This window comes from Ascochyta rabiei, chromosome 3 (genome assembly GCF_004011695.2).
Source record: "Ascochyta rabiei chromosome 3, complete sequence".
NCBI classification, from domain to species: Eukaryota; Fungi; Ascomycota; class Dothideomycetes; order Pleosporales; family Didymellaceae; genus Ascochyta; species Ascochyta rabiei.
In genome coordinates, this window is record NC_082407.1 from 2,523,233 (window position 1) to 2,591,634 (window position 68,402).

General features: G+C 44.8%; 7 protein-coding genes across 7 annotated transcripts, besides 88 other annotated features; 3 read left to right on the plus strand and 4 right to left on the minus strand.

Annotated features, from left to right (window-relative positions):
• Window positions 1-1,632: part of a mobile genetic element that runs on past the window's edge.
• Window positions 1,621-2,634: a mobile genetic element.
• Window positions 2,384-2,428: a tandem repeat.
• Window positions 2,635-6,642: a mobile genetic element.
• A 35-nt stretch (window positions 6,643-6,677) lies between these two features.
• Window positions 6,678-6,790: a dispersed repeat.
• Window positions 6,791-6,794: 4 nt separating this feature from the next.
• Window positions 6,795-7,122: a mobile genetic element.
• Window positions 7,123-12,631: a mobile genetic element.
• Window positions 7,808-7,830: a tandem repeat.
• Window positions 7,923-12,031: a mobile genetic element.
• Window positions 7,926-12,100: a mobile genetic element.
• Window positions 7,941-12,100: a mobile genetic element.
• On the plus strand, window positions 7,958-12,106 carry EKO05_0002437 (uncharacterized protein; the record flags this gene model as incomplete). The annotated part of the gene is made up of 1 exon (XM_038947503.1): window positions 7,958-12,106. One exon carries the CDS (start codon window positions 7,958-7,960, stop codon window positions 12,104-12,106), a length of 4,149 nt encoding a protein of 1,382 aa, XP_038793103.1.
• Window positions 9,033-12,028: a mobile genetic element.
• Window positions 9,300-11,920: a mobile genetic element.
• Window positions 12,557-12,631: a tandem repeat.
• Window positions 12,632-12,678: a tandem repeat.
• Window positions 12,679-12,825: a tandem repeat.
• Window positions 12,679-13,267: a mobile genetic element.
• Window positions 12,955-13,128, plus strand: EKO05_0002438 (uncharacterized protein; the record flags this gene model as incomplete). The annotated part of the gene is made up of 1 exon (XM_059635915.1): window positions 12,955-13,128. One exon carries the CDS (start codon window positions 12,955-12,957, stop codon window positions 13,126-13,128), a length of 174 nt encoding a protein of 57 aa, XP_059491898.1.
• EKO05_0002439 (uncharacterized protein) lies at window positions 13,199-13,495 on the minus strand (the record flags this gene model as incomplete). The annotated part of the gene is made up of 1 exon (XM_059635916.1): window positions 13,199-13,495. One exon carries the CDS (start codon window positions 13,493-13,495, stop codon window positions 13,199-13,201), a length of 297 nt encoding a protein of 98 aa, XP_059491899.1.
• Window positions 13,268-13,322: a tandem repeat.
• Window positions 13,323-13,757: a mobile genetic element.
• Window positions 13,338-13,409: a tandem repeat.
• Window positions 13,410-13,452: a tandem repeat.
• Window positions 13,757-16,923: a mobile genetic element.
• Window positions 13,822-13,849: a tandem repeat.
• Window positions 14,079-14,138: a tandem repeat.
• Window positions 15,283-15,398: a mobile genetic element.
• Window positions 15,283-15,428: a mobile genetic element.
• Window positions 15,681-15,997, plus strand: EKO05_0002440 (uncharacterized protein; the record flags this gene model as incomplete). The annotated part of the gene is made up of 2 exons (XM_059635917.1): window positions 15,681-15,836; window positions 15,959-15,997. The coding sequence occupies 2 exons, from the start codon at window positions 15,681-15,683 to the stop codon at window positions 15,995-15,997; spliced, it is 195 nt and encodes a 64-aa protein (XP_059491900.1).
• Window positions 16,619-16,641: a tandem repeat.
• Window positions 16,641-16,712: a tandem repeat.
• Window positions 16,924-16,925: 2 nt separating the features above from the next.
• Window positions 16,926-17,038: a tandem repeat.
• Window positions 16,950-17,377: a dispersed repeat.
• Window positions 17,066-17,510: a dispersed repeat.
• Window positions 17,368-17,596: a tandem repeat.
• Window positions 17,569-17,596: a tandem repeat.
• A 7-nt stretch (window positions 17,597-17,603) lies between these two features.
• Window positions 17,604-20,826: a mobile genetic element.
• Window positions 18,924-18,967: a tandem repeat.
• Window positions 19,749-19,757: an inverted repeat.
• Window positions 19,749-19,820: a mobile genetic element.
• Window positions 19,812-19,820: an inverted repeat.
• Window positions 20,827-21,139: a mobile genetic element.
• Window positions 20,904-20,939: a tandem repeat.
• Window positions 21,140-22,285: 1,146 nt separating the features above from the next.
• Window positions 22,286-24,165: a mobile genetic element.
• A 211-nt stretch (window positions 24,166-24,376) lies between these two features.
• Window positions 24,377-24,496: a tandem repeat.
• A 52-nt stretch (window positions 24,497-24,548) lies between these two features.
• Window positions 24,549-24,568: a mobile genetic element.
• Window positions 24,569-24,705: a dispersed repeat.
• Window positions 24,617-24,964: a dispersed repeat.
• Window positions 24,706-24,962: a mobile genetic element.
• Window positions 24,929-33,283: a mobile genetic element.
• Window positions 24,995-24,998: a direct repeat.
• Window positions 24,999-25,461: a long terminal repeat.
• Window positions 24,999-39,353: a mobile genetic element.
• Window positions 25,332-25,403: a tandem repeat.
• Window positions 27,518-27,537: a tandem repeat.
• Window positions 28,647-28,738: a mobile genetic element.
• Window positions 31,610-31,644: a tandem repeat.
• Window positions 31,645-31,656: a tandem repeat.
• Window positions 32,994-33,348: a mobile genetic element.
• Window positions 33,415-37,224: a mobile genetic element.
• Window positions 35,497-35,660: a mobile genetic element.
• Window positions 37,459-39,102: a mobile genetic element.
• Window positions 37,679-39,356: a mobile genetic element.
• Window positions 38,891-39,353: a long terminal repeat.
• Window positions 39,348-39,418: a dispersed repeat.
• Window positions 39,354-39,357: a direct repeat.
• Window positions 39,419-39,424: 6 nt separating the features above from the next.
• Window positions 39,425-39,509: a dispersed repeat.
• Window positions 39,439-41,311: a mobile genetic element.
• A 37-nt stretch (window positions 41,312-41,348) lies between these two features.
• Window positions 41,349-41,519: a mobile genetic element.
• Window positions 41,520-41,845: 326 nt separating this feature from the next.
• Window positions 41,846-41,879: a tandem repeat.
• A 287-nt stretch (window positions 41,880-42,166) lies between these two features.
• Window positions 42,167-42,368: a mobile genetic element.
• An 869-nt stretch (window positions 42,369-43,237) lies between these two features.
• On the minus strand, window positions 43,238-44,781 carry EKO05_0002441 (Salicylate 1-monooxygenase; the record flags this gene model as incomplete). The annotated part of the gene is made up of 4 exons (XM_038943969.1): window positions 43,238-43,556; window positions 43,610-43,950; window positions 43,997-44,565; window positions 44,619-44,781. The coding sequence occupies 4 exons, from the start codon at window positions 44,779-44,781 to the stop codon at window positions 43,238-43,240; spliced, it is 1,392 nt and encodes a 463-aa protein (XP_038793105.1).
• Window positions 44,782-45,408: 627 nt separating this feature from the next.
• Window positions 45,409-45,643: a dispersed repeat.
• Window positions 45,644-45,680: 37 nt separating this feature from the next.
• Window positions 45,681-45,824: a dispersed repeat.
• Window positions 45,825-46,219: 395 nt separating this feature from the next.
• Window positions 46,220-46,453: a dispersed repeat.
• A 53-nt stretch (window positions 46,454-46,506) lies between these two features.
• Window positions 46,507-46,645: a dispersed repeat.
• A 192-nt stretch (window positions 46,646-46,837) lies between these two features.
• Window positions 46,838-46,909: a mobile genetic element.
• Window positions 46,905-46,955: a tandem repeat.
• Window positions 46,942-47,294: a mobile genetic element.
• Window positions 47,141-47,174: a tandem repeat.
• Window positions 47,295-47,548: a mobile genetic element.
• Window positions 47,549-47,643: a mobile genetic element.
• Window positions 47,644-48,160: 517 nt separating this feature from the next.
• Window positions 48,161-48,980: a mobile genetic element.
• A 166-nt stretch (window positions 48,981-49,146) lies between these two features.
• Window positions 49,147-49,993: a mobile genetic element.
• A 1,110-nt stretch (window positions 49,994-51,103) lies between these two features.
• Window positions 51,104-51,123: a tandem repeat.
• Window positions 51,124-52,247: 1,124 nt separating this feature from the next.
• Window positions 52,248-56,193: a mobile genetic element.
• Window positions 54,959-55,038: a tandem repeat.
• Window positions 55,487-55,529: a tandem repeat.
• A 247-nt stretch (window positions 56,194-56,440) lies between the features above and the next one.
• Window positions 56,441-62,057: a mobile genetic element.
• Window positions 59,681-59,754: a tandem repeat.
• A 4-nt stretch (window positions 62,058-62,061) lies between the features above and the next one.
• Window positions 62,062-68,402: part of a mobile genetic element that runs on past the window's edge.
• On the minus strand, window positions 62,376-62,798 carry EKO05_0002442 (uncharacterized protein; the record flags this gene model as incomplete). The annotated part of the gene is made up of 1 exon (XM_059635918.1): window positions 62,376-62,798. The coding sequence occupies one exon, from the start codon at window positions 62,796-62,798 to the stop codon at window positions 62,376-62,378; it is 423 nt and encodes a 140-aa protein (XP_059491901.1).
• EKO05_0002443 (uncharacterized protein) lies at window positions 63,570-64,100 on the minus strand (the record flags this gene model as incomplete). The annotated part of the gene is made up of 1 exon (XM_059635919.1): window positions 63,570-64,100. One exon carries the CDS (start codon window positions 64,098-64,100, stop codon window positions 63,570-63,572), a length of 531 nt encoding a protein of 176 aa, XP_059491902.1.
• Window positions 66,587-66,652: a tandem repeat.

The following is a 68,402-nucleotide window of genomic DNA, read 5'->3' on the forward strand; positions in this document are numbered from 1 at the left end:
ACAACCTGCACAAGCTAATTATACGCTAAGTTAACAGAATATAGATTAGACTAAGGAGGATGTAATTACTAAGTACATTCTTAAGCTAGATGCACAAGGATTTGCCCCTTAGCTAGCTGCTGTAGCTAATATAGCTAATTCTTTGCGTGCTAAGCGCAATATAGGCTATATTAGCATAAACTAGCCTAATATATTTATTAAGCGCTGCCCTAACCTTAAAGTAAAGTTTAATTGTAAGTATAACTATAAGAGAGCCCTCTGTAAGGATCTAGAGATTATATAAGGCTGGTTTAGGCTTATAGCAAATGTTAAAGCTAAGTACAGTATCTAGAATAATAACATATACAACTTTAATAAGACAGGCTTTATAATAGGCTAGATATCTATAGGAGTAGTTATTACAGGTTTAGAGCGTTGAGGACGGCTAAAGGTAGTGCAGTAGGGTAATTAAGAGTAGACAACAGTTATACAGGGCATTAATGGCATAGGGTAGGCTATTCTACCCTTTATTATCTTTAAAGGCTGCAACTACCTCTCTACCTGGTACAAAGAGGACAACCTGCCCTACAACTAGGTTATTAGAGTCTCTAAGAATAGATGGACTACTAACAAGCTTAGTCTAGACTAGTTAAAGCACTTTAATGCCTATACAAAGACGCGCACCTAAGAAGTGTACTAGCTGCTCCTTATTAATAGCTACAAGAGCCACAACTCCCTTAACTTCTAACAATACTATAAGGAAGTAAAGATTATTACACTGTGTATGCCTCTACACTTATCTTACCTCTTACAACTACTAGATGTAGGTTATTTTACCCCTCTAAAGAAGGTATATAGGCGCTAAGCTAAGAATCTTATATATAACTACATTACTTATATTACTAAAACTAAGTTCCTACTATGCTTTATAGACGCCTACAAGGAGACATTTACTTCTAGCAATATCTAAGGAGGCTTCTAAGGCGCTAGAATAGTCCCCTTTAACCTAGAACAGGTTATAATAGGTCTTGATGTCCGCCTACGTACCCTACCGCTACCTACTGTAGAAGATAAGCCCTAGCAGTCCTAAACCCCAAGCACTACCCTGCAATTAGGGTCGCAATTAACGCTGGTTTAAGAGAGGATTCAAAGGCATGCAAGCAGCTTACTAACTTTAATAGTTAAGGCCTTTAAAAAGCTTACTAAAGGCGCAGCTATAGTAGCGCACAAACCAGTGTTAGCTTAAAGGGAGATTACTAGGCTTTAAGCAGCAAATAAGGCTGCTATGCGACGTAAATTGCATAAAAGAAAGCAGTTGCAGCAGGAGGGAGTCCTAACAGCTAAGGAAGGCCTTTAATTAACTACTCTAACTAAGTTTAGGGCGTGTAGTAATGGTAAGAAGGTAAGGAAGTAAGTATGTGTTAAAGGAGGTAAGGTAACCTAAAGACGCTGTAAAAAGTGCTATAATATAGGGCATAACTCGCGTACGTGTAAAAAGCCTAAAGAAGGTGTTACTAAATAATATTATATACTGTACTACTATAAACAATGCTAATGTAGGCTAATACAAGCCATAATAGGGTAGAATGTTAGTGTAGTCTTAGTAGAGTGGCCGACTCGCCTATGTGGCTAACTTACCCGTTAAATACGTTATACATCTCTAGGGGGGCAAAAGAAGGTAGTTCTTACTCTAATGTAAGAACTAGTTAGCGTGCACTTAGAGAGTTCTTTACAATAGTAGGTTGCTTCTTCTTTGTAACTGTTTGCTAGTCTGTGTTCTTAGGGAGGTTAGCTAAAGCTGCAGATGCGTATAAAGTAGGCTAAGTAGAAGGTTAAATAGTAGGAGTCTTAGTAGCTAAGGTAGGTTTCTAAAGGAGTTTTGCTCTTGTTTTAATTAATTTAGACACTGTTTTAAGGTTAGATACTTAGAAGGCTAGGATAGAGAGGCCTTGTTTGTTTATCCTGTTGTTTTCTGTATAGTCTTAAAAGATTTCTAGAAGGTCTAAGAGGTTTAATTGTTCCTTGTTTAAGGTAGCTAGGGAAGAAGCCTAGATAACTATTATCCTAGCACTAGATAGAGCTTCTTTTACTGTTTTAGTAATAGAAGCTTAGTTTATAGGCCTAGTAGCTATGTTAAATTAGAAAGGGGGAAGCCTAGGTGCTGTTAGAGTAGCAGGTCTACTAGCTAGTTGTTTAGAGGGAGCAGAGGGTAGAGGTAACATTGTAGTCCTGTTAAATATACTAGGTTAGTGTATTCCTAGAGTAGATTGTAGGTGTAGTGTAGACGACGAGGGTATAGATAGAGGTCTTAGGATTAGTGTAGGCTAGTACATCTCTCCTATAGGGGTTAGGGAGCTAGGGGGGCTTATTTCCATTGTTCCTGTGTTTAGAGAGTGATCTCTATTAGGTGGTGGTTCTAGTTCTATAGTCCTGGGTCCTGGTCCTAGGTAGGGGTTTCCTTCTCTTTTTTAAGATAAAATAACTAAGAAATATCTAGAAGAGAGCTTGTTTTTGCACAGAAAGAGGTACCTAGTCTCTATCCGCTTTTTAGAGCTGAAAAACAAGGAAAAGGCAGTCTTAGCTTTACTATTCTTGCCTTTGTTCTATTCTTACTGGCCTAACTAGTAGACCTCTAGGAGTAGAAAGAAGGGGTTATATTATAGACTGGCCTTAGGGTAGGATATAATAAGGGTTGATATGGTATTATATCTCTTAAGGAGGTAACACGTTGCATGTCCTTCTAATATGTCTGTGGGGCACATAACCGCCCTGTCTTACTTAAGGCTTAGACAAGGTCTAAGCCTATAACATACCTCCTTTCCCTATCTCTCCCTAGCTAAATGTATTTTATAGGGTCTTTTCTGTGTTTTGTGTAGATTAGAGGGACGCTAGTAGTAGGTAAACCCTAGAGCTAGTTGTGGTTGCGTAAGGGCCTGCCTCTTAGTAGGTTAGCTGCTAGTCTAGTCTGTAGTTTACCTGGGGTAGTCCCTACACGCACCTAGGTTGTTTTTGTTTTATCTAGTGTACCTGCCTAAGTTAGACACTATACTACTCTACGCTTCTACCTAACCTACCTATAATATACTTACCTAACTTTTTATATACACTCTTACCCTACCTACTATATCTATTATTACCTCTATTTATAGCTATTAGGCTACTAGTTAAAGAGCTAGTAGTCCCCTTAGAGGGGGTAGTTGTAGTCTGCTATAGTCTCTCCCCTCTACCTATAACATACCCTTAGTATTTCTTATCTATAGTTTCTAATCTAGTTATAGGGCCTAACTATATATATAGAAAGCTTACTACTGTTATATAGGTAACTATAAAGTTAAGGGTAACTTAGATAATAAGGACTTAGTCTCTATCTCTGCTAGCGCTATTCTATACTGCCCCTGCTACCTTCTTACTATTCTTACTAGTTAGTCTTATAAGTGCCTATATCTATTATAGGTCTATTTACTTACTAATTTCTTCTACAGCTAACTATATTCTAGGCGCTAGTAAGACCTATTATACCTGTACTAAGCGTAAGCGCGTTTATGTTTATAATAATAACCTCTTTACTATAAACGCTAAGCTCTACTATACCTAGTGTAATTTTAAGCAGTATATTAACATACATGTTCCTATTCTAGCCCCTTATTCCTAACTAATAGTAGCTAAGATGTTAGTATGCGCTAGTAACGCCTATGTTAAAACACCTAGCACCTAGGGTGTAGGTAGTAACAAGGCTAACTAGGGGCTTTAGCCTGTTTTCTACTGTAAGTTACCCCCTTATTACTGCTGTAGGTTGTCCTTTCTAATATAATATTTTTATTAGGTGCCTACTATAAGCACTAGTAGGTGTATAAGGCTGTGCTTAACCTAGCCCTAGCTAACCCTACGCTAGCAAAGCGGTTAACCTCTGCTTACGCTGCCTGTTCCCCTACTAAGCCTAGTACCTAGGTTGCTCTGCCTACTACGCTGTTGTCTAGGCGTTATAGCAGTAACTAACTAGACGCCTACCTCTAATAGTTTATAGCTGCTATAGGGTTAGCCTTCTAGTCCTAGACTAAGCGCATAAACTATATAGAGGTAGTCTAGGCCTATACTACTATAAGAATTTCTGTCTATATTAGGTACGCAGCTAACTAGATCTAAAGGATGCTATTAACTAAGTTAAGCGCCTGCTTACTACGCCCTACTGCTGCCTAGAGTACGCCCCAGCATCCTGCTTATTCTACTACTACTGCTCTAACTCCTCTAATAAGCGCTGCTTATCTGTCTACTAGCTCTGCTTGCTACCCTGCTATTGCTGCTCTCCCTCCCCTACAGAGTTGCCTACGCCCCTGTGCTAGCGCTGCTCTCCCTTCCTTATAAGGTCCCCTACGCCCCCTTACTATTACTGCTTCCTCTTCCCTATAGAGCTGCGTGCGCCTACCTACTATTACTACTTACCTTCCCCTATAGAGCTATGCACGCCTAACTATAACTTTAAGGAAATATTATAGTTAACGCGTAGCAGTACTATTAAGGCAGATATAGAGGGTAGTAATAATAACTATAAGGTTAACTGCTGCTGCTGCAACATATAGAACTAGGCCCTAGACACAGCTACTACTACCTGTTGTTCCCTATTTATAAACAATAATATCTTTTTTAAGTCTTAAGGCTTACTGCTAGTTACTAGGTGGTGTGTAAGTAAGGTAGTAGTGTGCTGTTGCTATAAGGTCCCTAAGCTCTTCTATGCTAGGCCTTATACCCTATGTAGTATCTTCTAATAGGACCCTATAAGGGTTATTATAAATAATAAAAGTTTCTCCTTTTCTAGATCTACTTCTTATGTGCTGTGTGTATTACTGCAAAGGCCTTCTAGGCCTTTGTATTCTGTAACGCTTCTAGTAGTTCCTATGTTAGCTTTGTGTATCCCTTCTATTTAACTAGAACCTGTAACTTATTCTACCTGCAAGCCCTCTTTTCTTTTAAGATAGACTCTACCTCCTATTTAGCTAGGGTTAGGTTATTCTCCTCTAGGATAACTAGTAGGCCTGGTCTACTTTCCTATAGGCGCTGTGTTAGTAACAGGTTAGAAGCTGTACGTTCTAGTAGGTCTACATACACTGTCTTGTAGAAGTTACCTAGTAAATCTAGGGTAACTGTTAGAGGGGTAGGAACTGCGACTACTATGTACTAGGCTTGTAACTAGTCTAGCTTCTAGCTTAGCCTGTTAATTTTTACATTGCAGAGGGAAAACTACACCCTATCTCCTATATAGTACTACTCTATAGGCCTACAGCTATAGTCTGTTATATTCTAGGTATGTTATTACACCTATGCTATAGCTGCCTAGGTAAGCTCTATGCCTTACTAGAGGTAGTCTAGAAAATAGACTGCCTGTCCCTGTAGTGTGTTCTAGCTAATAGTTAGTAGTACTGTTATCTGTAGGAGGTCTATATTATAACTGTAGAGGAGTAGGTTAGAACTAACCCTAGTAACTAAAGATTTGTAATTGTTAAGTGCTAGTTAGTAGGCTAGAAGATAGTTAGGCTAGTTATCCTGTTTAAAGTTAACTATAACCTGTAGGACTACCTACACCTCTTAGTTAGTACACTCTATCCCTCTGTCTGTCTAGGGGTAGTAGGCTGTAAAAAGGAGCTAGTCTACCCCTATAAGGCTACACAACGTTGTCTAAAAACGTCCTAGCTAGTCTAAGCTGCAGTCTGTAATAATAGCGCTTAGAAAGCCCTAGAACTGCCACTATATGTTATAGAAGACCTTAGCGTAATATTCTGCTGTTATAGAAGTTATTACTTTAAGCTGTACATACTTAGAGAGGTAATCTGTAATAACTAGGAGATAGCGCAGTACGTCCTTATTAGCCTAAGGGAGGTTAACTATAAAGTCTATTAAAATCTAGAACTAAAAAAAGTTAGTAATAGGCAATAGCTAGAGTAAGCCCTGCTGTTAGCGCTGCAACACATACGCGCTAAAACAGTAGTAGTTAAAGATATAACACTAAACGTCCTATAACATCCCCTTCTCGTAGAAGTTGCGTCTAACAATATAGAACGTGGCGTTAGCCCCTAGATAGCCTATTAGGTTAGATTTGTGTGCCCTTTAGATTATTATAGTTATAAGTAGCTTCTAACACAGAACCTATATAATCCTACGCTACAGCAGCGTGCTATAAGCACTAAGCGTGCAATCTACAATTTACTAAGTAGTCTTAGCCTTAGGAGGGAACTAGTAGGCCCTCTTATAGATGGCGGACAGGCACACTATATACCCTGCATTCTACTAAACACCTTTATCCTACAGTAATTACATATATGTGTTAATAAAAAGTAGGGGCGTACTAGGGTCTAGTGTACTAATTGCTAATACTAAAACTAGGGTTATTATCCTATAGACCCCCCCTAACTTCCTATTATAGTCCTGTTCCTAGCAGCTTAGCACATCTAGTTAGGCTGCCAGGCGCCCTAGGCGGAAGCGAAGGTAGAAATGGAACTTTAATAGCTCTTCTGCCTATTAGTGCTGCCTCTTACTTAACCTGCGTGCTGTAGTAAAGTACTAGAGGTTCTTATAGTTAGTTAGGATAGTAAACAGCCTAGCAACAGACCCTAATTTAGCCGCCTAGACCCCTAGGCACTTTATAACAGCAGTTAACTCCTTATTATAGATTACGCTGGCAAAAGGGTAGGGGGTACCCTGGGGTTGGGTAGGGGTTGGGTACGGTCCGCACGGACTAGGGGTAGGGGTAGGGTAGGGGTAGGGTCCACATGGGGTAGGGGTAGGGTAGGGTCTGCACGGACGTTAGGTAGAGGTAGGGTAGGGGAGTTGTTAACGTGCACCCCCATATATAGTAACGTACGCCCCCATAAGCCTATGTAGGCTAGATTCGGCTGCAAGGCAGCCAGGGACCCTGGCACATCTGTATTGTATAGTATTGCCACCAAGCCCAGACGCGCACGCGTCGTTGTTTACCTGCCAATCGCGATCCTAGTCATCCTTAATGCATGTTGGTGTAGGTAAGTCGATTTTTAACGCCAATTTTGATAACTATCTATCTGCCTGTTAGGTTGATTTGACAATTATCTATCTACTGCCCGTTGTATAGATTTGACTACCCTACCCAGCTATAGCTCTGCGCTGGCACTGCAATCTTATATATAAACAGGTTAAAGTGATCTCCCCAACAAAGCCCCTGTAAGCCCTGAAATAAGTGCCAGATAGCTGATAAAACTCGCCGCTACCTGCCTATCTGCTTAAGACAAATTAATCAGCCCTGTAGCGGGCGCAGCAGACGTGTAAAGTTGTCGTTTTCTGGCCGTGCACCCTCTAGCGTCAACTCTCAGCTATACTGACGTCCTACACCGCCCGTAGCGGCCCTATATTGTTCCAGTAATCTGCTCCTGTAAACTCCTGTAAAAAGCTTTACCGGTCCTGTACAGGCTCGCTACAGGTTCGTATGGCCCGTCCACGGCGTGTTCTAGCCCCCCCCCTCCAGTCTTTTCCCTAGCCGTCAGCCAGCCATCATCCCAAGTATTTTGCAGCAGCTGTAGGACCTATCTCCCATCTGCTAACTTCCGCCGCAACCGGATAGGGGGCGTCTACCAGCCATGTAGCAACTGCAGTGCCGTAACTACTACCTCCCCCTCTCTCTGATTACGCTTACAGTCAGTAGACGTCCCGTGCAGGCCGCCGGCGACGCCGTCTCTCTACACCTCCACGTCCATCAAGCCCCCAGAGGGACCGCCTAACTGCCTCCCAGCCAGCGCCCAGTGCTAGCGCCCCTGAACAGGCCTCACGCCGTGAGGGCAGTGCCAGTAATACTCCTAATAACCCGGCTGCTGCTGCTCTAGCTGCTGCCCCTAGCTCCCAGTATAGTGATAACCCGTTTGACGACCTGCCCGAGACAGTCCTTGTAGGGCTCCAACAGGACACCACCCCGCTCCTGCGACGTCGTCCTGATGGTGTATACTACGATATTGGCAGCATGCAGGTGCCCTGTTCAGCCTGCGGCGCCTTACACTGGATAGATGAGCGGAAGAGCACTACCTCTGTAACAGACCCGCGATTTACTCTCTGCTGCCTGGACGGCGAGGTCGACCTGCCAGCCCTCACACCGCTGCCGTCGTACCTGTATCAGCTACTCAACACGAATACTCTAGCAGCGCGGCACTTCCGTAAGGAGCTACGGGCCTACAACGCTGCCTTTGCGTTTACCTCGGTAGACTGTACACCTACCAGCCGTGGGGCGCAGGGCCCTGGCGTGCAGGTGTTTCAGATCCACGGGGCCCTATACCACCGCAGCGGCCCTGTAGAGGTTCTTAAGGGAAGCCTGCCGCAGTACGCTCAGCTATACTTTTACGACCCACAGTACGCTGCCAACGCCCGCCACCAGCGGAACAGCCACTTACAGCTCCAGATTCTCCAAGATCTAACGGCAATGCTATATGAGATCAATAACCCATATATATCTATATACCGCACAGCCCAGGATCGGCTCAACAGTAGCGCTGCAGACGCCCGCGTCATACTAACCAGCAGGCTTACACTAGCCCTAGAGACTGGGCAGGACCGCCGCAGGGAGAACGTACCTACTAGCGATGAGCTAGGCCTAGTGATACCTGACGCAGCAGGTGCAGAGACGTCCCGTCCCATCGTCCTAGCGGCCCGTAACTCCAGCGCCCTGTTTACTATCAGCGCCGCCCACCCATCTTACATGCCGCTACACTACGCACTGATGTTTCCCCACGGGGATTCTGGGTGGCGGCCGGGGCTAACGCTCCGTAACCAGGACGGATCCCGTCTGCAGACGTCGCTGACCCAGCAAACCTACTATCGATACTATCTACACCCCCGCCCTGGGCAGACTACAAATCCGTTCCGCTTCTACAGGCTGTTTCAGCAGTACGTTGTGGATATCTGGGCTATCTGCGACCAGGCCCGGCTGGCCTGGATCCGAGCAAACCAGGCACAGCTGCGGGCAGACCTGTATAGCGGTGTTGCTGATGCCGTTATGGGCAACAACGACGCCCAGGCAGGCCCTGTTGGACGCCGCGTTGTCCTGCCGTCGTCCTATCTAGGCAGCTCACGATTTGTCAGCCAGTGCTATCAGGACTCTATGGCTATCGTCCGTCGATATGGCCGCCCTACCCTGTTTATCACTTTTACAGCTAGCCCATACTGGCCAGAGGTTGCCCGTGAGCTCCGCCCTGGGGAGACAGGCCTGAATCGGCCTGATCTAATCTGCCGGGCCTTCCATCTGAAGGTGCAGAAGCTAGTAGCCGATGTGAAGAGCAACCTGTTCGGCACCCATCTGGGCCACGTGTACACGATTGAGTACCAGAAACGGGGCCTGCCCCATATACACCTGCTGCTGTTCCTGACCCTACACAACCGCGAGGCGTTCACAGATCCTGTAACAATTGATAGCACTATCCGGGCTGAGATCCCTTCCCCTGTGGATGACCCAGACGGCCTGCTTACAGAGGTTGTACGGACCTTCATGCTTCACGGGCCATGTGGGGAGCACAATCTGCAGGCCCCGTGTATGGTGCCTCAGCGCGACAGCGCCCCGCCGCGGTGCTCTAAGAACTTTCCCAAGCGTTACTGCCCATCTACAGTGGTCCATGAGGACGGGTACCCTGAGTATCAGCGCCGGGATGATGGCCGCACGCTTGCTGTACGGTGTAAGGGCCGTATTGTACACCTTGATAACAGCTGGGTTGTCCCGTATAACCCTGGTCTGCTCCGTAAGTACTGGGCCCATATCAATGTAGAGGTTTGCGGCACTATCCACGCTATCAAATACGTCCACAAGTACATCTACAAGGGCACTGACAGGGCAGTACTAAACGTCTCAGAAGCAGATGAGGTTAAGCAGCATCTAAACGGGCGATATATCAGTCCATCTGAGGCTGTTTGGCGGCTGTTTGAGTACCCAGTACACATGGAGCGGCCCACTGTAGTGCCCCTAGCGGTCCACCTACCGAATGAGCAGATAGTTACGTTCCCTGCTAACGCTACCACTGCAGAGTTATCAGCCCGCCTGGAGCGATCTGTAACTACGCTTACGGCGTTCTTCCAGCGCAACGCTGACCATGAGTATGGCCGTGAGGTCCTATATCAGGACTATCCATCCCAGTTTGTTTGGCACCTCCCGTCACGGACCTGGCACGTGCGTCAGCGCGGCACTGCGATTGGCCGCATGTACTTTTGCAGCCCGCTACAGGGTGAACGGTTCTATCTACGGCTTCTCTTGACTACCGTACGGGGTCCACAGTCCTACGCGGACCTGCGTACCTTTAGCGGCACAGAGTATCCTACTTTCCAGGCCGCCGCAGCTGCCCGCGGGTTACTGCTACACGATGGAGACTGGGTAGCCTGCTTCCAGGACGCCGTTACGTTTGCCACAGGCCAGGCGTTACGGTACTTCTTCGTTGCTGCTCTCTTAAATGGGCCTGTTACAGATCCAGCTGCTATCTGGGCAGCCTTCCAGGCGGATTTGTGTGACGACTTACCTGAGGCTGCTGCTGCCCTGCTAGTATCCGCAGATCCAGACGCGTACCTTGACTACGGCCTGTATCTGATAGAAGGGCTGCTGGCAGAGTCTGGCAAACGTCTTACGGATTTCTCACTCCCTGCGTGCCAGTTCAACTGGGGAGTACGGCTGCAGAATCAGCTTCTTGCCGCTGAGCTGGCCTACGATACAGACGGGCAGGACACTGCCTTCTGGGACACTGTTACAGGGCTGAATATGGACCAGCGCGCCGTATTTGATGCCGTTACTGCCGCTATTGAGGCTGACCACAGCACTGCCCACTTCTTCGTACAGGGCCCAGCAGGCACAGGCAAGACGTTCCTCTGGCGCTGTATATGTGCCTACTATCGCTCTACAGGCCGGGTGGTCCTGTGCGTTGCGTCGTCGGGTATAGCTGCTGTCCTGCTGCCCAGCGGCCGCACTGCCCACTCCCGTTTCCGGATCCCGTTGGATATCCACGACGATTCCATCTGCCCTGTTGCTCCAGGCTCGGAGCTTGGGCGGCTGCTGCAGGCCGCTACTCTAGTTATCTGGGACGAGGTGCCTATGCAGCACCGTTACTGCTTTGAGGCAGTCCACCGTATGCTGCAGGACGTCCGTAGCTCCCCTGCCCTGTTTGGCGGCCTCCCTGTAATTGCCAGCGGCGATTTTGCCCAGATCCTACCCGTCGTCCGCCGGGGCCAGCGGCCTGCCATCGTCAACGCCTGCCTGCAGCAGTCTACGCTCATATGGCCGCACATGACCGTACTGCACCTGCGTCAGAATATGCGGGTGCTATCTGGGGCTGACAACACCTGTTTTGCAGCCTGGTGCCGGGGACTGGCTACCCGTGAGATGGATGGCCTGATCTCCATCCCAGACTGGATGACCGTCTACTACAGCCTACAGGGCTTCCTGGATCACGTCTATCCGCCGCACCTCCTCCAGCAGGCTGCTGCGGACTATCAGGTCCTCAACGGCCGTGCTATACTGGCCGTACGGAACGACGCAGTGGCTGTAATCAACGCCGCAATGCTTGCTGCCTTCCCTGGTGAGCTAGTAGAGCTGGTTGCAGTGGACTCTGCTGAGGTTGAGGACAATACAACACAGGATCTGCCTCCCGTAGAGCTGCTGCAGTCCTTTGAGCCCCCGTCACTGCCCCCGTCACGCCTTCTGCTTAAGGTAGGCGTACCAATAATGCTTCTACGGAACCTGTACCCAAGCCAGGGGCTCTGCAACGGTACCCGTTTAGCGGTTACACAGATATCCTCCCGCTGTATCCAGGCCCGCATCCTATCTGGCGAGTTTGCAGGCCAGCTCCGCCTGCTGCCACGTATCAGGCTCACTTCAACCAGTAGAGAGCTCCCGTTTATCGTCAGCCGGGTCCAGTTTCTAGTTCGCCTCTCCTTTGCAATCACTGTAAACAAGTCACAGGGCCAGTCACTCTCTGTTGTAGGCGTTAATCTGCGTCATGCTGTGTTTACACATGGCCAGCTATACGTAGCTATGTCCCGTGTAACTACACTTGCAGGCCTGTCAATCCTGCTGCCAGCACCTGATACTAGCGATGAGCCATCCCGTACGGTCCCTAATATCGTATACCCAGAGGTGCTCCTGTAGCCAGCCACAACCTACTAGTATATCAGCCCGCCAACGTCGCCGCTACCAGTATATTAGCCCGTCAACGTCACTGCCACAACCTACTAGTATATCGGGCTAACGGCTATCAATAGTACGTCACCGCCTAGTTATTCTGCCGTTACAGGTGCTATTGTGCCCGCAGGTTGACCTTCACCGTGAGCTTACAAACCCCCCGCGTACCAGTATCCAGCACGAATCAGGCCACGTACAGTGACCGTACAATCCAGATACAGTATAGCCACAGGCCCTATAACATTATTTGATGGCTGCCTATTCACTGTTTTGGCCCGACAAACAGAATATACTATTCACGGTGAGCTACAACACCAAAATATCGCAGGTCTTGGCAGCCGCTAGCTGGCTGCGATATACTATATAGGCAGCCGCCCTCCCCCCGTTTTACTACTCTCTAGGTCATCAATATGGACTCCTCCGCCCCCGCCGACGACGTCGCCGCCCCCGCCAACACCGCCGCCGCCGACGCCGCCGCTGCCCTCGCCGCCCCCGCCAACACCGCCAACACCGCCCCCGCCAACACCGCCAACACCGCCGCCGCTGACGCCGCCGCTGCTGCTGCTGCTGCCACTGCTGCTGCTGCCACTGCCGCCGCCGCCCTCGCTGCCGCCCCCGCCCTCCCGCCGCTCCCCCCTGCCCCCGGCCCGCCCACCGCCGCCGCCCTGCTCGCCATGCCGCCCGCCTCGCGGGCCTGCACAAGGCTGGCTTCTCGGCCAGTCCAGCGCCAGCTGGAGTTCCGCGCGGGCTACGAGCCCAGCAAGTTCAACCTCGCTGGTAAGTAACCCCCTGTAAGTGTCCTGTAGAGCCCTGTAATGACAGTAAGCAGTTCGGCAGCAGAACCTCGAATCTGCGCTCGCGCAGGTTGTCGGCCGCGTCGCCCCCACCGAATGCGACTCCTGCCAGCGAGCAGCTGGCCCGTATACTACCTGCGTGGTAGTTACAGGCCAGCTGCTCGACTCGTGCGCCAACTGCCACTATGGCAGTGAGGGCGCCCGCTGCTCCTTCCGCCGTAAGTTTACAGCCTCCACATTCCCCATACAGACCTTATTGACCCTGCTACAGCCACGCCCGCCCCCGTCGTCCCCGTCCCGCCATCGCCACCCCCTCCAGGTCCCGCCGCCAGGTCGCTGCCGCTGCCGCTGCCGCTGCTGCTGCCCCTGCCCCTGCCGCTGCCCCTGCCACCCCCTCCAAGAAGCGCCGCCGCACCACCGCCACCCCTGCTGCCTCCCCCGCCGCCGCCGCCGCCGCCACCACCGCCACCGCCTCCAAGAAGGAGAAGAAGAAGGAGAAGAGGAAGAGGAAGAAGAAGAGTAGGTTACAGGCCTGTAAAAGAAATCTACTGGCTGCTAACATTTTTTATAGAGGTCTGTAAGTGCGTACGGGACGTAAAGAAGTCTGTAGCGGCTCTAGAGCTTGCTATGGATTCCTCCTCCTCAGAGGACAGTGATGAAGATGATGAGGATTAAATAGTTTACAGGTCTGCACATGAATAAAACAGTGTTTACAGTGCTATTTACACTCCTGTTACTGTTGTGATTTTCCCTTGCTTACTAACTCTCTACCCCGCTACCCCTGTAAACGCAAAGCTCTGCACCCGCTGGCCCAAACACTGGCATCTGAAGCTATCGTCGTAGTCAACTACGTTGTTTATGGTGTTGTTAATGGTGATAGACGTCGCTGGCGGCGGCGGCGGCAGCGGCGGCGGCGCCTAGTACTGCGTTTGATCTGCCAATTGTCGCGATAGGTGCTGAAAGTAGCTGCCCAGAGGCGCTATCTGCGCGTTGTTGTGAGGTTGTTAGGGCAGGTAGAGAGGATTGTAAGCTATTAGTGGCAGCGGTTAATGGCTTGGGTGCCTATACGACGGCGGAGGCGTTATAAAGTAAGGCTGCTGCTACAGCAGAGGCGTTACAAAGTAAGGTTGCTGCCGCAGCGGCTAGCGAGGCGTTGGCGATGGATGAGGTTGCTGCCGCGGCGGCTGGCGAGGCGCTGGCGATGGATTTACTGGTTGTGAGCTGATTACTATAAGATTCTTAGCAGGTATTGCTTGTACTAGGTCCATCTGGCGCGGCATCAGCGCCTAGGTTAGCGCTGAGGCACTGGGTATATTGCCATTAAGCCGCTCAAATAGCGATGGATCGCGACAATTACCTTGTCTGCCTGAGCCAGCTGTGTGGCAGCGAGCCTTGTTGCGTTTTTGACGCTCAACACAAGGCTCTAGAGGTCTTGATAGCGGCGGAATTGTTGCAGATTGTGTTGTTATAGATTGTAAGCAATTAACCCACCAGTGTAGGTCAAAATCGCTAGGTTGTAGCGAGCCCGATCGCTCTAATATTGCAGCAAGCCTGTGCTAATAAGGTATGCCAAGCGACTGTGTATAAGTGCCTGTACAGGGCTTCAATTAGTGGTTTATAGAGTCGCGGAGTCGCAGATCGTTACAGGCGAGAGAGTACTGTTTTGCTGTCAAAGCCAGCGCGTGGCGAGTAATCCGAGTAACAACGCCAGCAAAGATAGGGTGCTGGCAATCAGCTCAGATACCTCGATTCTGCATGGAATTAAGGTAGTTAAGGTGCTCTAATTGCTCTGTGTACAATGATTTGAGCTTGTAAAACAACTAAAGTACGTTAGCAGTGCTGCTATTAAGCCATAATTTGATAACCTGGTGTGCTCCTTCAACCTTGCTTGTTGCAAGGAGGTCATAATGGAGGTTCTGGTTTACCTAGTAGTTAACAAGCTTGTCTTTGTGGTAGCCAAACTAGTATCGATCGAGGTACCCATAGGCGGCTGGGGAGAGTTTTTTAATAGCAGCAAAGTTAAGCTTGTATTCCTCCTCTGTTTTTAAGTATAGAGTCTTGTAATAGAGCTCTGTAAACGTCAGCGTACTCTCTGTATCTACCCATCTTGTCCCTTCACAACAACAGCCAAACTGAGTTGTTAAGACCTGCCTAACGTAGCTGAGGACGTCCTTGTTCATGTGCCATCTACACATAACAATCTTAGGCCAATTAAACACTAAATTAAGCGCGTTAATAGCAGCTAGGTTATTGTCTGTGATAAACAGGCGTATATTAATACCCTCTGCGTTAAACAGCTTATGTAACTGGTTAAAAACCTATTAAAATGCTGGCTTATCCTTTTAACGCATAAGGACAACCCCAAGGTAGTTTGTACGATTGTTGCTGTTTAAGCCTACTAAATTAAGCATTAGCATGCTGTATTTGTTTGTCTTAAAGGTGCAGTCGAAGAGGAGGACGTCTGGTGACTTCTTGAAGTTCGTGAGGCATTTAGGGGCAATTATGAGGAGAAATTCAATGTGTTGTTGCGCGTTAACCTCTATTCTGATATATCGTTAGTTGTTTTTGGCCCGTGCAGCGACTGTGCAGAGTCCGTGCAGCAACCGTGCGCGCGCAATCCAGCCAATTAGAGGCCACCGTTTCAATATTAGATCCTCAACACTATGGAAATATCGTGAGATTGCACATACTGATACCACCACCCACACTTGTCCATCTCTAGCACCAACTGCTTCACCTTTGTTTTTATGCCTAGCTTTATCCTTAAGGCCTTCCGATACTCGTTGCGGACGTCTTGCCGTGTCCAACTTTGTCCTAGAAAGGCTGCCTTAATCGCGCTGAGGGCGGGTGCAGCCCCTCTAGAGCTCTGGATAATAGAGACAACAGTTACCCGCTCCTCGTTGGTAAGCTCTCTTGTCTCTCTTCTGTTCTAAGCAAAGACAAACCTGTCCTTAACAGGAGGATGGTTGTGTATACACAATTTGCGCTCTTCTATATATAGGACTCTCCAAACTAACGTCTCTAGGTTTCCGCCATCATCAGCAGCCAGCCAAAACGCTATTAGACAGTCAGTACGCGTGCTAGCAGCTCCGCAACGCTTAACTGCACTGTTACTATTATTAACTCTCTTTAATAGTATCTTATGTTGCCCAGCGTTGCTGCAAGCCATCTGTAGACGGTAACGTCCTCCTCTTAACCATTTATCACGCCTATATAAGACACCGTAGTCCTTTGCCTATTAAAGCACTGCAGCTTCTGCGTTATCTAGGGTCTTGTACAAGGCCTCTAGAGGCGGCTTATGGTCTCGGAGTTTGTACAGAGTGTTATCCCACAACCTATCAAGGTCTACTTCAGCGACTAGTAGGTTGCGGCGTTGACGTTTTCGAGCTCTATAGGCGCGTCGACGGACTGTGCAACCAGGTACAATATCTCTAGCGTTGTTGTGATCGCTAGGAGTCTCTGACCTGTCCTCTTCTTCACCTAACGCGTCGCTAACAGCAGTACTCTCTCCAGCAACACTAGACGCTGGTGTTGCTGGCCGTGACAGCCGCAAGACGACAGAATCCTTATCCGAAACACCCCAATCGCCAGGGGACAGCAATCGCGACAGCGAGTACAATTGTGCGCCCTAGGCCGCTGGCGGCAGCGACGACGACAACGACAACGGAGGCATGGCGATAGCGTTAATAATAACAACAACAACAACAAGATAGAGATGGCGATAGAGATGGCAATAGCGTTAATAATAACAACAACAAGATAGAGATAGAGATAGAGATGGCTGACGCGTTAATAAGGCCTCAGATGAGGCGTTAAACGTTGCGTTAAGCGTCACAAAAGTTATGTAAGACGTATCACCTTTAGCAAAACGCTCTAACAGCTATATTTGTATAGTAATTAAGCTATTTCAGGCACTTAGGCAAGGCGGCGCGTCTTGGCTGCCTTATAGGGGCGTACGTTACCATATATAGGGGTGCACGTTAACAACTCCCGTAGGGTAGGGGTACCTCTAGTGTGGGGTAGGGGTAGGGTACAGTCTGCACGGACCAGGGGTAGGGGTAGGGTAGGGTAGGGTTTAGGGTAGGGTCTGTAGGGAAGAGGTAGGCCTAAGTAGGGCCTGTAGGTGTCAGCGTGTAACTCTTTCGCTAAAGCAGTTATTGCAAAACCTTGTACTACAAAAATGTGGAGCAAGACAAGCGCTTTTAAACGGTTTATATACTGTGAGATTCCGATCAAAACTGGTAGAGCTAGAGCAGTTGTTACGTAGGCCTACGTAGTAACGACCTAGGATTTACACAACAACTGCTGTAACTCTACCAGTTTTGATCGGAATCTCACGGTATATAGACTGTTTGAAAGCGCTTGTCTTGCGCTACATTTTTGTAGTACAAGGCTTTGCAATAACTGCTTTAGTTAAAGAGTTGGACGCTGACACCTACCCTACCCAACCCCTACCCAACCCCTACCTAACCCCTACCTGTACCCTATGTAGACCCTACCCTACCTCTACCCCTACCCCATATAGACCCTACCCTACCCCTACCCGTACCCCATATGGACCCTACCCTACCCCTACCTGTACCCTATGTGGACCCTACCCTACCCCTACCCTCTTAGCATGGAATTAGCGTGATGTACCCTACCCCTACCCAACCCCTACCCTTTTGCCACCGTATTATAGATAGTGTAGTTCTATTATTCTGTTATAAGTGTAGCAGAGTGATATGCTACTAGGCGAAGCACCTTCCTATGCCATTAAGAAAGGCAGCTGCCTAGCGCCTTACTAGAGTAGTCTACCTCTAATAGTGTGTCTTACTTAGGGTCCTACTAGGCTAGGACTAGTTCTGTTATAAATGCGTTCTTTAGCTAGTAGAACGCCGCATCCTCCTCCTGCCTCTACCTAAACAGGATATCCTTCCCTGTAAGTTAATTAAGTAGGGCAGCAATATTAGAGAAGGCTAGGATAAAGTCCTAGTAGAAGTTAGTAAACCCTAGGAAACTATAGACCCTGCGTAAAGACTATAGGGCTTCCTAATTATAAATAGCCTTAACCTTCTTAGGATTAGAACAAATATCCTTTCTAGCTTCTATAATATATCCTAGGTAGTATACTTCCTTTATTGCAAATACGCACTTCTTAGGATCTAGATATAGCCCTATATCGCGTAGGAGCGTAAGGACTCTGCTAACCTTCTCTAAGTAGTCTGTCCTAGACCTACTACTGTAGATAAGGACATTATCTAGGTATACAGTAGCATAGTTGCCTAATATCTCCTAAAGTGCGCTGTTAATGTAACGCTAGAAGGACGCTAGTGCTCTAGCTAGGCTAAACAGGCAGACTAGCTACTTAAAGAGCCTAAAACAGGTGCAGAATGCAGTAAGGTGCTTATCTCCTTCTGTAACACAAATCCTGTAAAATGCTAAATAGATATTAACCTTAGAGAACTAGCAGGCACCCCCTAGTGTACGTAACATCTCCTTAATAAGAGGAAGCAGGTACTAGTTAGTAATTATAATACTATTAAGTGCGTAATAGTCTAAGCATATACGCTACCTACTAGAGGACTTTTTAACTAGCAGGACTAGAGCCCCTACTAAGGAAGAGGAGGCGCAGATCTACCCCTTATCTATTAGTACTAACACCTATTTCTATAGCTTAAGTAGCTGGTCCCTTAGCATGTTATACAGAGGGCCCTAGGGTAGAGGCTCTTCCTTTCTAGACTAGTCACGTTATAACTGTATATAGTAATCTATCTAGCCCCTATATAGGGGAAGGCTAGAAGCCTTACTCTTATTAAATAGGTCCTAAAACTAGACTAACTTAGGGGGAAGAGGGTCTACCTCCTCTGCTGTCCCTTGCGCTCCTAGGGATTAAACTAAGAGGATTTTAGTGATGTTGTAGAGGCTTATAGAGACAAACTAGTCCCTAGGTAGGCGCTCCTAGAGCCTATTAGCTAGGGTCTTGTTAAACTTAGTTACTAATAGGAGAGCTATGTAAATATTTACTATATACTATAAGGACTTATAGACTATAAGGTTCCCTATATGTTATATCTTTAGTATGCCCATTTCTATATTAAACACTACGCCCTCTTGCTAGAGCTAGGGCTTCCCTAAAATAATATCCTAGCTTAGACCTAGCACTACATAGGCTATAGCCTACAAGTGCTACCTATCTAAGTTATACCTAAACAGGACTAAACAGGAGATTATAGACTTCCTACTAGTGCCTACTACTTACGCTAAGCGTTATAGCAGCACCTTAATAAAGTCTCCTTCTAAGCGCGCAGTAAAGTTATTACTTACTATGCTAAAGCATTTATACCCTAAGTCTACTAGCGTATTAGCCTAAATTGCCCTATTAATAAATAATAGGACGTAGAATAGGGGCTTATCTATAGAGGCTGTAATAGCTCCTCTAGTAGCCTGTAATGCCCCTGTACTAGTAGTCTCCTCTGCTAATACACTTCTACAGCGCTCCTAACTTAGACTTACATTAGAAGCAGCTAGTTTCCCCTATGCAAACCAGCCTCTTCCTTACCTAAGATTATTACTGCCTACACTGTAGTTACTACTGCGTTAGCGTAATCCTAGCAAATATGTCCCCCTTTACTGCAACAGGTATATAGGTTAGCCTCCTAGTGTTACTAAAATACCTTATTAGGAACCTACGTAGCCTAGTTAGGAGCAGACTACTTCTAACCCCTACGCTTAGTACTGCTGCTAGTGCAAACTGCAGACATAACTATTATCTTAACGTTACTATCCTTATTACACTTAGGCAGCGCCTAGGTAGGGATGTAGTATAGCTGGTTTTCTATAGCTATAGTCTTAACGTCTATAGTAATAGACTTATACTCTACAACAGCTACGTTATAATCTATAGAAGTTACTTCTTAGTTTATTACTATATTATAGATGTTTGCGTTTAGAGCCTAGCAGAGCTTTAATAGGCGCTGTTCTCTGTCCTAGTAGAGGCTGCTACTTTACACTAGTAGCTGCTTAAACTAGATAAAAAAGTCTAAGAATAACTTGTTTGGACCTTAACAGACGCTTTCTAGTTTTGCCTAGGCCTGTTCCTAGCTGTAGTTGTTGCTGTAACAGAACTCTAGGTATGCTAGGAAGTCCTCTAGGCTCTACACACCTTAGGTACCTCTAATCTTATAGAATAGGGCTATATCTTATTACACAGACGTACTAAGCTAGGACTATATAAAGGTAAATATGTCCTATAGCCTACTAATAAAGGATGTATCTACCTGTATCTTATATTCTATTATAACCTACTACGCCTTAAATAAGGATTTATCTCTAGTAAAGGCCTTGCCTATAGGAAGAGGTTTCGTATAGGCTGTAGACGTCTGTATAGAGGCATGCAGGCCTAGAGTAGATGCTAAAAACAGCGCTTTATAAGGTAGGTTAGGCGCTAGGGTAGATATTAATAGGTACGGTGTTGCTCCTAAGAAGGATAATAGGACTATAGACGTAGGTCTAGTATAGGCATTAGCTGTTTATGCTAGAGACTCTATAAACGCATGTATATTAGAGTTATTATATTTAAGCAATACTATATACTTATTAGTAGCAGATAAGGCTTACTATAAGTTTGTTATAAACTGTAATATCTAGGCTATAAATTCCTAAAGGGTTAAGGAGACAGATTTGTCTAAGGGGTTATTCTAGGAGCTGGCTAACATAGTACAAGTGCTAGCTAATCTTCTAGAAGAAGAGATATAAATGTTATAGACTAGCCTTAGGGTAGGATATAATAAGGGTTAATATAGTATTATATCTCTTAAGAAGGTAACATATTACGTGTTCTTCTAATATGTCTGTAGGGCACGTGACTGCCCTGTCTCGCTTAAGGCTTAGACAAGGTCTAAGCCTATAACAGGTTAAAAGCAGAAAGCTAAGGAAAGGCTTGTTGCTATCTAGTAGGGATAGGATGTTTTGTTAGTTGTTGTGTTTGTTAAGGTAAGATTTTAGAAGATAAGATAAGATAAGATTGTTGTTGTAGGGGAGGTCTGTGCTCTGCAAATCTAAAAATTTTTGCAACAGATTAGGTTGGATAACCAGGCAGCGTGCAGCAACCAGACGCCTAGAGGCTCTAGGAAGCTCAGGATAGTATATCCTCGCTAGGTTAAGATAGATTCTGATGTTTTTTCGGTGTGCAGGGCCCTATGTCGAAATTTTGCTTTGTCGTGTGGGTCTCGCGTGGCACGAAGCTTAGGTAACGCAGAAAGTCAGGGTTTGGGTCACTCCAAAGGATCTCGGCGCCGCGCTCTGGACTACAGCGGTGGGCGACGTACACTATACGGGCTAGTTTTAAACATGCTACTCATGTTCTCTTCGAGTTTGCAGAACTAAAGAGCGTTTTTGTGGTCATCTTCCGTGCCGTGCCAGCCTCAAGTCTTAGATTCGGTTTTCAGGTTGCTTTCCCATGAACTCTACAGATAATGCCAACCAAGCGCCCATGCAGCATCTAGGTCACTTAGTGTCGTGGCGTAGAGGTGTCGTTGACCGCGGCACAGCGCGTCATTCCATATCTTGTTATGTAGACCTTCCCATGGCGGCTCTTCGACAGGCAGGGGAGTATCTGGACGGGAGAATTGGCCCGTGAATGCGGTCGTCGAGAACTCGAATGTGTCCTCGGTATCGAGGCCAGCTGCCGGTCGGGAGAGAAGGACTGTGCCAAAGACAAGCCGTGCCAGAAGCGTAATGGTGGTAAATAGAGTCCCTGACGATATATGTGATGTGGACTAACTTGATTAAGTACGACGAGGAGTTCTTGAGTATCTACATCGTGCGGAAATGCGTGTTGATTAATGAGCTGGCCAATCCGAGCGCTATAATCTTGGCGAACAGTCCCCATGCTAACACGCGTGTGACAGTAGCCAGCATAGGTGCAACTAAGCCCTAGCTTTTGTTAGCTATCTATACTTTCAAACCTACCTTAAGGGTCTGCTAAGGCGCAGGTGAAGGTAAATGACGACATGTGCAACGTAGAACAATCTGAAGATGCAACGTTTCCGTCCACTACACTACAATAACCCGCTTCAACATCTTAAGGATTTTTCAAACATAATCCTTCCTTTCTGCCAGTATAGTGCTAAGACAAAGTACAATAGCCAAAACCGTAGCGCCTGCATTTGAATCATCGGCGTGGTGGGAGAGGCGGCGCCCTTTTTAACATCACGATAACTTAATAGTGCAACTTAAAGCTGTAATAGATCAAAGATATTAGTACAAGGCGTAACATATACATCTCCTATGTCCTAGAACTATAAATCGCATATACTAGCTTACACAAGACTACTTCCCTTTAATATTTACCTTAACGTGTAATAAAAGCTAACGTACTCCACGGGTGAGCGGATCAAACGGGTGAGCGGATCACTCTGCCAACACCACACTAAACCTCTACTATACCACGCAATGCCTTAATAACAACATTAATCTACACCCTTAAGAGAAGCTGTAATACAGCTTACGCTCTAGGTAATTACATAAGATGTAACACTTACCCTATAACGCACTGTAGCTATATATAATACGCCTTATAGTACACTATATACTTAATATATAAGATAACCTATATAAGCTAATTATACACCAGTTTAACAGATTATAGACTAGACTAAGGAGGACGTAAATGCTAAGTATATCCTTAAGCTAGATGTATAAGGATTTACCCGTTAGCTGGCTACTGTAGCTAATATAGCTAATTCTTTACGTACTAAGCATAATATAGGCTATATTAGCATAAACTAGCCTAATATATGTATTAAGTGCTGCCCTAACCTTAAAGTAAAGTTTAATTATAAGTATAACTATAAGAAAGCCTTCTATAAGGATCTAGAGATCATTTAAGGCTAGTTTAGGCTTATAGTAAATGTTAAAGCTAAGTAAAGTATCTAGAATAATAATATATATAACTTTAATAAGACTGGCTTTAAAATAGGCTAGAAATTAACAGGAGCAGTTATTATAGGCTTAGAGCGTTAAGGACAGCTAAAGGTAGTGCAGTAGGGCAACTATAAGTAGATAACAGTTATACAGGGCATTAATAGTATAGGGTAGGCTATTCTACCCTTTATTATCTTTAAAGGCTATAACTACCTCTCTACCTAGTACAAAGAAGACAATCTGCCCTATAATTAGGTTATTAGAGTCTCTAAGAACAGATAGACTACTAACAAGCTTAGTCTAGACTAGTTAAAGCACTTTAATGCCTATATAAAGACGCGCACCTAAGGAGTATACTAGCTGCTTCTTATTAATAGCTATAAGAGCTATAACTTCCTTAACTTCTAATAATACTATAAGGAAGTAAAGATTATTACACTGTATATACCTCTATACTTATTACACCTCTTACAGCTACTAGATATAGGCTGTTTTGCCCCTTTAAAGAAGGCGTATAGGCGCTAAGCTAAGGATCTTATATATAAATATATTACTTATATTACTAAAACTAAGTTCCTACTATACTTTATAGGCGCCTATAAGGAGATATTTACTTCTAGTAATATCTAAGGAGGCTTCTAAGGCGCTAGAATAGTCCCCTTTAACCTAGAATAGGTTATAATAGGTCTTAATGTCTGCCTACGTACCCTACTGCTACCTCCTGTAGAAGATGCTCCCTAGCAGTCCTAAACCCTAAGTAATACCCTGCAATTAGGGTTGCAATTAACGCTAGTTTAAGAGAGGATTTAAAGGCATGTAAGCAGCTTACTAACTTTAATAGTTAAGGCCTTTAGAAGGCTTACTAAAGGTGTAGCTATTATTGCGTATAAGCTAGTGTTAGCTAAAAAAGAGATTACTAGGCTTTAAATAGCAAATAAGGCTGCTATGCAACGCAAATAAAATAAAAGAAAGTAGTTATAGGAGGAGGGGGTCCTAACAGCTAAGGAAGGCCTTTAATTAACTACTCTAACTAAGTTTAGGGTGTGTAGTAATAGTAAGAAGGTAAAGAAGTAAGTACGCGCTAAAGGAGGGGAAGTAACCTAAAGATGCTGTATAAAGTGCTATAATATTAGACATAACTTATATATATATAAGAAGGCTATAGAAGATATTTCTAAATAATATTATATACTATACTACTGTATATAAGGCTAAAGTAGGCTAATGTAAGCTGTAATAGGGTAGAGGTTTAGTGTGGTCTTAGCAGAGTAATCCGCTCACCCGTTTAATCCGCTTCCCCTTAGACTACGTTAATAAATATTACTTATCTATGTTAATCTTCTTCCTTTACTAGCTATTAAGCTATAAGGATGTTTATTACCTACATAAATCTAGTCTTATAGTTGATAAGAATGCAGCCTTATAGTCTCTATATTTTTTAATATAAGTTTTAATTTCTAATGTTAGGGGTTAAAAAAGCCTTCTAACGAGTGTGTGTTTGCTCTATACTCTAACAGGAGAAAGGTAGAGAAGGAGGAGAAGAAGAAGAAGAAGAAGAAGAAGAAGAAGAAGAAGAAGAAGAAGAAGAAGAAGAAGAAGAAGAAGAAGAAGAAGAAGAAGAAGAAGAAGAAGAAGAAGAAGAAGAAGAAAAAGAAGAGTTAAATTTTTCTTATACGAGATAGAGTCTAGTACTAAACTATACTCTAATATTACATATGTAGATCTAGTATAACGTACCCTACAGGCAAGTTAGTTACTAGGCAAGTCGGTTACACCGTCACTCTAAAACCCCACCAAAAATTACGAAAATTACAACTCTGTATCTCAACAACTACGTGACAAGATGTTCTTAGATTCTTAGAATAGGGCTACACCTATATAAATAAGAGTATATAAAAGTGTTAGAGCGCTAGACTCTAAAATTTAGAAGCTATTAAGAGATTATTATTCTATAGGGGTATATGTAAGCTATCTTTATATTTATTACAGCTATTAAGCTAAAAATCCAATAAATGCCTACTAATCTTTATCTAATACTATTATAAGAATTTAAAGAGAATCTATTATGTGGTTATTACAATTAAGGGATGTAATATCTGTAATTTTTGGTGGGGTATTAGAGTAACTGTTGAGTTTCACACTTTAGACAAAGTCCGTAAGTGATCGTTCGATTGGGTCTTAGGGATAAGTACGTGTAGGGGTTCTTAAGGGGTAGTTGTCTAGTTAAAGACTGTAGCAACTAGGGGTTTTAAGGAAGAGTATAGAGTAGACTATCTGTTTTGCAAGCAGGGTTAAGATATTCTAATAACAAAGTTAATTAACAAAGTTAAACAAAAACTATAAGGGTTATGTTCCTATAAACTATATACTTTAATAATTATAGTAGTAATACAGACTAATTAGTGTTGTGCATTCTCTAATTACACTAAGCACTAATTACACTAAGTACTAATTATACTAATTACGCTAAGCCCTAATTAAGTTACGTGTCCTATTAGTTGTTAGCTAAGTGCTAACACTATAATTATTACTTACTTGTTATTTATTCTGTTATTATAATTACTGTGCTGTAGCTACTGTAATTAGACAAATCCTTCCTGTGTTCTGTAGATTGTAACACTATCCCCCTTCTGTCTTAGCTTAGTCTCTTAAGCTTATTTATATAACGTAGGGCCCTTCCTTAATTATTAGGTAAGTCTTAATAATGCTAAAACAACTAACTATCTTAAGTTTAGCTCGCTGTTATTGTTTATATAAATTTATTAAGTCTTTTAAAGAAATTTTAGTGTAAAAATGCAAAACTTATATAAAGCATAAATAAGTGTGTAAGGTTTACATTTAATCTATAAAATGTAGCAAGTGTGTTTGCTTAGGGCAACGTTGTAACATAAAGGTAACTTAATCTAAGTTTAACTAATTAGTGTCTAAGAAAGAGAAGGCACATATGCGTATAAAAGAGAGTTATAAAGTATAAACTTAAGCGCTGTATATATCTAAAAAAGCTATAAAATACTTATATATAGCTTATACAAATAAAGAGCAGTTACAATAATAAATAGATTTATTAGACTATTATACTAAGGAGGCTATAATAGTAGAGGAGCGCAGTATTAAAGAGTAAGAGTGTTAGGCGCTGGGCCTAGAGGTACCTCTGCCTGTCTTAGCGAGCTACTATAGGGCTAGTCAGCCAAGACTATATAAAGGTGTTAGAGGTTATTACTAATACTCTAGTAATTAGTCTTATTACTACACACTACGTACCTTAATACACCTACTATCCTCTTTAACCCTATCCTCCCTTATAATTGCTTTATATACTCTTTATATTCTAATTACTCTTATATTATAATTAAAGATATACCTAAGCTACTATAAGTCTTAAACTAAATTATCTAGGCTTACTGTCTTTAGAGAGGGACTAAGACAACCTACCTGTAGGAGAGCTAGTAGAGCGTGAGGTAACACCTCCCTCTGCAGATAAGGAGATACCTTAACAGACACTAAGTGTCTATAGTGCCTTAAGAGGATCTGTAGGTCCTCTAGGTGGTATACCTTACCCTAGAATTTGTATCTGTAGGGCAGCTTTAGCTAGAGAAGGCTAGAATAGCCTAAAAGTAGGTAATTAATAACAGGAGTTAGAAAACTTACGTAAATAGTTGTAAGAGATAAAAGACTAAGAGGAACTTTCTTCTCTTTGTAAACTTAGACGCAAATACAACAAAGGAGATCTAGTAATAATCCTATCCTTCTAAAAAGTACTAGAAGGAGTAGAGAAACTATAATCTTCTCTATCTGTAAATCTTCTATAACCTAAAACCCTACAGAAGTATATAAAGCGCAACTGCGCTAAATATAACTGTTAGGAAAGAGATTGTAAGAGATACTTCCTCTAATCCCTAGTTAATTTCCTTACAGAGGAATAAAAGATTAACTTTAGCGTAAGGTACCTCTTAGAGAACCTAAAGATGTTATAGTAGGACTACTGTATAACTAACTGCTATAATCAGCTAACCTAGGAACTAACGTAGTAAGAGCTAAAAAGAATTATACTAGATACTCTAGGAATGCTAGATAAACACAAGTAAGCAGCGTACAAATCCTTAAAGTAATATAAGCAGTAGAAATCTTAGTCCCCTATAGATCTGTTAGACTTTATACGTCTACTATAGGAGAAACTAGGCAACTTATATATGCTAGAGCTTTAAGTCCTAGAATATACTACTGTACTACTCCCTAGCATATAAAAGGACTTGTTTCTTATCCCCTACAATTAAAGGGACACAATCCCAAAGGTAGAAGAACAAGCTAACATTATTAACTAGAGACTAGGTTATTATGGCTAACAGCTACCTAAGAAGACTCTAGCTAAGGGCAAGATAACGAACAAAGGACTATAGAAGCGCTAATTTAGTAACTCTAGGTTAGAGGGGAACATAAAAACCCTAAAAAAGTTGTTTAAGTCTAAGAAGTTCTGCAAGGAGCTAGTAAAGGGCAAAAAGGGCTAAGATAGGCTACATAAGGCCTAAAACGCGTGCCTTAAGTGCAGAGAAACTAGTTACTACTACCCTAACTGCCTAAAGCTAAAGTTAAATTAGAAATACCCTGCTTTAGATAAGTTAGGAAAAGACAAGGGGCCTAAGACCTAATCTCCTCTCTTGTAGCCTATATTAAATTGTCTAAGAAGAAGAAGAAGGAGAATATCTCTCTTTATAAGGTAGTGTACCTAGAATATATATGCCTACTTACAGTTAAAGCATCTATAGGCAACGCAGAGAACATAGAAGCCCTAATAGATAGAGGGTTACAACTAAACTTAATTTTAGTTCTCCTAGCAAAGGAGCAGGATCTAGAGGTTACACTATTAAATAAAATAGTGGCTAAAGGTGTAGGCAGAGCAGAATTGCCTATCTACAGAGTAACTACAGTAGAAGTATCTATTATTAACTCCTGTAGAAGACAGGAGGTCTAATAGATACCTTTTGTAGTTACAGACCTACAAAGGTATAAGATATACCTTAGATTACCCTAGATTAACTAGACAAACCCTAAGCTAAGCTATTTAAGCTGGCGTATGCTCTTCTAAGGGAAGAAGTATAGGGACTCTTCTAAACTAGAGAAAATGGTGTTAGAAGATACTAAAGAGTTTAAACGCACTATAAGAAGTCTCTTAGTAGACGTTTATATGTGTATAGTGAACTTAGTAGGTACATACAACCTAATATCTGCTAAAAAGAGCCTAATTCTAGGAGTGTATCGCAAATATGCGCACTTAGAATTAGAGGATAATGCTTAGGTCCTACTAGAGCATAGAGAGCACAACCTAGCAATTAATATTGCAGAAGAAGCTACTTCCCCCTACTAACTGTTATACAGGCTATCTGCAACAGAATTAGAGATACTTAGGAAGTATCTAGTAGAATATCTACAACGTGGCTAGATATAACACTTAAGGTCGCTAGCAGGGGCGCCTATTCTCTTTTTAAAGAAGAAAGATAGTAACCTATAACTGTGTGTAGACTATAGAGGTCTAAACAAGATAACAGTTAAAAACTACTATCTATTGCTACTAATTACAGAGGTACGAGAATAACTAGCGCAAGCTAAGTTCTATACTAAACTAGATGTACGTAAGGCGTATTACTATATCTAAATTAAGGAAGGGGACAAGTAGAAGACTACTTTTTAAACTAGGTATAGACCTTTTAAGTATACAGTAATGCTGTTTAGACTTATAAATACTCCTACCTAATTTTAGGCCTATATAAATAAGTTACTAATAGGATTAGTTAATATAACTTATATTATATATCTAGACAACATATTAGTATACTCTAAGACAGAGGAAGACCACGTTAGACACGTTAAGGAGGTCTTAGAGAGGCTTTGCAAAGCAAACCTCTATATGCGCCTAGATAAGTATAAATAGTACTGTTAACGTACAGAGTACCTTAGGTATATAGTCTTACCTAAAGAGGTAAGCATTAACCTAGACAGGGTTAAAACAATCTAAGAATAGCTAATCCTGCGCACAGTTTGTAATATCTCAGTATTTATAGGCTTTATAAACTACTATTAGAAGTTTATTACAGGGTTTTCTAAATTAGCCTTACTATTAACCTAATTAACCTAGAGAGGGCTAAATTCGGCTAAATCTGGTTAAGCAATAAAGAAGAAGGAGAGTTAGCCTCTTAAGCTAAGTAAAGAATCCCTATAAGCTTTCTAGAATATAAAGGACTTATTTATTAACGTACCTATCTTAGTTTATTTTGTACCTAGGAGGCAGACTAGAATAGAAGTAGATGCCTCTAGAGGCGCTATCTTAGGAATCCTCAGTTAACTAGTCCCTAGAGAGGGGAAGCTGGCCTAATAGAGGCCTGTAGACTTCTATTTAAAGAAGTTAATCTAAGTAGAGTATAACTACAATACTTATAACTAGGAACTTCTTGTAATTGTCTAGAGCCTACAACATTAGCAAAGATACTTAGACAGTACCTTCTTTAAGATCCTAACAGATTACTAAAACCTAAAATAGTTTATAGAGACAAAGGTCCTTAGCTATTAGTAAGTAAGGGCATACTTAGTATTATCTATGTTTAACTTTGTAATTACTTATTACTTAGGGTCTACAAACCCTGTAGATAGACCTTTACAGCGTCCTAATTACATAAGAGAGGTGTAAGACCCCTTATAAAAGTACAATAAGGCTTTTATACAACTGCTTTAGGAGATCCTAACTAGAAGGAACCCTAATACTCCCCTAGTAGCAGCTATAACCTATTGTTTGTCTGTAAAAGGAGGAAAGGACATAAGAGACCTTAAAAGGGAAGAATTAAGAGAGAACAGTTATACAGAGCTAACAACAGGCTTAGACAACACAGACGAACTCTCTAGCACTAAAAAAGAGTTAAGCAACGTTAAAATAGGACAAAATAACCTAGAAAAAGACAATATAGCTAAGGAGAAGCGTATCTTGCTTATAAGGCTAAAAGATAAAGTGTAAGTAATTAAAGAACGTTACAATAACCTAATGTTAGGACACTTTGGAGCACAAAGGACCTCAGAGAAGATTCAGCGCAGATATATCTAGAAGGGCATTACTAAGGACATATCTAACTACTACCATAACTGCTTAGTATATAGGAGATTAACTACTACCTAACATAAACTGTACACGTTATTATAACCTTTACTAGTACTAAGCTAACTATAGGAGGACGTAACAATAGATTTTATTACAGAATTACCTTCTAGTAAGGTGGCTAGGCTGGTGTATAACTCTATACTGGTACTAGTAGTAGTGTGTAAATTAACTAAAATGTTACACTATATACTGGCTATAGCCAATTAGGATAGAAAAGACCTAGTATACACCTAGATTAGAGAATTTATCTGTTTACACAGCGCGCTAGCACAAATCATCTTAGATTAGGGGCTGCTAATAAACTTAAAGACGTAGGAAACCTTTAACTACTATTTGAACTTAAGACAAGTCTTAACGTTAGCCTATTATCCCTAGACAGATAGCTAAATAGAAAGGCAAAATCAGACTCTTAAACAGTACTTATGCTGCTACTATACTCTAGAATAAGATAATTAGGCCCTATAGATTTTAATTGCAGAATATGTATATAATAATAGCATTTACGCATCTATAAAGGTAATACTCTTCTAAGCCTGTTACAGTATAGATCTAAGGGGCACAGATTAGCCTACTTTAGTATTAAAAGGCGGAGAATCTCCCCATATAAAGGAATTAGCTGCTAGAGTTATTGCCTTACAGGCTACCTGCAAAGCAAATATAGAAAAGTTAAACAAGTATTAAAAGAAACACTTAGATAAGAAACAACTACTAGCACCCTTTAAAGTAGGCGACAAAGTACTAGTCTGTAGTAAGAACATTAGGACAGTACGCCTAAAAAAGAAGCTAGACTAGAAATACCTAGGACCTAGGACTATTATAGACTAGATTAGTCCTAGTGCATACAGAGTAGACCTGCTAGAAATAAAAGGAATCTATCTAGTATTTTAGGCGTTACTGCTAGACCTATATATACTAAGAAGTTAACTCCTAATTATACAGGAACAAATACAAGAACCTATAGTTAAAGGGGAAGAGAAGGTATAGGATATAGAGAAAGTCCTTAACAGAAGGTAACTAGACAATAGACAGTAGGAATACCTTATTAAGTAGGACAGATTCCCTAGCTTAGAAAATTCCTAGGAAATTAGCACAAATCTTTCTAAAGAAGCGCTAAAACAATACTAGAAAATAATAAAGTAACTACTTAGACTGCGTAATAAAACGTTAAGGTTAAAGTCTAAAAAAGGGGGGGACTAAAAAGGCTAAATACCTTTACATAATTATAATTTTTTCCTATAGGGGTTTTTTAATTAATAAGTATTTAATAGTTTATGCTAAGGGAAAACATAACCTTACCTTACCCTAGGAAATACAGACTAGCTAAAGCAGACATCTTTTAGCCTATTATAGCTATTTCTAATATAAGAAGATAAAGAGAGTTACACGCTATATTATATAGTTACAATTGTAAGTAAATATAGGAGAATTAGTATAGAAGAACACCTTTCTAGTATTATTTAGACTATCTAAGAGTGTAATACACCTAATTGCTATATTAGCCTAAAACTATCTACTAACTACAAACTTAGGTATTATTAATCTAAACCTTCTATTATAGGGAACATCTACTAACTATAACTACTACTACAGGCATAAGTAGCAGCCTTACAACTACTACAAGGCTTCTTAGCAGCAGCAGCGGCGGCGGCAGCGTTGGCGGCAGCCTGCTCAGCAGCCTCCTGTTCCTCTCGCTCCTCCTAGAGCTAGCTAAGGGTCTTGCTAGTACCTGTAATCTAGTACTTTAACTATAAAAGAAGTTAGACATTATTAAAATAGGTTAAAATGTGCTATAATACCTTCTTACAGGGGGTAATAGGCGCATCTAGATTAGACTCGCCACTACTCTCCTCTAACATCTTCTTTTACTTTATCTTAGCCTTAACAGCGCTAGCCTTAGATTAATCTTGCTTCTTAATATAGATGCTAGATAAAGTTAACTTACGTGCATAAGTGTTGCTATTATAGAGCATAAGTAGCTCTTTCTACAGCAAATAGTTCCTATAAAGGTTAGATTATGCTATAATAAGCTAAAAAGAGAAAGAACATACTTTTAAATTATACCTAGCAACAAGCTAGCCTAGTTAATAATAGACTTGCCTATTGCAGTCTTCTTGTTAATAGACATAGGCGCAGTGGTAGCAGGTGTTGTAGGGGTAGTCTTAACGCTAGCTGCATTAACAATAGCAGCACAAGCAGTAGTAACTAGGCAACAACTAGAGTAAAGGCGCGCTATGTTGCTAGAAAGCCTTAAATAGCTGTTAGCGTACTTATTAGGGCCCTAAATATATTAGAAGATGCTATAATAAGCTAAAAGGAGATAAAACACGTACTAATAGGCAATTCTTGTTACTATTATAACACTCTCTATAGCAGTAGGCCTAGGCGTCCCTATAACGCAGGCTACCCTACAAAGCTAGGTTAGTAGAGAAACAACAGTCCCTATAGACATTACTATTAGTAATATAGTAGAGACAGAGCATAAAGCACTGCTTAGCAGTCCTACTATTCTTAGTAATGTTAATCTTACAGCGAGCAGGCATAGACATAACAGCTATAGCAAATAGTAGTTAGTAACAGTTAGTAACAGTTAGTAATAGTTAGTAGTGGGCGGTAGCAGTTAGGAGTAGTCTAGAAAGGTTACTAAGGCGTGTTATGCGGTACTATCTGCTAAAACGTGTTAGAACGTGCTAGAAAGACCTAGAAAATCCCTTAGCTATCCTCACAAAAGTGCTAGACAGAATAGGTTAGTACTTACTAAAATAAAGTAGGATATAGTAGTAACTAATAAAACTAGGGGTATAGATAGCTTATATGCTGCTAGCTACCTAGTTAGAGCTTTAGCCTGCGTAAACAGCTGCCTAGACCCTAGAGGTAAAGTAAGAGGTGAGAGAGGATTTCTGTTTAACTTTTACTAGGTAAAGGTAGAATTAGTATTAAGCCCTATATAGCCTTATAAGGCGTCTAAAACGCCTAAACCTAGTTAGAATTAGCTATAACAGGACAGACAGAGTAAACACTTTTAAAGCCAGGCTAAAATAATACAGTATTGCTAATTATACTATTGTTTAAGCCAAACAATCTAAAGAAGGGAGGCGTTGTTAGGCGCTAGGCCTAGAGGTACCTCTGCCTGTCTTAGCAAGCTACTATAGGGCTAGTTAGCCTAGACTATATAAAGGTGTTAGAGGTTATTGCTAATACTCCAGCAATTAGTCTTGTTACTACACACTACGTACCTTAATACACCTGCTATCCTCTTTAACCCTATCCTCCCTCGTAATCGCTTTGTACACTCTTTACAAAGAGCAGTTAGAGGCAGGGACTATTAAGTTAGATCTGTCTGATAAATTCTTGTTACTGCCTAGTACCTAGAGCGCCTTTAAAGGCTAACCCTTAGAGTACTAGGAGAGCAACGTAGTACTGCCTAATTAGTCTCTTTAGATTACTTTAATAACTGCTAGCAGTTTGTAAGGTACGCAGTTAGTTCCTATATATTTTCTAAGTTAGGGTATCCTAACTACTTAACTAGATATTTATCTTAACTACCTTCCTTCTAGTGTTGTATTATTTTTTTAACTTCCTACTAGTCTTTACTATTAGCTTAGTGATGGAAGTTCTTCTAGATAAGTGTTCTAGAGTTAGTAGGTTCTAACAAGGAGATATAGAACACTAGGTGGATCTTTATATCCTTTAGTATATTAAGTCTATAGTTAACTAGGCTTATCTGCTTAGGAATAAAAAAGGGTCTAACTTTAACGTAGTCTAGTTTTTTTGTTAGTCTTTATGTTTAAAGGTTTTTTGTAAGAAGATAGACTTTTTCCCCTCTTTTAGCTAAGGTACTGTTTTTCTTTTCTAGTTAATAAAAGAGATTGCTTGTTCTTAAGCCTTACTAATGTTTTCCAGCAATCTCTAGTGTAATTCCTTTAGTTTAGCTACTAAGAAGATTACTAATTTAGTCTGAACAGTTGTTTCTAGACTTCTAGTAAAGAGATTTAGGTGTCTCCTGTAATTTGCAAAGAACAGCGTTATACCTATTACTTCTAATAATTTGTTATTATACGCAATCTGTGCTATAGGTAACAGTAAAACCTGGTTATCTTACTGCTAGTTACTGTATATCTGTAGGTATGTTTCTATAGTCTAATTTGTTCTTTTAGTCTATCTATCTGTCTGTAGATAATAAATAGTTAATAGCTTCTTCTTAGTACCTATAGCTGCTAACAACGTAGTCTAATAGTTTAACGTAAAGAGCTTATCTTAGTTGCTAATAATAGATTCCAGTATGCTGTAGTACCTAATTACTTAATCTAAGAATACTTAAGCTAGTTGCTTAGCAGTATAATTGTAACAAAATAGTATTATCTTAGCGTGCTTAGTAAATCTGTCTACTATAATAAATATTAAGTTATAGGCGTATCCTGTAACAGGGTCCTTAGAGACAGGTAACTGCGTAACAAAGTCTATAGTAATATTCGTCTATAGTGCTGTTAGCGGCTCTATTGCCTACATTTCTCTGTATTTTGTATGAGTACTGTGTTTGTTTAGTTAATAATTAACACAGTTCTTAATATATTTATTAACCTTATTATATATATTCTTAAACTTATAATACCTCCTAATAAGTTCTATTATGTACGTAATTCTTGGGTGTCTATATAGCAGGTTATTATAAAAACTAGCTATAATTTCTTTAAAATTCCTTTAGTACTTACAACAGGATACGCTGTTCCTGCTGAACTTGCATTATGTTATTAAGCTGCTGCAATAGTCCTAAGGATCTATCCTTATTAATTCTAAGTATAGCATACTTATTAATTGTTTTTATTCCTATAAGGTTATGGTATTAACTAAGTATATTAGCTCTACTATTGTCCTATCTTAGGGTATACAGTATCTTAAACTTATATCTTCCTAGTAACTCTAACTATCTAACTTGTGTTCTGTTAAAAACCTTAGTTGTTATAATATAAACTAGGTTTTCATAGTCTGTGTATATAGTAAGGTTTAAACAGCTTTCTATATAGATTCTCTAATGTTCTAAGGCTAATATAATTGCTATAAGCTCTTTATTATGTATATTATAGTTTTCTTCTAGTCCTAGAAACTTTTATAAATAGTAGGCAATTAGGTGCTATAGGCTATCTTGTTCTTATTTTACGTAAGCTCCTAATACTAAGTCTAAGGTATTAGTCTTAATTTAAAGTAGCTTTCTACTCTTAAATATAATTATTGTAGGTAGTTCTACGCATACTTGTTTAAGTAACTAGAAGGAATCTTCTTACGCTTATTCCTATTTAAATAGAACATCCTTCTGCATTAGCTTAGTAAGCAGTAGGGCTTTTATAGAGTAGTCCTTAATAAAGCGTTAGTTAAAGTTAACAAAGGTAAGGAATTCCTAGATTCCCTTAACTGTTTTTAGCGTTAGCTAATCCTTTACAACCTAAATCTTCTTTAGGCTTATCTTTACTCTGTATCTCCCTACAATATAGCTAAGGAATTCTACTTCTTCCTTATGCTATTCGCACTTCTCTAGTTTTAAGTAGAGGTCTGCTCTTCCTAGGCAGTCTAACACTTCCTTAACGTAGATTCTATGTTCTTCTAGTGTATTACTATATACTAGGATATTATTAAGGTATACTACTATTATTCTGTCTAGGTATGCTCTTAACACGTTGGTAATTAGAGCCTAGCACGTAGCCAGTACATTAGTTAGCCTAAATAGCATAACTAGGTACTTATAATAACTGTAACAGTTTCTAAACAGTGTCTTCTATTCCTTACCTTTCTTTATGTGTATAAGGTTGTACACTCTACGTAAGTTAAGTGTAGTAAAGTACTATACTCTACTAAGTCTGTCTTATAACTCCTGAATATTTAGTAGTAGATATTAATTCTTAATTATAATATTATTAAGCTTTTAGTAGTTAACACATAGGCGTAGCAAGCTGTCTTTCTTAGCTGTAAAGGTAATAGGGAATCCTGCTCAGGATTCTAATTCTTTAATAAATCCTTTTTTAAGGTTCTCCTTAATGTACTTGCGTAGTACCTTAAGTTCCTTTTCTAAGAGTCTGTATATAGGTCTAAAGGGCAGTTCCTTCCCTTTCTAGAGCTTAATATTGCAGTCCTATAGTTTGTGCTGTAGTAATACCTTTACAGTCTTCTTATACTAAAAGAGTTCTATATAACTCTTATATTTATCTAGAATATTAGGAGGTGTACTGTTTTTCTCCTTAACTACTAACTGTTGTTTCTTTATATTATAGTTAACTACTCTATCTTAGCACGTCTTATATGTTAAAGAGATATTAATAATCTTCTTCTTATCTACTAACTGCGGTGTGCGGTACATAGGTATTAGTGCAGCTATACAGTGCTTACATCTATTAAATAAGATTTATTACTTCTTCTAGTTAATCTGTAGATTATACTCTTATAACTATAGTAGTCCTAATATAACATTATAGGCGGCTGTTCTAAGAATATTAAGGTCTAACTTCTCTTTATAGTTGTATATCTATAGGGGGGCACCTTAGACTTTAAGCGTAATTCTTTCTTCCCCTAGCATTAGTTCTCTATTAGCTACTTATTATAGGTAGAGTTCTTTTTTATACTATAGTTAAAGTCTAGCTTTTTCTACTACTGTGCGGGATATGTAATTTCCCTAGGCTCCTAAGCCTAATAATGCTAATAGCTCTACTCTATTTAGTATAATAGTAAGCTTAATAAGGCGATCAGTTCTAATAGAATTAATAGATTAATCCCTAGCGCTCTTAGGCGCTGTCCTAAAAAAGACTTGTCCTTGAATCTGTTATGTTCCTTATGTCCTTAGTAAACGTTACAGTTCTAATTTAGGCAGTTCTACTAGTGCGCGTTGTAGCACTGTCTATTAGCTACTAGCTACATCTAAATAATTGCTTAAGGAATTTCTGTTCTAAGAAAGTAGGCACAGTTATATTTGTTAATAAGGTACATTTTGTATAGGTTGTTCTTATAGTTATACTACTGCGCGCAACAGGAGGTATGTCCCCTAGAGAACTATCTGTTATTAATCTTAGCGTTGTAGTATACTTTGCATACGTTATTACTATAAGCTATCTACATAAGGTCTCTATGTCTAGGATTTCCAATGTCTAGACTATACTAGGGTTGTAGGCTAGTTAAAGGCAACTGCAGGTGCTGTTGCATTAATTTACTACTACACTGTAGTTCCTTTTTACACTATAGTTAGTCTTTAGCTTCTTTAAGATCTTTTAAAGCGATGTAGCAGTTAGTAATGTCTAATTTAAGTTGTCTAACAATCCTATTAATAGTTAAGTTGTACTTACTATGTTCTAAGTCTTCCTTATAATAGATAAGCTTCTTATACTACTACGTATAAGCTACTTTCTTTTATTAACATGCGTGCTGTTCCCTACAACAGTCACATTACTGGCATTAAGTGCTAGTTTCTCTAACTATTAAAGGTTAAGGACTATGTAAGAGTTATCTATCTTACGTTAGTAGTCCTTTATTTCTTTATATATTATTCTGATATTATTAAACATAACTTGTTTAGCAGTAATATATTCTAGTTTGCATTTAAGAACTATAAGTCCCTTACCTTTAAGGCTAAAGTAGCAACTTCCCTGCCTTTAAAATAGTCTGCTGTATCTTTTACCTATTTTATTAACGTTTTTATCTATATAGCATTTAATTGCCTAATTGCCTAATTGTAGCAATTGCTATTAGTAAGTATTTCTTCTTTCTCCTCTTTAGGGTTATAGTAGGGAGTTGCCTTACAAATAGGAGGTTTAATACATTTATTATTGTCCTTAGGATTGTACTCTAGGTCTTCTATAAGTTGTCCTATGTTATTAGTAACTATTTCCTAGTTACTAGCATCCGCAATATTGTCTTTACAGGTAAGGACATTAAGCTGTTAAAGAACCTTATTCTTTATCTTACAGACTCTTGCAAAGTAGCCTAGTTTACTATAGTTGTAGCAGTCCTTACTGCTGTCCTTGTAGGAGTAGTGTCCTCCTCTACCCTTCGCGTTCCACTGTCCTAGTAGCAGTCCTTTGTTAAGGTTTAAGAGATCTATAGCCTCTAGTCTAAAGTACCTACTCTGCGTGTTACTGTAGATGCGTTAGCTAGTATTAGGCTAATAATGTCCTCCTTATTGTCCTTAGTTCAGGTTATTACGCTATTAGCTCCTTAGTAGGTAATTACTAGCAATAGCAACTACGCGTGTTCTAGAGTTATTATAGAGCTCTTACTAAAGTTTGTATAGTTATACATTAATGTTAATAGAGGTATTAATAAGGTTATTAAGGTTGTTAGTACTCGCGCTAGTGCGCATAAGTTCCCCCTTAACCTTAGGCTTTAGCCCTTGTCTAAACATAGTTATTAGAGCAGTGTTGTCCTAGTTAGTGTTAGCAGCAAGCTGCTAAGACTCCGCAGCGTAATTAGCAGCTAACTTGTCCTACTTAATTTTCTAAATATTACGTTAAGCAATAGTAGGTTTGTTAGAGACTCTAAAGATTAGCTTAATCTTTTCTTTAAAGTTGTTAAAGTTATTTATCTATTTATCTACTTTAGCTAGTACGTTGCTAGCTTAGAACTGTTGTATAAAAGGTATAATCTATTAGAAAGCTTTACTACGCATGTAGCTAAAAACAAGAACTACTTATTTGTCTATAGGAACCTTCTAACCCTAGAAGGTAAAGAAGAGGTCCTACTACATAAGCTAGTTGTTAAGCTTATTACGCTCTCTGTAGTATTAATCTAGTTTATTAACGTTTATAACGCTTAAGGTGTAGATAGCTCCTTCTGTGTCTATATCTATGCTAGAGCTGCTAGAGGTAGCGTAAGATCCTATAGTACTTATCTTAGGGTGGTTTAAAATGTAAAGTTTTACACTTTAGAAAAAGTATATAAGTAATTGTTTAATTAGGTCTTAGGGATAAGTACGTGCAGGGGTTCTTAAGGGGTAGTTATCTAGTTAAAGACTGTAGTAACTAGGGGTTATAAGGAAGAGTATAGAGTAGACTATCTGTTTTACAAGCAGGGTTAAGATATTCTAATAACAAAGTTAATTAATAAAGTTAAATACAAACTATAAGGGTTATATTCCTACAGTCTATATAGTTTAACAATTATAGTAGTAATATAGACTAATTAGTGTTGTGCATCCCCTAATTGCACTAAGCACTAATTACACTAATTACTAATCGTACTAATCACACTAAGCCCTAATTAAGTCACGTGTCCTATTAGTTGTTGGCCAAGTGCTAACACTGTAATTGTTGCTTACTTGTTGTTTGTTCTGTTGTTATAATCACTGTGCCGCAACCACTGTAATTAGACGAATCCTTCCCGTGTTCTGTTAATCGTAACAGTAACTAACTTGCCTAGTAACTAACTTGCCTATAGGGTACGCTATAGTCTATATAAGTTAAGTGCAGATTTTTATTTAGAAATAAATATAATAACGTACTCTGCAGTCGAGCAGATCACACAATTAAGCAGATTACTCTACTAAGACCACACTAAACCTCCACCCTATTATAGCTTACATTAGCCCATGTTAGTCTTTTATACAGTAGTACAGCACATAATATTATTTATTAATACCTTCTACAGGCTTTTTACATATGCGTAAGTTATGCCCTATATTATAGCACTTTTTACAGTATCTTTTAGGTTACCTTACCTCCTTTAACACATTATTACTTCCTTACCTTCTTATTATTACTATACGCCCTAAACTTAGTTAGAGTAGTTAATTAAAGGCCTTCCTTAGCTGTTAGGACTCTCTCCTGCTATAACTGCTTCTTTTATGCAATTTGTATTGCGTAGCAGCCTTATTTACTGCTTAAAGCCTAGTAATCTTCCTTTAAGCTAACACTAGCTTATACGCTACTATAGCTGCGCCTTTAGTAAGCTTCTTAAAGGCCTTACCTATTAAAGTTAGTGAGCTGCTTACATGTCTTTAAATTCTCTCTTAAACTAGCGTTAATTGCGACCCTAATTGTAAGGTAGTGCTTAGGGTTTAGGACTGCTAGGGCTTATCTTCTATAGTAGGTAGCAGTAGGGTATGTAGGCAGATATTATGACCTGTTATAACCCATTCTAGGTTAAAGGGGACTATTCTAGCGCCTTAGAAGCCCTTTTAGATATTACTAGAAGTAAATATCTCCTTATAGGCGTCTATAAAGTATAGTAGGAATCTAGTTTTAGTAATATAAGTAATATAGTTATATATAAGAATCTTAGCTTAGCGCCTATACGCCTTCTTTAAAGGGGTAAAATAACCTATATCTTGTAGTTATAAGAGGTGTAATAAGTATAGAGCTATATATAGTGTAATAATATTTACTTCCTTATAGTATTATTAGAAGTTAGGGCAGTTATAGCTCTTTTAGCTGTTAATAAGGAGTAGCTAGTACACTTCTTAGGTGTGCGTCTTTATATAGGCATTAAAGTGCTTTACCTAGTCTAGACTAAGCTTGTTAGTAGTCTATCTGTTCTTAGAGACTCTAATAACCTAGTTGTAGGGCAGATTAGGCTCTTTGTACTAGGTAGAGAGGTAGTTACAGCCTTAAAAGATAATAAAGAGTAGAATAGCCTATTCTGTGCTGTTAATCCCCTGTATAACTATTATCTACTCCTATTTACCCTACTATACTACCTTTAGTTATTATTAATACTCTAAGCCTATAATAACTAATCCTGTTAATATCTAGCCTATTTTAAAGCCTGTCTTACTAAAGTTGTATGTAATATTATCCTAGATACTATACTTAGCTTTAATATTTGCTATAAGCCTAAACTAGCCTTATATAATCTCTAGATCCTTACAGAGGGCTTTCTTATAGTTATACTTGTAATTAAACTTTACTTTAAGGTTAGGGCATCACTTAAAAAACGTATTAGGCTAGTTTATACTAATATAGCCTATATTATACTTAGTATACAAAGAATTAGCTATATTAACTGTAGCAGCTAGCTAAGGGGCAAATTCTTATGCGTCTAGCTTAAGGATATACTTAGAAATTATATCCTTCTTAGTTTAATCTATATTCTGTTAGTTTAGGGTATAATTAACTTATGTAGGTTATTCTGTGTATTAAGAGTATAGTATGCTGTAAGGTACGTTATATATAGCTGCAGCGTGTTACAGTATAAGTATTACATCTTATTAGATAGCCTAAAGCATAAGCTGTATTACAGCTTCTCTTAAGGGCGTAGATTAGTGTTATTGTTGAGGCATTGCGTAGTAGGGTGGAGGTTTAGTGTGGTCTTAGCAGAGTGATCCGCTCGATCGTGTAATCTGCTCGATCGTGGAGTACGTTACTTCTTATTTTTTAGACTTACCTAGAATATAGATTTTTTGTTAGATATAATAATTATTTTGTTAAGTTAATAACAATGGGTTGATTGTAAATTAGGAGGTAGTTCTTATCTAATCTAGGTTCTAGTAGGGGCCCCTGCACGTTTATTGGGAGGTCCATTACCTAACCTATTCCTCTAATACCTCTTAATTAACATTTATAGATTGTAAACATATATACCGTTATAACACTACAACACTTTATTAGGCTTTATATAACCTTATAACAATATAGAAGAACAAAGGTAACTAATTAAGACGTGGGTAAAGATAGCAATCTAGGGTTTTTTAGTATTTACTCGAAGGCTGGCCGCTATAGTATATTTACCCTAGTAATTAATACCTATTTAGATAGAGTAACCTAGGTAGAAGAAGAGGAGTTTCTCCTAACTATAGTCTTTTAGCTAAGCTTTAACTATAACAACGCTAGAGGCTGTAAGGTCTAGCTAAATAGGTAGAATTAGTGTTTATATCTTTAAAAAGGACCTAGGCAGCACTATATATTAATATTATTTTATTATTATCTTATTACATACTGTGACCTTTTATGGTTTTTACAGATGTAGAGTATTTTCATTTATTTATTTAGATATGCGGTGTTTATTGCAACCTAGACCTATATTTAATACACCGGGGATGTGCCTTAGTACCAGCCACTAAGATTGTGTTCTTGTGCGTAAGTTCATACCTTGCATTCACATTTCCAGCGGAGGCTATGTTCAGGAAGACTTAGCTTACACATTTCGAGCATTTTTTTGAGGACAATTCGCTCCTGTGGGTCCCACGTTTAGCGATTCACGACAATTTTCAAAGTTTAATGTCAGGCGCTGGGCCCGGAGGTACCTCTGCCAGTCTTGGCGAGCTACCATGGGGCTAGTCAGCCCGGACTATATAAAGGTGTCGGAGGTTATTACTGATACACCAGCGATTAGTCTCGTTACTACACACTACGTACCTCAATACACCTGCTATCCTCTTCAACCCTATCCTCCCTTGTGATCGCCTTGTACACTCTTTACACTCAAGAACACAGTATGTGGTGACAGAAAATGCTGAGATCTATACCAATGCCGCATGGACAAGCTTTTCAGCGTAGCCTCTGACAAACAGCCTTCGGCAATGCATCCCTGAAGTCCTTAAAACTTGGCTTTACAGCAGTTGTAAAAGTCGAGTTAACACACCCGCAAGCCGCTTAGGCGCAGATGGCCACACAGCCTCCCTATGAAATTTCAACTCAGCAGGTTGTTTCTCTGACTGGGAAGGCAGCCTTGACTTAACGAATACTGATGATGAGCCGGTTAAGTACTCTGAACCATGACGGGAGAAACTGCGGAAGGAGGCCTAACATTCGAAGTATACAATGATCAGTCTAAGAGCAGATTCGTGCATTAATGGTTTAAAATACATCTCTCACTATATTTATCACATACGGCTTGACCGAATGCATTTAACATACTAAAGCTTATTGCAGCCCTACCTAGCGCCAGTATAACGAAGAGATTTGACAGTTCAAGCATGCTACACTAACTCATCCACCTCTTGCGTCAGCGCTCCCAAGCTATACTGATGGTTGCTTGATCTAACTAATCTTACGATATTCAATGGTGGATTTGCACTCACGCCTTCGAAATGTCTACTTTATCGGTATTAATCACACTGGATATTAATGCCGCAAGTGCAGCATCAATAGAACCCCTGCTTTGAGAGGGTTCCCCTGCAGCCATAGATGATGCTGTTAGTAAAAAACTGGTAGGCCTATACAGAAACAAAAAGTTGAAAATTGTATGTCTGGCCTATCGCATAAAACCAATTCTTAACCTAAGTTCACAAGGTAGCCCCGGATTACATGATCCATTGAAATAGAACATGACAACATGCAGTGGAAGTATCTATGACCAGTCGCCCTCATCTTCGAGAACCTCTCCACGTTCCGACGCTCCTAGCAGCTCCTTTACAGTCCAAGGCTTGTATTTGTAGCCAGGAACTAAATTGGTGTTCTCGAAGGGAGCACCAGTGAGGAGGTACTGAGCACAACTGTGGTAGTTGTCGTACGCATACTGTTCGGGGTCATGATTGATCAGCCAGTTCCCAACCATTTGTTTGTTCTTCAACGGCTTCGAATCCTGGTCTTGTTGCTCCCAGTTGGTGTTATGGAACACTTCGCGGTTCTTAAAGCCCATTTTCTGAGCGCAAGAAACTCGTTCAAACCTGTTACATATTTTCAGTCAGCTGCATATAATTGTTCGCGTGCCAGTCCTCACCTCAGTTTGTTGTGAATCTTGGTAGCAAGAGTCACGTCCTTCTTCCCGCCAATGTGTAAACAGGCCGCAAGCGAGTAAGCGTCCTCCATTGCCATAGTAGCGCCACTAAATGAAGTTGGCAGGAAAGGATGTGCTGCGTCACCGAGCTGCACTATACGACCACCGCTTGAAGTCCACTGTGGTTGGGGGTTACGCCACATTAACTTCCAGTCTAGAACCCTGTTGTCTGGCGTTGCTTTTACAACTTCCTTCACAAATGGGTCCCATTGATCTACCGCTTTCAGAGCTCTTTCGGTTGTCGTAGACTTCGACCAACTCTCCGTGGAGGAACTGTCCTCGTCCTAAATATTGTTAGCAGAGCGGAATTTTGGTATTTCGACGACGTACTTTGGTAGTCAAAAGCCAGCATAGGTCATCTCCACCCTTACTGAGAAGCATGTGCGCTCCCGGGCCAATGTACATGAAACCTCGATCTTTGTGACCTGCCAATTCCTTCGCAATGATCGGGTTTTCGAGAGCTGGGGCTACAGGAAAGGCGATGCGATAAATTATAAAGCCCGAGCTGATCGGTGCATCGCTGTTGCCATCAAGGACAGCACGAGACTTCGAACCGACACCATCAGCTGCGACTACAACATCAGCCGTCAGCTTCTGCCCATCGTCAAGGGTGACTCCGCCAAAATCCTCGGTCTCAAAGTACTCTACTACTCGCGTTTCAAACGTGATTGGAATGTCGAGCTCTTTAGCATAGGTATAGAGGAGATTGTGAAGCTTCCTTCGATATATTCCAAGGGAAGGGTTCTTTGCATCACCGGGCGCATGCGTCTTGATGTGTGTACCATCGAACTTGCGCAGGTCGAAAACCGGTGAATATGCCGCTGCTCTAGCGCGTTCCATGAAGCCTGGCCATTTCTTCGGAGTGATTAGAGCTGGAGTTGTAATCATGATGATCTCCCCTAGACGACCGTTGAGCTGTGCTGCATCAGGATCTTTATTGGGAACGACTAACCGGAGTACTGTCCTTCAGGTGAACGCTCAATTACTCGAACATCGTGGCCTTTACGATGAGCCTCGATGGCAAAAGAAAGACCTCCAATACCAGCCCCTACGACAAGTACGGAGACACCTGTCGGAGGCTCCCTTTCCAGCTGATGTTTCTGAATTCCTGGCATTGTTGAGACGCTTTAATAGTGTTGAGAATAGCGAGTGGAGTGTATGTGTCGTAGATGTACACCACGTCCTTCGCTTCATTTATAGGGAGCTCATACGTGCCCGGACGTCAAATTTCAGAGGTTTCTCCACAAATGTCATGGACATACAATGTGGTGCCACCGAAAGTCTGAGCCTTGTTTTCGACAAGCTTCGAGCGGAAGGCCTTCTGACCGTCTCCCGATATCTTCGCGTTCATCACTAAGCGAGTAACTACCCTCCTCGGCTGCCGGAAAAATGTTCTGCGCGCTGCACGTGCATGCTTCGTGTTGGAGTGGATCATGGACCCAGATATTAGTGGAGTTGGAATGAAAGATCAGCGACACTTTAAGTGTTTTAATGCCCGATAATATGTATACAACCCCCACTCCAAATAAAAAGTTAATTTATCAATACAGACTGTGAAGTTATCAACAAAAACTATGAACGCGGGCAGTTGAAAATATAGCCAGGTTTTTTACAGTTGTCACATTTTGCCCTGAAGGATGTCACCACCCAATCTTTCACTCTTACTGTTCAGTAGCCACAGCTAGGTAGTCAAAACCTTTTGTTTGTCTTCAACGTATTTACGATTGTAGTCTAAGTTTGTACTATGGTATCCGGCGAAAGTAGAGTCCCATGGTCAGTGCAATAGGGGGGGAAAGTACCAGGCTTGGCAAGTTCCACTTCCAAGGTTTTCTTGGTCTTACACTAATTAGCACGCGCTTCCTCTCTTTGTTATATACTAAAGAATCCGTACACACTTGTTATAAACACTAATAGGCATTTCTGCACAACAGCCACCGCACTGGCTATGGGACTCTACTTTTGCTGGATACTATAGTAAAGGGTGCGTATATATCGCCGTGCATTATAACTTAAGTACTATGGTATTCGGCGAAAGTAGAGTCCTATGGCCAGTGCGGTGCCCATTGGTGTTTATAACAAGCGTGTACGGATGCCTTTTCATGTAACAAAGAGAGGACGTGCTTGCTGATTGGTGTAAGACGAGGAAAACCTCGGAAGTGGAATGGGACTTTCGCCGGATACCATAGTAAAGGCGAATGCGAAACTTGTGATCGGTGCACGGACGCTTGGCTCACCACGGAATGATGCATCCGTTCTTCCGTATCACCGCTACACGCACAGACGCGCATCAGCCTCATGCACGGATCCACCACAGTACGTCAACATCCTTGAGTCAGGCTGGCGAATGATTAGCGGTCAGGGTATTTTCGACAATTAGCGGGGCCTGCGGACCTTTGTTGTACCCAGGTTGGCGAATAACTGGTTGCATGTCGGCTGCCTATGGAGAAAACCTTGGCCGGCTATCCATGGAGCTGGCGCTAGGTTAATTAGGGATAGTGCTAGACATTGCTGTATCAACAGTGAAGTAGGGCAGCGCTGACAGTAATTAGTGTACTATGGTCTCCGGCGAAAGTAGAGTCCCATGGCCAGTGCAATGTGGAGGAAAAGCAGAGGTTTGGCAAGTCCAACTTCCGAGATTTTCTTGGCTTTACACTAATTAGCAGAAATTTTCTCTCTTTATTGTCTGCTAGAGTATCTGTGCGCGCTTGTTATAAACATTAAAAGGCGTTTCTGTATAGGACCCACTGCACTGGTTATAGGACTTTACTTTTGCCGGATACAAGAGTATATTAACACTAACTATCTATATATTATTTAATTTTAGCTAACACTTGTTAAGACACAGCTCGGCCCACTGTGCTAAACATGCTAAGAAGGTATTAATGCTCACTCGGACAGTGAGCACGTAGCCAAGAACAGTACTGATTACCAACACCAGGTCAGAGGTGGACACTGCCGTGCCGGAGGCTGAGGACCTAATGATATCTCCCTTCTCAACAAAGACCTGACCTAGGCCCAATAGATAGGCATCTGGGGGTCATGGGATCTGACGCGCGCCTCTCGGCCACTCACAGGGATCTCTCTTATCCTAAGTACTGGACCATCCAGCAGAAACGGTACATTATGGCCCACATTAGGCTGTGCATCAGCTCACCATGTAACAACACAGGGTACTGTTACGATCCACAGAACACGGGAAGGATTCGTCCAATTACAGTGGCTGCGGCACAGTTATTATAACAACAGAACGAACAACAAGTAAGCAACAAGCTACAACACGACAAAGCAAAATTTCGACATAGGGCCCTGCACACCAAAAAAACATCAGAATCTATTATAACCCAGCGAGAATATACTATCCTAAGCTTCCCAGAGCCTCTAGGCGTCTGGTTGCTGCACGCTGCCTGGTTATCTAACCTATTCTATTGCAAAAAAATTTGGATTTGCAGAGCACAGACTACCTCTGCATTAAAAATTTTATCTTATCTTATCTTCTTAGATCTTATCTAAAAGAAGACAAAAACTGATAAAATATCCTATCTCTACTAAATAGCAACAAGCCTTTCCTTAGCTTTCTGCTTTCAACCCCTTCTTTCTACTCCTAGAGGTCTACTAGTTAGGCTAGTAATGTGCCGGTGCACACGGTGACTGCCTTAGTAAGAACTAGGATGCTTAGCTAGTGTACGTAATCTGGCCGGCAGAAAGGTATAAGAAGCCTTAACAGTAACTGTTAAGGCACAACACCTACGACAACAACTAGAAACACTTACTTATAGAATTTAATTACCGTACTACTTGTCTTTCTGTCCCTTAACAATGATGTTGATAAGTATCCTTCCTAATGTGCCTACTAACGAGATGCTTTACTACTTATACTAAAACAGTAAGAATAGAAGAAAGGCAAGATTAGTAAAGCTAAGACTGCCTTTTCCCTTGTTTTTCAGCCCTAAAAAGCTAACAGAGACTAGGTACCTCTAACAGTTAATACTTTTCGAATTAGACCCTAATTTATTTGTTTGCGGCCCGTGCGGCCCCTTCGGTTTGTAGGGCGGGGCGACCCTAATTCATTTACCGCTTCAACAATAGAATAAGACCCCAGCGCCACGCCGCCGGCTAGATGCGACCCAGCAAAAGGGTGCAACCAAGCCCTGCGCGCATTTTGCACTTTTTAGAATTGCTGCCTGACCACTGCGTGGATGGAAAAAGTAGATAACGTTGCGGGTTGAGGTAGAGGTGAGGTTGGTGGTTCGCGGGGCCAGCCCCTTCCCCACTTGTAAGCGAGCGCGCCCCCACGCGTAGAGACTAACTATATTATTACTATAACATACAATAAGCGCTAGCAACTACAACTTAAATATACTAACGTTTATGCTATATAGCTTTAAACAACTTAGGCAGCGTTGTCTAGCGCAGAGACGCCGCTAGCGCGCTCTTAAAGCGAGCCTGCGACTGCGTAATCTTAACGCGCCTGTCTGCTTCCTCTTCTTCCTTGCTGTTGTCTTTGCTGTCCTTAATCTCCTCTACCTCGTAAGTCGTCTCTAGAGCCTTAACCTTAATGCTTAGCGTCTTCTTCCCCTTAATCTCGCCTCCTGCAATGCCCTCTAGGCCTAACCATTCATCAAATTGCTTAGCTGCAAGACAGACATCCAGACGCTCCTTCCTAACTAGCTTAATAAAGACGTTAACGCCCTAGGAGCAGATCTTATGCTTAATCTAAGTCTTTAGTATAGCGTTGTCCGGCATAACCAGGAGCACGCCCTAGCCTAGGCCTTCAGCCACCCTGTACCACTTAAATGCTCTAGCAAGCTGCGCCTAAAAGAGATCCCGCTCTTTCTTAGAAGGGTTAGGGTTAGAGTTAACTAAGTGCAGAAGAGAGTCTATAGCCTCTGTTTAGCAGAGGCCCTTACTAAATTAATTTGTCTTATTACTGCTGACAAGCTTGTTGTTATGTTTAATCTGCGCTAGCTTATTAGCTAACGCCTTGCCCAGGAGCGCCTGCGCCCACCTATACTTAATATGCACTAACTTTATTACTTTGTTATAGATATTGCACCGCTCCTACGCAGAGCAGAACGCTTAATCTGCGCTGCTCTGCTGTAAGGGATTGACCAACATTGCACGTAAATGCTGCAGCTGCAAAGAAGGGGCGTTGTACCGCGTAGCCACTCTGCCGCTAAAGAGCGTTCTGCGCTTTTGCTAGACCTAGAGGAAGTAGGCAGCGTGCTCTTAAGACAACGAGCTCCTAAGAGCGCGCGCCTTAGCTACAAACTCGCGTGCCTTTAGGTAAGGCGTCTTAACAGCGTTATAGAAGTTCAACTTCTTCTTATTACTACCTACAGCTTCCTGCTTAAAAAGCTATAATATAACCTCCTTGTCCTTAGAGGATATAGACGCGTAGGCGCCACGTTTATTGTTGCCTGCTCTCTAGTCTAGCGCAACAAGGCCAAGATCCAGGCTGCGCTCTATTAGGGCAGCTTTGTGTTTCTTAATGCGTTCCTACTTAGCGCGGCAGTTGTTGTTAGTGACTGTAGTGGTGGTGCGCTGCTCCTCTACCAGCCGCTCTCCAGGCTGCTCTCCTGGCTGCTCTTCCAGTTCGCTGAGTTGCTCGGATGGCTGAGGGCTGGCTGCCGGCGTCTTGACGGCTTCTGTGCAAGCGCGCTTAGGCGACAGCGCTGGCGCAGAGGGTGCTAGTTGTTTCTTACGTTAGGTTAGAGGGGAGGCAGACAGCTTCTGCGCAGACGGCGGCTCTACTATGCTATCTTCCGCGAGCAACTGAGCCGCGCAGACCAGACGGTCCCAGGTATTGTTCGGCAGGACGTTGTCGGCGAGCGTCTCGCGCAGAAGCCAGATCGCTGACAAGACAGAGTAGGCAATAAAGACGGGCTTGCAGACGCTGGCATTGTTATAGGTGGGGATTAGCCATCCTGCGCTGTGCAGACAAGCACCTAGATCACGCTACAAGCGTAAGATGGTTGCTTAGCAGAAGAAGAGCTTCTTATAGTCCTTATTTGGCGGTTTATACCCATACTTGCTGCTAAAACTAGCTTCACTAGCTAGAGGAAAGCTGCGAGCGCTGCTGTTAAACTGCTCTGCAGCGTTGTATAGCGCAGTAGACTAGTACATGCTAAAGAGGTGTGTGTTGCTCTAGCTAAGCTGTAGGACAATAGAACAAGATACTAGGTAGTGCTGGGGGCAGGGGCTGGTTTTTGACCAGGTCCCCTAAGGCGCGCGTTAGCCTAATGCACAAAATCGGGCCGCGCACAGATGTACCACCACACCATACCAACCAGCGTTGGCAGAACTTAAGGAGCAACAAACCTAAAACAACGTCTTAATAAGAGCGCGTTAATCCGCAGCAGCAGTTAAAATAGAGAGGGTTGTCTCCAATAAACTATAAACCCTAACAGCATTTCCTATCTATATAAACACTAACATAATTATATAGAGTTGTTTAACAGCGTCTTTACATACCTTCCTACTTACTATATAGCTGTCTGTAAGACTTACTGTTAAGGTGTATTATTGTTGTAGGTGTCCTCCCACCTATACAGCAGCCACTAGGAGCTAACCGTAGCAGCACAGAAGGCAATTGCGTCTGCAGCCAGAACGCTTATAGGATAGGCAACGTCTACAGACAAGGTTGTATATCTATTGTCTAAGGCACAGCTACTACCTTACTTAGCCCTATATAAAGATAGATTTAAGTGTAAAGTAGAGCTATATAAGTACATTGTGCGCGCGCTGCAGGGCATAAAGAACTACTGCAGGAAGGAGCATAGGTAGGACAACCTACGCAGGAGAGGGCGGCCGCATTAGGGCGCACAACCACTACTAGGTAGCTAGATGTAGACAGGGGAAGTATAGTGCCAGAAGTTCCAGCCTACTAGCTAGCTTAGACGGCTGTTTAAGGTTAGCCAGCCTGCAGATAAGGCTATGCAGGGCGTTGCTGTTAAACAGGAAAACCTGTAACACGCCCTTAAGACGTTATTTACCTAGAGCAGTATAGCGGTAGAGAAGGCTTAGCAAGACGCGCACAGCCAGATTAAGCTAGACAGTAACTACTATATTTAGCGCAAGTGGCTAAGAAGAAGCTGCTAGGCTTGCCACCTTAGCCATTTCGACCGCAGCTAGCTGCTAACGCAGCTCTAGAGGCCCAGTAAGACAGAGAATGCGCTCGTAAGGGTGTGCTGGGCGGTTAAGATAGTTATCTACAAGGCCTAGCAAGTATTGTCGCCTAAGGTGGTTAGGTTCCCTGCTGTGCAGTACATTAAGCGCTGTAAGGTAGAAGCGCTAGACAGCAAGCATCTGTTTAACGCGCTCTAGATAGGGAAGACAATAATTAAGTACAGTTGCTGCTGGCTGTCTATTGTCTGCTACATCTGGCGGACGCACAAGCTGGCTAAGCCAGAGCCAGAGCCACAGGCTGCCAGCGCCGCGGACGACGACGACGACGAGGATGTGCTCAGCTAGCGGCCAGACAATGGTAGAGCAGGCACGCAGGAGACTTTAACAGCAAGGACAATCAGCAGGAGAAAGCTGCAGTATCAACTGACTAGCAAACAGACACAGGTGCTGTGGCAGATCTAGCAGGTTGTGTGTGCAGAGCAGCCCAGCAGCAAGAATACAGACAATAACAATAACAATAACAATGAAAGCGAGCTAGATAATGACACAGAGAAGGAGCTAGAGCGCCTTGTTCTCGCCTTTCTACTTTTGCTGCTAGACTACTACGTTAAGGATAATTACTACAGAAGCGCCCTAGTTAGCGCAACTGCCGTGCTAGGCGTAGACCGCAACTATAGGTAGAAGAGCCCCCTTGTGTATACAACGTTACTGTCTACTATTATAATAGTAGCTAAGATGCTAGTGCTATACAGCGCAGTGCAGGCGCAGAAGAAAGTAGTAGCAGATCTTATAGAAGCAGAGTTGTGGGCGCAGGAGGACGCAGAGGACATAGCGCGGAGCCACGTAGAGCTAGTGCAGGAGATAGTTAACCGCTTTATAACGCTAAGCACGTATAGTGGCCTGCCCACGCCTATAGACTAGGTGCTACAGCTGCAGGCGTATAGCAAGAAGATTAGAGGTAAGGTAACTGTAGAGGGCACTGTTTAGTAGGTAGGAGACACAATCCTGCACGGCTACACGCAGTACAGCATGCCCGCGCTGCGCTTAATAATCTACGGCCTGGTAGAGACGACGCGTAGGGAACTAGAGAGGGACTTGCTGCTTCTAGACGTCGACGAGCTCGGCCAGCTCGCTAAGGGAGCGACCCCGTTGCCGACGATCGAATGGGACAAGATCGTGGACAATCCCGCCGAGCTGCGGTCCGGGTTCAACTTCTATCCCAAATAGGTAGTTACAGTGTACCTTCACTGGAGTTATAGCTTTGGTTTTGTTAGTAACAACAGCTACAGGACACTAGCGTATTTTCAGTCACAACGTACGCTGGAATACTATTTAGTTATACATTGGAATTCCATTTTTAAGTCCGTTCGAGCTAAAACGTAGATAATAGTCTTGTAGCACTTAACTCTGTTATCTATACAACCCCCAGTATCATTGTCTACTTGGTTAGTAGTGTTAGGGTTGGTGCTTGTAGTTAGGGTTAGTTAGGGTTAGGCTAGTGCGCGGAGGACTAGGCCCTGCTGTATTACTACAACAGAACAACTCTATAAACACTAACACAAGAAAGTAACACACTTACTGCATAGTACAGAATAAAAAATTGTAGTATGCTATTTGCCTTAAAAAGGCTTACATAGCTTAATTAAGGTAAGCTAGCGCATTAGACGGGCGGGCGCAGGGCTCTTAGCAGGTCCTTAAGACGGCGCATCCTCAGCGCCGTTGTTGTCGCCGTTCTTGGTGTCTTCGCCATCTTCCATCTCGCTGTCTTTAATCTCCTCTACTTGTGTCGCCGGTGTTGGCGTGTCTGCCTCAATCGACAGCGTTGCCTTCTTGCTAATGGATCCGCTAGAGATGCCTTCTAAGCCTAGCTAGGCGTCTAAGGCTATGCTTGCTTTGTAGGCCTCTAGATTTACCTCTACAACCAACTTAAGCCAGATGTACCAGAAGGGGACGCAGAGATCGTTCTCTACCTACAAGTTAGAGATAATATTGTGCAGCATTAGGCAGAGCATGCCCCAGCCTAGCTGCTTAGCTGCTTTGTACCAGCAGAGCGCTTAGTACAGCCGCTTCTTAAATCGCTGACGCTGCTAACGCCCTGACGTGGCGGTGGCGGACAGCAGCAGGGCGTCCATGGCCTTAGAGCTGACTTTGCCCCTGCCGCCTTGGTTCTTAGCATCGCTGCTGCGGGCGACGTCTTGCTTCTTAATCTAGTCCATCCTCTTAGTGTACGCCTTGCTAAGGAAAGCTATAGCCCAGCGGTACTTGATATAGATAATATCCAACTCCTGCTTGTAGCAATTGCACAGGCTCCAGGCGGAGGCGAGCGCGCTCTTCGGCACAGTTAAGGAGCTATTCTTCTGCGACAGCGACCAGCAGGTGCGCAAGGAAGCAGGCAGGCGATCCTCCACAGACTCCTGCGCAAAGGGTGAGCCTTATATGCGCCAGCTCCGCAGAAATGCAGCTGCAGAGGCCTGGGAGGTAGTGTTGCTGATAGAGTTGGCCTTTTTAAGTATGCCAGAAGCTGTTAGGTAAGGCGTTGCGGTACTGCTGTACAGGTCGTTGTCGTCAACCAGCTGCTTAAGGATCTAAGAGATGAACAGCTTATCCTGCCGCGAGATAGAGGCATAGGCACCGTGTTCCCTACAGGATGCCGACTTGGGCGGCGGCACTAACCTAAGGTCCTGTTTCTTCTGCGCTCGCATAAGCTCCAGCTTCCTGGCGCGCTCCTACTTAGTACAACAGTTTTTGTTAGAGACGCTTGTAATCTAGGGCAGTTCCTTGTGTCTAACCTGTCCACAGACAGGCTGTTTAGGGTCCTCAGCCGCCTCAGATTTACTAGGCGGCGCAAGCTGCTTAGGTTCCTCCGCTTCGTCCTCTGCTTCCAGCGGCGTCGCAGGACTAGGAGACTCGCTGGCTCGTCGGAGGCGCTTGGACGGCCGCGCTAAGCTAGATGTAGCAGCGCGCTTTGTTAACAGTAGTAGGGAATTGCAGGGCTGCTGCGCTAAAGGGGGTTCCTTCTAGAAGCTGTTGCTTAGGCTGCTAGCAAGATCCTGCGCTGCAGAGACCAGCCAGGCCCAAGCATTAGCAGGCAGCGCGTCCTTAGCGAGCGTCTCCTTTAACAGCTATATCGCTGACAGCACAGAGTAGGCAACAAAGACAGGCTTACAGACACTTGTCTTGGCTGGAATTAGCCAGCCTGCGCTGTGCGGGCGGAATAGAGCATCACGCTGCAAGTCTAAGACAGTTACCTTGCTCTAAAACAGCTTTTAGTAGTCTAGGTTTAGCAGGTTGTATGCGAGCCTGTAGGCAAAGCTCGACTTGCTAGCTAGCGGGAAGCTCTGGGGCCTACTATTAAATTGCTCAGCGGCATCTTCTAACGCAGAGATCTAGGGTAGATTAGATAGTGACATAACTGTTTGTTTATTAATATAGGAGATACAGCGGAAGAAGAAAGAGATTTGTTGGGTTAAGCCCCTAACTAGGGTAACAGACTAAACAGAGATCAGCCTATACAACATAAGCGGGCGCATAAGCTAGGGTACAAAACTCAACATAACCTAGCAATAAGAACAGCAACTGCAGCGTTAGATTAAGCAAGAACTAAGCCACTAACATGTTAGCAGAAGAAGTCAAGAATCCGTATTTTAAGCACTTGGCCAAGTACTAGGTCGCGGTGTGCAGAGCGTGCCGATACGCAGTATAGCCAGATTAGATTAAGAGCCACTTACACAAACAGCACAAGAAGTTACTTAAAAGTGTTAAGGCGGTTAGGGAAGCTGTACGTTAGTGGGCAGGCTTGCTACAGTACCCTACAGAGTTAGAGATACCCAGCAACAGCGTACAGGCGATCCCCCAGCTACCCGTATTCAACAACGGGCTGCTGTGTCAACTCGAACCAGAGACATGCTAACTAGTGTTCTGCAGCCTAAAGATGCTAAAAGAACATTAGCGTACAACACATGGGTGGTCAGCTAGAAAGAAATGCAGACGCCCTAGCCGAACCTAGGCAAAGGCGTTACAGGCCTAGCTTAAAGATGGCTGCAAGCGCGTACACTGCCAGCGACTTTTTAGCAGCTAGTACAGATTACAGTACTTTAAGGTGCGTTACACCCCAGACAGCGGTCTGCAGCCTGTCCCTATTAAGGGTAAGGCAGCGTGGGCGCGTGTAGGCAAGGAGATGGCCAAGACGTAGGCCAACGTTAAGAACCAGACAAAGACAACAATCGAAGACAGGGAGAAGGACAAGGCGGCCCTATGGCTGGAGCGGACTAGGTGGCTGCTGTACTTAAACAAACTAGATTGTACCAAATTGCTAGCAAGCATTAAGGAGCCTAACATAGACCTAGAGAAAGATAAGGAGCCTGTTAAGGCTGCAATTTGGAGCGCAATAGATGGACTGGCCTGCGTAAGCTAGACGTCTGTTATTAAGTAGACAGGCATATTTGTGCGTATAGAAGCCATTTATACAGAGAAGCATTAGACTAGGTACACGCCGCTGCAGGCGTATATAGACAAGAAGTTAATTAAAGAGTAGTTACGTCTATAGAAGCAGATACTGATGTTTTTTGCACAGACGCAGAGGGAGCACTGCTGGAAGAGCCCTAAGTACCGCTTCACGCAGCAGCAGCGCGAGGCGTGGGAGGCGTTGATCGAGCAGGCAGAGAGAGACGTAGGCGGGGCAGAGATGGAGATAGCGGACGAGGACCAGGACGAGGACGGGGAGGAAGAGAAGGACAAGATAATGATCGATAAGCTTAACAACAAGCAGGACCTGTCCAAACGCAACAATAAGCCTAAGCACGCGAAGCTAAGGCTAATTAAAAAAGCGTGCTTGGACTTTTGTATTGTGTTACTTAAACAGACTATCTGCTGTAAGGAGTACAATTGCGCGATAGTGTGCGCGTTAGCCGTGCTTAGCGTTAAGGAAGACGGCTGGAAGGGCCCTGAGCTGTACCTGCCAATCTTGTCGTCTGTAATCAAAATCACCTGTTTTATAGTTGTGTAGCACGCACTAGAGCTGTCTGAGCCGTTTAAAGAGCAGGCGTTTAACAACAATAGCGCGTACAGGGGGAGCGACAGCGGCAGTAGCCCCCCTAGTCAGCGTTAACCTAAAGGCTGCTTAGAGTTTGTACAGCAGATAATAGACAGGTTTATAGTGCGAGGGAGCTACAGCCTAATGTAGTAGATGCTTAACTTACGTACGTACAGGCTGAAGGTGCACTACAACACTACGTCGCACAGCCATGTTAAGTAGATAGGGAAGGATAAGCTGCTGTACAAGAACTTACACTTTACTATAGCCTAGTTCTGCAGCATAGTGCACGGTATGCAGGCTAAGGCCAAGTAGCTGCTAGTAGAGGAGTTGCTGTTTTGCGGCGAGCAGACAGCAGGTTAAGTGCCCCTAATCCTATCCCAAATGGGTAGTTGCAGTGTACCTTCACTGGAGTTATAGCTTTGGTTTTGTTAGTAACAACAGCTACAGGACACTGGCGTATTTTCAGTCACAACGTACGCTGGAATACTATTCAGTTGTACATTGGAATTCCATTTTTAAGTCCGTTCGAGCTAAAACGTAGACAACAGTCTCGCAGCACTCAACTCTGTTATCCATGCAACCCCCAGCATTATTGTCCACTTGGTTGGTAGTGTTAGGGTTGGTGCTTGTAGTTGGGGTTGGTCAGGGTTAGGCTAGTGCGCAGAGGACCAGGCCCCGCCGTATTACTACAACAGAACAACTCTGTAAACACTAACACAAGAAAGTAACACACTTACTGCATAGCACAGAATAAAAAATTGTAGTATGCTATTTGCCTTGAAAAGGCTTACACAGCTTAATCAAGGTAAGCTGGCGCATCAGACGGGCGGGCGCAGGGCTCTTAGCGGGTCCTTGAGACGGCGCATCCTCAGCGCCGTCGTCGTCGCCGTTCTTGGTGTCTTCGCCATCTTCCATCTCGCTGTCTTTAATCTCCTCCACTTGCGTCGCCGGTGTCGGCGTGTCTGCCTCGATTGACAGCGTTGCCTTCTTGCTGATAGATCCGCCAGAGATGCCTTCTGAGCCTAGCCAGGCGTCTAAGGCCATGCTTGCTTTATAGGCCTCCAGATTCACCTCTACAACTAACTTGAGCTAGATGTGCCAGAAGGGGACGCAGAGATCGTTCTCTACCCACAAGTTGGAGATAATGTCGTGCAGCATCAGGCAGAGCATGCCCCAGCCTAGCTGCTTGGCTGCTTTGTACCAGCGGAGCGCTTAGTGCAGCCGCTTCTTAAATTGCTAACGCTGCTGACGCCCTGACGTGGCGGTGGCGGACAGCAGCAGGGCGTCCATGGCCTCAGAGCTGACTTTGCCCCTGCCGCCTCGGTTCTTAGCATCGCTGCTGCGGGCGACGTCTTGCTTCTTAATCTGGTCCATCCTCTTAGTGTACGCCTTGCTGAGGAAAGCTATAGCCCAGCGGTACTTGATATAGATAATATCTAACTCCTGCTCGTAGCGATCGCACAGGCTCCAGGCGGAGGCGAGCGCGCTCTTCGGCACAGTTAAGGAGCTATTCTTCTGCGACAGCGACCAGCGGGTGCGCGAGGAAGCGGGCGGGCGATCCTCTACAGACTCCTGCGCAAAGGGTAAGCCTTGTGTGCGCCAGCTCCGCAGAAATGCAGCCGCAGAGGCCTGGGAGGTAGTGTTGCCGATAGAGTCGGCCTTTTTGAGCATGCTAGAAGCTGTCAGGTAAGGCGTTGCGGTACTGCTGTACAGGTCATTGTCGTCAACCAGCTACTTAAGGATCCAAGAGATGAACAGCTTATCCTGCCGCAAGATGGAGGCATAGGCACCATGTTCCCTGCAGGATGCCGACTCAGGCAGCGGCACCAACCTAAGGTCCTGTTTCTTCTGCGCTTGCATAAGCTCTAGCTTCCTGGCGCGCTCCTGCTTAGTACGACAGTTTTTGTTAGAGACGCTTGTGATCTGGGGCGGTTCCTCGTGTCTAACCTGTCCACGGACGGGCTGTTTAGGGTCCTCAGCCGCCTCAGATTTACTGGGCGGCGCAAGCTGCTCAGGTTCCTCCGCTTCGTCCTCTGCTTCTAGCAGCGTCGCAGGACTGGGAGACTCGCTGGCTCGTCGGAGGCGCTTGGACGGCCGCGCTGAGCTAGATGCAGCAGCGCGCTTTGTTAACAGTGGTAGGGAATCGCAGGGCTGCTGCGCTGAAGGGGGTTCCTTCTGGAAGCTGTCGCTCGGGCTGCTAGCAAGATCCTGCGCTGCAGAGACCAGCCAGGCCCAAGCATCAGCAGGCAGCGCGTCCTTAGCGAGCGTCTCCTTCAACAGCCATATCGCCGACAGCACGGAGTGGGCAACAAAGACAGGCTTGCAGACACTTGTCTCGGCCGGAATCAGCCAGCCTGCGCTGTGCGGGCGGAATAGAGCATCACGCTGCGAGTCTGAGACAGTTGCCTTGCTCTAAAACAGCTTTTAGTAGTCTAGGTTTGGCGGGTCGTATGCGAGCCTGTAGGCAAAGCTCGACTCGCTGGCTAGCAGGAAGCTCCGGGGCCCACCATCGAATTGCTCGGCGGCATCTTCCAACGCAGAGATCCAGGGTAGATTAGATAGTGACATAACTGTTTGTTTATTAATGTAGGAGATACAGCAGAAGAAGAAAGAGATTTGTTAGGTTAAGCCCCTGACCAGGGTAACAGACCGAACGGAGATCAGCCTGTACAACATGAGCGGGCGCACAAGCTGGGGTGCGAAACTCAACATAACCCAGCGATAAGAACAGCAACTGCAGCGTTGGATTAAGCAAGAACCAAGCCACCAACATGTCGGCAGAAGAAGTCAAGAATCCGTGTTTTGAGCACTTGGCCAAGTACCAGGTCGCGGTGTGCAGAGCGTGCCGATACGCTGTATGGCCAGATCAGATCAAGAGCCACTTACACAAACAGCACAAGAAGTCACTTAAAAACGCTAAAGCAGTTAGAGAAGCCGTACGTCAGTGGGCAGACTTACTACAGTACCCCACAGAGTTGGAGATACCCAGCAACGGCGTGCAGGCGATCCCCCAGCTGCCCGTATTTAACAACGGGCTGCTGTGTCAACTCGAACCAGAGACATGCTAACTAGTGTTCCGCAGCCTAAAGACGCTGAAAGAACATTAGCGTACGACACATGGGTGGTCAGCTAGAAAGAAATGTGGACGCCCCAGCCGAACCCAGGCAAAGGCGTTATAGGCCCAGCTTGAAGATGGCTGCAAGCGCGTACACTGCTAGCGACTTTTTAGCAGCCAGCACAGATTACAGTACTTTGAGGTTCGTCACAACCCAGACAGCGGTCCGCAGCCTGTCCCTGTTGAGGGCAAGGCGGCGTGGGCGCGGGTAGGCGAGGAGATGGCCAAGACGTGGGCCAATGTTGAGAACCGGACGAAGACAACAATCAAAGACGGGGAGAAGGACGAGGCGGCCCTATGGCTGGAGCGGACTGGGTGGCTGCCGTACTTGAACAAACTGGATCGTCCGGAATTGCTGGCAAGCGTTGAGGAGCCTAACATAGACCCAGAGAAAGATAAAGAGCCCGTCAAGGCTGCAATTTGGAGCGCGATGGATGGACTGGCCCGCGTGAGCCAGACATCTGTTGTTAAGCGGACAGGCATATTTGTGCGCATAGAGGCCATTTGTACAGAGAAGCATCAGACTAGGTACACGCCGCTGCAGGCGTACATGGACAAGAAGTCGATCAAAGAGCGGTCACGTCTATGGAAGCAGATACTGATGTTTTTTGCACAGACGCAGAGGGAGCACCGTTAGAACAGCCCTAAGTACCGCTTCACACAGCAGCAGCGCGAGGCGTGGGAGGCATTGATTGAGCAGGCAGAGAGAGACGTAGGCGGGGCAGAGATGGAGATAGCAGACGAGGATCAAGCCGAAGACGGCGAGGAAGAGGAAGACGAGATGATGATCGATGAGCTCGACGACGACGACGAGCAGGACCCGTCCGAACGCGACCATGAGCCCAAGCACGCGAAGCTGAGACCCGTTAAAAAAGCGTGCTTGGACTTTTGCATCGCGCTGCTCCAACAGACTATCTGCCGCAAGGAATATGACTGCGCGTTGGTGTGTGCGTTAGCTGTACTTGGCGTCAAAGAGGACGGCTGGAAGGGCCCTAAGCTGTACCCGCCAATCTTGTCGTCCGTGATCAAAATCACCCGTTTCATGGTCGTGCAGCACGCGCTGGAGCTGTCCAAGCCGTTTGAAGAGCAGGCATTTGACGACGACAGCGCGTACGGGGGGAGCGATAGCGGCAGCAGTTTCCCTAGTCAGCGTTAACCAAAAGGCTGCTTAGAGTTTGTGCAGCAGATGATGGACAGGTTTATGGTGCGAGGTAGCCACAGCCTGATGCAGTAGATGCTTGACTTACGCACGTACGGGCTGAAGGTGCACTACAACACCACGTCGCGCAGCCACGTTGAGTGGATAGGGAAGGATAAGCTGCTGTACAAGAACTTGCACTTTACTATAGCCCAGTTCCGCGGCATAGTGCACGGTATGCAGGCTAAGACCAAGCGAATACTGGTGGAGGAGCTGCTGTTTTGCAACGGGCAGACGGCCGATCAAGTCCCCCAGATTCCGTGGGAGCAGCTGCGCGACAACCCAACTGACGAGCGGCCAGGGTGGAACTTTTTGAAGGACCACCGCACGCGCATGCCCGTAGATAGGGAGAAGTGGCTGTTTGAGCTTGTAGGGCAGGACGCCAGCGTTAGGGAAAGATTCATTAAGCCAGGAACCCGCTCAGGCATTGACTGGAAAGAGGTGGAGCGGTACATGGATCGAGTGATTGCGTTTCAAGAGAAGCTGGCCGCGTTAGTGCACATGGCAGAAGGGCAACCCGCAAGGTAGCCAGAGTTGGGCAGCGTTCGACACAGCAACACCATTAAGGGGGGCCACCGAAACATTTTTATTAAGGACGGCATAGTCGCGTTTGTTACGCGGTACCACAAGGGGTATGCCGTGAGCAGTGATGTCAAGATCATTCACCGGTACTTGCTGCGCGAGGTGGGCGAGCTGGTGGTGTATTACATGTGGTTGGTGTTGCCGTTCCAGCAGTAGTTAGAAGCAATGGTGTGGGAGAAAGAGGCAATATCATCGCACATGTGGCCAGCAGACCCCAGCAGACGGAAGTGGACAAGCGACCGATTTCGTGAAATACTAAAGCGTGAAAGCAGAGTAGGTTTAAAGCAAGAGTTAACAATTGCAGCATACCGTAAGATTGCCATCAGCATTAGCTGAAGGTTTTTGCGGCCATCGTCGGCATTTTGAGCAGAGGAGGGAGAGGAGAACGAGGAGTGGAATAAGGAGAATATGCTCGCCAACATTCAGGACAAGCAGGCCGGCCACAGCGCGTACGTAGCCGGCATGGTATACGCGCGCGGGATCATAGAGATAGCAGGCGTCACAGCAGACAGGCGGCAGCTGAACCGCAACTTAAGCACCGATTGGCACCGGTTTTTAGGTTTCTAGTCCGCTGTAGACGCAGTGGCAGACGTTAAGAAGCAGAAGAAGGCGCCGTTCAAGAGCGAGGCCGACGAGGCGAGGATAGAGCGGCTGGAGCAGCTGAGGAAGATGGACCCGGCAGCGCAACTTAAGCGAATAAAGTGCAAGAAAGCAAAATTCAGAGGCGTGCAGAAGGAGGCCATCGAGGCAATTATTGCCGGCGAGAGCCCCGTCGTGGCTGTGATGCTGACTGGCGCAGGCAAGAGCATGTTGTTCATGTTGCCGGCGTAGGCAGAGCAAGGCAGAACAACGGTCGTTGTTGTGCCGTTAGTTTTGCTGCGTGGTGACATAATGCGGCAATGTAAGGAGCTGGGGATATCGTGTGCCAAGTGGCAGAGTTGCTGCCTGCCTAACGCAGCAGCCATTGTGTTTGTAACGCCCGAGTCGGCAGTAGGAGAAGCGTTCGCGACGTTTTTGAACCGGCTGCGAGCGACGCGGCAGCTGGACCGCATCGTGATTAACGAGTGTTACATTGTGTTGAACTGTTGCTACACGTTCCGCAAGCAGATACAACAGCTCGGCAGGCTGGCAGCAGCTAAGACACAGATAGTGCTGTTGACAGCAACGTTGCTACTGACTGAAGAGGACGAGCTATATCGACGAATGCATTACAAGCAAGGGCAGGTCAAGATGTTTAGACAACCAACCACAAGGACGAACGTGGCGTATCAGACTATTAAGATCAGCCAGTCTGCGAAGAAGAAGGACGTCAAGTTGATGGTCGTTAAGACGGTGCTCCCAGTGATTATACGAACAAAGACAGTGTATTTGTTCGCTTTGCCTATGTAAATTTTAGCGTGAGCACAGACACTCGACTGTATTTGTTCGCTTTTTCAGCGTGAATTTGTTCGCTGTTCCTGAAGTCAAATATTGCTGCAACGATTGCGGAACGTGTACAAAGTGCGTCCCAATTGTATGTTGAATTTCTAGAAGAATTAAGCATACGGTACGTGAGTGGAATATAGTAGATGTTTCAATATTGATGTTCGCGATGTTGTAGGGCAGTATCGATAAGGTATGTAGCACAATGTTCAGAGTTGAGCGCAGGTAACATCTACTCTACAGGATGGAACAATTCAAGCAAAGTTAGCTGACGCAACCGCGGAGCTGGCGTAGGACTCTTCGGCGAAGCATGACTTTGCTCTCTGGTGCTGTCGTCAACGCTGTTGTCAGTTTCGTCGTCTTCGCTGTCTTGAATCTCTTCCACCTCGTAGATGGTTGCTGGCGCCTCCGCCTCAATGCTCAGCGTTTTCTTCTCGTTGATGGGCCCGCCAGCAATTCCCTCTGGCCCTAACCAGTTCTTAAGTGCCTTGCTAGCTGCACAAATGTCTGGACACTCCTTCTTAAGTAGCTCAATCCAGACATGCAGCTGGCCTACACGGAGGGTGCGTTCTATCCAGCAATTCGCAATCTCGTCGTGTGGTATCAGGGTCAGAATGCCCCAGCCTAGCTCCTGACTAATGGAGTACCAGCGCATGGCTTGGCCTAACCGTCGTCTAAACACCTGCTTGTCCTTCTTAGTAGCGTTGGGACTAACTAACTCTACTAGCGCTGCAACTGCCTCTGTGCGGATCTGTCCCTTTCCGTATCAATTTTGCGTCCTGTCGTTGCTAGATACAAAGTTGTTATGCCAGATCTGCGCTATCTTATTGGAGTATGCTTAACCTAGGAGAGCTGACGCCCATTGAGACTCGATATAGACAGCTGCTAGCTCTGCTTTGTAACGTGTGCACATGTTCCAGGCAAAGCAGAAATCCCTGTCAGCATCGTTGCGCACACTCAGCAGCTGTAAGCGCTTAGCTCCCGCACCAGTCCTGCTCTGGCTGCCAGCGAGCTCGCCGCCACCTCTGAAGGGTGAGCCACGTTCTCGCCAAGCCTGCAGGAACTGGGCAGCGTGGTACCGAGAGGACTGGTTTCCAAGCACGCGCGCTTTCTCTAGAAGGGTGCAGGCCGTAAGGTAGGGAGTTTAGGTGGAGCTGTAGAAGTCCGTGTCATCGGAGACCGGCTGCTTAATGATCTAGGCGACGACGGACTCGTCCTTTTGCACAATAGAGGTGTAGGCAGCCTGCTCTGGAAGAGGAGCCTTGTCGCCAGGTGCTACCAGACCAAGGGCAAGCCGCTTCTTCGCACGCGAAGTGGCGAGTGTCCTGCTGCGTTTTTGCTCCGCACGGCGGTTGTTGTTAGAGATAGTAGTGATGTGCAGAGGGGAGTCTTTCAGCTGCTCATCTGGTTCGCTAGGCTGTGACAGCTAAGGGCTGGCTGGATGTGTCTCATTGGTGGTTGTTCGAGCGCGCTTTGGTGTAGGGGCCGGCGCAGATAGGTGTGGCCGCTTCTTTTGTTGCAGGGGTGGAGCAGAGGCCTGTTGTGAAGGGGAAGCAAAGGGCTTCTGCGCAGACGGCGGCTCTTCCATCCCGTCCTCCGCAAGCGACTCGGCCGCGCAGACCAGACGATCCCAGATATTGTCAGGCAGGACGTCGTCGGCGAGCGTCTCGCGCAGAAGCCAGATCGCTGACAAGACGGAGTGGGCAATGAAGACGGGCTTGCAGACGCTGGCATCGTCACGGGTGGGGATCAGCCATCCTGCGCTGTGCGGACGAGCACCTGGATCACGCTGCGAGCGTGAGATGGTCGCTCGGCAGAAGAAGAGCTTCTCGTAGTCCTCATTCGGCGGCTCGTACGCGTAGTTGCGAACGAAGTCAGCTTTGCTGGCCAGAGGAAAGCTCCAACGACCGCCATCAAACCGCTCTGCGGCGCTGTCTAATGCTGCCAACCAGTGCATTATCGACTTGTGTACTGCGAATGAGGTTGCGAGCGGAAGTTCAGACGAAGGTTGTGCAGAAAGGGGGTTGGGTGTTGTTGAGGTTCTGACGCGGTCACACCGCGGCACCGAAAGTCAGGCCGCGCACGGATGTACCACGACGCCCTCACCAACCAGCGTTAGCAGAGCTGGGAGCGCAATCAAACCAAAAGCAAGATCGATACACAGTCTGTCAATTAATATGCTGGGGGATAGCAAACACTAGGCCAACAGACGTGTTGCATAGCGCCCACTTGTGTCCCTTCTGCTCCTTACACCATAGAACTATTTGCGCAGCTGTTTAAACACCGGCCTGAACTTCAAGTCGTAGTTTGTAAACCATGTGCCACCGCTATTCCACCAGCGCAGATCGTTACGCACCTCAAAGAGCGCCATCCCAAGGTCACAGTCGCTACGCGCAAGAGCCTGGCGGCAGCTGTACGCGCGCTACCAAACCTTGCGTAGAGTCCAGGAGACGTGCGTGTACCAAGGCCGGCTAAGGAGCCCGTCTTTGGTCTGAAAAGCTGAGAAGACGGGCTGGTATGCTTGTCGGAGCGTTGTTGGTATACCTGCATCTCGCTGCAGGGCATGCAGAAACATTGCAAGGATAAGCATGGCTGGGTGAACGAACAAAAGCAAGGGGGAGATATGAGGCAAAAGAGCAAGCACTCGCGCAACCGAGTATGGCGAGACAGCTAATCCTGCCAGCGCTTGTTTAGAGCTGTTGGCTGGCCGGCGTATGTTGCAGTCGAGACGAGCGTTGGAGCTGCGACTCTAGCAGACATCTCCCAGAGAGTGAAGGCAGATCGCCAGCATCAGCGAGAAGAGCGTGAGGCAGCAGCAGCGCAGGATAAGATTAAAGAGGGCATCTGTTCGCAGGCTGATCTGTGGCTAGAGCTCACAGAATGGGTCCCGCACCTACAAGGTATCCCAAGGGCGGCACTTCTGCGCGCTAAACAGCTAGCTGGTGGGGAGGTAGACGCGCGTGGGAAGGAAGAAGTAGCATTTAACAACACAGGCTTACGCGATGTTTGCAAAGCTATAGAGCGGCTGATACAAAAAGCGTTCGATAGCAGCCGAGCTGAGGTTGTCGGCAGACTCGCACTGGAGATTATCGAGCGACGTGAGGCGGGCGCAGAATCGAACGAGCGGCCCTTCTACGCTAGGCATCGAGTCGGTACAATCAAGAAGTACAGCCAGAAGCTGGTGAGCATCCTCTGCTACCTGTGGCGCACATATGACCAGGTCGAGCGGCCGCCATACAAACTTACCAGCACGCAAGACGCCCTCTTGGTGTCACTCCAGCAAATAGCCCGCTCAGACGACGCTGCGAAGAAAGAGAAACTGGAAGAGCGATGCCTGCGCTTTTGGATCGCCTTGCTCAACCACAGCCTGACTGGCGACGAGCACGAGAGCGCACTGCTGAGCGGAGTGGCTGTCCTCGGCCTCAAGCCTGATCACCATGGCGGTGGGTGGGTTCCGGCGCACGAGTTCTCGCCAACGCTGTCTGCTTTGATCACTACCTCGAAAGCGCTTGTAGTGCATCATGCCCGCTGCCAGCGAGATAAAGCGCTTCAGAAAGACCCTTGTACAGCACCTACTGCGTATAAGCTAGTTAAAGACATGTCTGAACGGTTTATGACGCTGTCCGACTTCAAAGGCACACCCAGTCCTATGAATCGAATGCTCCGCTTGCGTACGCTAGCTAGAACACAGGCAAAGCGACGTAATACTCCCGGTATCGTGTCGTGGGATGGAGATCGGCTTCTCATTGACAAGCAGAGCTTTTCGCTAGCCGATCTCCGGTTAATGGTGAAGGGACTCTGCGAGACGGTGCGGTTGCAGCTATTCAAGGACGTCCTACTCTTGGATCTAGACGAAAGGGGTTGCGTGCGACCCGGGACCACCCCGCTTCCAGAGGTGTCCGTGGACAAACTCGTCGATCAGCCAGCCGAGCTGGCTACGGGCTGGAGCTTTCTGAAGCACCCTAACAACCAGCTAGATAGATGGCAAGACTGGCTTCTAGACCGGGTGTTGGACGAGGCTCCGCTAAGGGAGAGATTCATTCGTGGGATAGATAGCACACAACGGCCGGAACGGACGCTATGGCGCGATGACGCTGTAGCTAGGTACATGAAAGGAGTGCGTCGGTTTAAAGAAGGCCTCTTCACGCTTGTTCACATGTCTGGCGGCGGGCCTGGTCGCGGGACAGAGATTACCTCGATACAGTGCGAGAACAGTGCAGACGGGGTAGGGTATCGGGGGTGTTTGTAGAGGGTGGCCTGGTATCCTTCACCACTACGTACCACAAGGGGTATAGCTTCAGCAAGCGTGTCAAGACGATCCACCGCTATGTTCCCCGGGAGGTGGGTGAGCTGGTGGTGTACTTCCTCGGGCTCGGTCGACCGTTCATAGATGATCTCCAGATGCTGCACAATGGCGTTGCCCGCCCTACCGCTTTCATCTGGGAGCCAGAGCCGGAGGAGCAGTGGGGCGACGAGAGCGATAGCGAAGAGAGCGACGACAGAGACGAGTACGGCGAAGCCGACCGTAAGAAGGCACAATCCGCTAACCCAGACGGGTACTGGGGCACCGATCGCATACGCCGTGTCCTGCGCGAGCAGACCTTTCAGTACATGAACACCGCTCTCGGCACCCGCGCCTGGCGGCATGCCTACCCAGCCATCCACCGAGAGCTGGCAAGAGATGGACAAGCACGCGACTGGTTGGAAGTGCTCTACTGGAACAAAGCGCCGGCAAAGAGCAACGCGCAAGCGTTGCAGTCCGGCCACAGCCTTAAAACAGAGGAGGGCAACTACGGCCGCTCCATGATGGAGTCTCCCTTTCAGACCATGGCTGAGCGGGAGGAGTTCCGGCGGGTGAGCATGGACTGGCATCGCGTGCTGGAGTTTGCATCTGCCTGGGAGGACGGCCGCATGCACCCCGGTGTTCGCGCGGAGATGGTAGCGCAGCAAGAGAAGCAGGCGCTCCAGCGCTGGTCGTCGCTCGCGATGGTGGACCTCAAGGCAGAGTTCAGGCGACTCGCTGGACGGCCGGACGCCGAGTATCGTGGCAAGCAAGAAGAAAGCCTCGAGGCTGTGATGCAGCGACGGCTGCGCGTGCTAGTTGTTATGGCTACCGGCACCGGCAAGAGTATGCTGTTCATGCTGCCCGCGTCCGTCTCGCCAGGCGGCGTCTCTGTGGTCGTGGCTCCGTTGAATGCCTTGCGAGACGATCTGCAAGATCGCTGCGACCAGCTCGGCATCCCCTGCGCGAAGTGGGATGGAAGAAGACCGCCGTACTGGGCTCGTATTGTGCTGGTGACGCCTAAGAGCGCAGTCACGAAGGCGTTCGGCAGGTTCATTAACGAAAAGCGCATGCTCCATCAGCTAGATCGTATCGTGATAGACGAGTGCCACGTGCTGCTGGAGTCGACACAGGACTGGCGGCCAGACCTCCTCAAGATGGTGGAGATGACGGAGAAGGGCACACAGGTTGTCTACCTGACTGCAACCTTGCCGCCCACGCTGCAGCCTGCCTTCTTGCACACCGCAGGGCTTGATGCCCAGACCGTAACCATATGCTGCGATGAACGCACCACGCGAACAAACATTGCGTACCAGGTGCTAGAGTACACACGTGGCACGCTAGAAAAAGTACTTATTAAGCTTGTGGCTGCGAAGAGGAGTAGGTACGGACCCAAGGCGCAGATCATCGTCTATTGTCCAACTGTGGACGAGACGAAACGGCTTGCGAAGCTTCTGCAGTGCTCTGCATACTACCGTCAGATGGGCTCAGACGAGGAAAAGGCACGCATAGTGCGAAGCTTCACCCTAGGCATAGAGAAGCTTTGTACAGCCACGAACATGCTAGGTCTTAGGCTCGACGCTGCAGGCGTCCGGGTGGTGATCCACGTTGCCATGTGTCCCCTGCTGCTCCAATATGTGCAAGAGAGCGGCCGGGCGGGACGAACGGGGCTTGACAGCAAGTCTATTGTTATAAGAGCGTGCTATGTAACAAAAGAGGGGAGGGTAGAGAAGGCGCTTGGCTACAAGCTGGAGCGACCTGCAAAGGAGTTCATGACAGTCGAATCCTGTCGGCGAATCGCGATAGACAAGCACATGGACGGCAGACAGAACAGGCAGCAATGCGAGATAGGAGAGTCGAAGTGTGATCTATGCGAGCGACACCCCGGTAGTACCAAGCAACAAGCCGTCGAAGAAGAGCAGGAAGAGCCAGAGGAGACGCAGGCCGACACCGCAGCGGTGGCAGCAGAGGAGCAGC